The sequence below is a fragment of the Hemibagrus wyckioides genome, linkage group LG24, assembly GCF_019097595.1.
Source record: "Hemibagrus wyckioides isolate EC202008001 linkage group LG24, SWU_Hwy_1.0, whole genome shotgun sequence".
NCBI classification, from domain to species: domain Eukaryota; kingdom Metazoa; phylum Chordata; class Actinopteri; order Siluriformes; family Bagridae; genus Hemibagrus; species Hemibagrus wyckioides.
The window spans coordinates 13,475,785-13,547,873 of NC_080733.1; the positions used below are offsets into that span (position 1 = coordinate 13,475,785).

At 38.8% G+C, this 72,089-nt stretch overlaps 3 protein-coding genes across 4 annotated transcripts; all 3 read left to right on the plus strand.

Annotated features, from left to right (window-relative positions):
• Positions 1-2,072: 2,072 nt before the first annotated feature.
• Positions 2,073-16,579, plus strand: lrrc3b (leucine rich repeat containing 3B). Its single transcript, XM_058377321.1, has 2 exons — positions 2,073-2,551; positions 9,216-16,579. The coding sequence occupies exon 2, from the start codon at positions 9,332-9,334 to the stop codon at positions 10,115-10,117; it is 786 nt and encodes a 261-aa protein (XP_058233304.1). The 5' UTR covers positions 2,073-2,551; positions 9,216-9,331; the 3' UTR covers positions 10,118-16,579.
• Positions 16,580-35,445: 18,866 nt separating this feature from the next.
• Positions 35,446-42,686, plus strand: klhl7 (kelch-like family member 7). The gene is made up of 11 exons (XM_058378455.1): positions 35,446-35,659; positions 37,806-37,908; positions 38,047-38,140; positions 38,264-38,388; positions 38,751-38,926; positions 39,009-39,183; positions 39,431-39,573; positions 39,920-40,160; positions 40,342-40,543; positions 41,603-41,700; positions 41,976-42,686. Exons 1-11 carry the CDS (start codon positions 35,525-35,527, stop codon positions 42,323-42,325), a joined length of 1,842 nt encoding a protein of 613 aa, XP_058234438.1. The 5' UTR covers positions 35,446-35,524; the 3' UTR covers positions 42,326-42,686.
• Positions 42,687-44,132: 1,446 nt separating this feature from the next.
• dennd3a (DENN/MADD domain containing 3a) lies at positions 44,133-71,075 on the plus strand. Of its 2 annotated transcripts, XM_058377847.1 has the most exons (25): positions 44,133-44,343; positions 48,584-48,801; positions 49,228-49,501; positions 49,595-49,710; positions 49,844-49,974; positions 50,068-50,179; positions 50,482-50,601; positions 50,747-50,965; positions 51,348-51,457; positions 51,616-51,771; positions 51,998-52,094; positions 52,203-52,306; positions 53,512-53,702; positions 53,890-54,414; positions 54,786-54,848; positions 56,580-56,839; positions 56,985-57,155; positions 58,680-58,809; positions 60,368-60,475; positions 63,715-63,854; positions 64,406-64,566; positions 66,468-66,607; positions 67,163-67,281; positions 69,030-69,167; positions 70,552-71,075. In XM_058377847.1, exons 2-25 carry the CDS (start codon positions 48,718-48,720, stop codon positions 70,750-70,752), a joined length of 3,870 nt encoding a protein of 1,289 aa, XP_058233830.1. In that variant the 5' UTR covers positions 44,133-44,343; positions 48,584-48,717; the 3' UTR covers positions 70,753-71,075. The 2 variants fall into 2 exon arrangements, with proteins under 2 accessions (XP_058233830.1, XP_058233831.1); XM_058377848.1 differs by lacking the exon at positions 54,786-54,848 and having other exon boundaries at positions 44,134-44,343.
• Positions 71,076-72,089: the final 1,014 nt, after the last annotated feature.

The following is a 72,089-nucleotide window of genomic DNA, read 5'->3' on the forward strand; positions in this document are numbered from 1 at the left end:
AGAGGTCTACTTGTCCTAATTGGATAGTTCCTGGTGGTTTCTCCCATGAGCACATATGGAAAACGTGAGGTGAATGTCAACTGATATGTGTGGTGGTCTGGGAAAATACATTATATGGCTAGTCTGGACTAGTCTGAAAAGATCATGTTGAGCCAGTTGGTAAAATGTAGTGAGAACAACTACTAGTCTAAATACTAATGTCTTAAACATTGCTAACTATGTGTTATTCTACTACAGGACATAGTGAAAGGGACATAATTGTAAAACATGAATCAGTTAGGTAAACCTATTTCTTCTCTTTGATTGTCATGTTTTGGATATTGAACTCAGAATATCCAAAAATATTCAAATGATTGTCTTCAGAGTTGAAACAAAGCTTATCCTGAGTTTCCTCACGTTCATAAGGCAACAGGTGAACTTTTGCTCCTAAGTTTAACCATTTTGAAATGTTTTACAGTGCAATAATCCGAGCTTACAATCAAATGCTAGCTGTGTGAATGTCAGTGATGCTCCTGTGCTGCAGTCAGAATTGAATCTTAAAATGTTTTTTTATTCTCTTGTCTCTTTTAGGGGTAACCAGGATTTAAATTACTTTAGAATTTTCTGCTTGAAAAAGAATTGCCAACACTACCGTTAAATATATTTTAGTTCCCAAACAATTAGCCGCTGAATATTCGCCTTCATGTGTATTGATACCATTCAAATCCTGACACTTTGCCGATAAATCAAGAAAAAATAATGCTCATAGAGATGGTTTATCCAAATAGACAGTGCTCAAAGTGTGGACTGTACTGTATAGAGTCTGCATATTTATTAATCACAAAAGAATTCCTTAAAAATACCGGATATATTGGTTAGTATGGCTCCACTTATAATTTTATTATACCCAATTTAGTGAAAAATACGAAGCTTCTTAACTATATTTAAAATGCATTGAGTATCCGTTTTTTTTTAATTCAATGAATGGTTTAATTAAATTGAATAAATTCTAAATTAGCTTAATATTTAACAGGCGTTGAAAAGAGATGAATAACCGAGGCATTGTTGAGGAATTGTTGAGAAATTGCTAGAGAGTCATAACATGGTTTTCAGTGATTGTTATACTACTGTGAAATGTGTCTCATTCATTACTGTGAACATTGGCAACCAGAGTCCATTTAATGGTGATAGATCTCATCTGTCATAAAAGAAGTTGAGAGCCTTAACTCTAACTAGCCTACGAGGCTGTTATGTGACCATTGTTATGAGTAGGCTGTCATTCCCAGTGGAATTCTGCCGAAGGACAAAAGTAATTGTGTTCTTGTAAAGATGGTTGATTGGACCACATGGGTTATCCATGGTGATCTGTCTTGGTTAAACAGCAACGGCAAGCATCCGTATTTCTTCGCCATTCTCATATACACATACAGGGAGTGAGCTTCGGATTTTTGTCAATGTAGACCTGCGCATTTACAAGGAAGGGGTTTAAAATGTCCTTGTCGTGATTTGTAATACAAACAGTTGTGTAATGAACATAAAGTAGCATTGCCTAAAAAGTAGGAAGGCTAGGCAGTGTTTTTATTTCACTATGGCTGTATTTAAAATAAACTTGTAAAACTTTAGGTTGTTCATAGAAGTCATGACAACAGACAAATCTTTCAATAAGATTTTAAAAGGACTCCAAAGACTTCTGAGGTCTGAGTTCTTCTGGAGGACAATCCACATGTACAAGCATGGCGGTATATAGGAGCTTGAAGTATTCTGTATGGAAGAGTTTCCATGATCCTCTACAAGCTTGTTATACAGAATAAGAAGAGAGTCAGTGCTGATGCTCTGAGGGTTACATCAAGATTGGCAGATCATTTGGAAGTCTAACATTTTATGCTTTAAATAATATTATATTAAGAGGCAAATGGTGTCCATTGCATGTGTGGTCAGTGTTTGCTTATCATAAAGAGTGGCAATATTTTTAATGTATTTATGTCCTGAAAGTCAAAGCTTGTCTGTAGATCACTCTAGAAAAAAAAAAAAACGTGAAGAACCATCACCGTGTCACGTGACATTATGATCCGGGCACATGCGCTGGCACCTCGAACAGACGGGATGCGCGCGCTCTGAAGACGGCTGCGTGATGATGAGTGGTATATATATTTTTCTTTCTTTCTTTCTTTCCAGGAACCCTGGTGAGAACCCTGTGTCGAGTTGAGAGCCTGGACTCTCACGCTCTGTCTTGGGCGTGAACCTACACACACACACACACATATACACACACACGTCGGCGGCGGCACGTTAGAGGGTGTCGAGACAAGAGTGACTCGGGCAACGCACGCGCCCGTCGGTCCGTTTAAGCGCGCGCCACTCGTATCAGGAGCGCCCCTCCCTTTTCTCTCCCCGGCGACGCCGTGCTCGAGCGTCAACAAACACATTCAAATATGTGAATAAGCAGCGGGCCTTGTCTCTCATCAGGATACGACCGTGCTTCCCTTAAGGACCTCTTTTTTTCCTTTGGTACATCATTCTCTTAAATATGTCAGCGGAATGCACGCGGCGACCGATTGCTGTTTTATCGCAGGTGAGCAAACGCATGTCGCCTGTTGCTCAGATGTCTGTCTGTGCATTGTGTGCATGTGTCTCATTGCAATGCATGAACATTTTACATGCATTTTACCTTATCTAGCATGTATTTCACATGAATACACTGAGTAAGAATCAATCGCGTTATTTATGTGCGCCAGGGCTGTGATATCATATGATGATGAGGATGAGGATGATGATGATGATGATTTATTACCAAAAAATCCAGCTGAACCCTGCCAAATCAATGTCGGTGCTCATCTGGTCTGTACTAGGAAAATGAATTACTTCATCATTAGTGCTTTATCTCTCTTTATTATTTTTTTAACTAGTTGTGAACTTTAGTTAGAAGCTGCTAAATTCTTCATTATTCAGAAGGCATTGAAATACTGCAGTTATGTAAAAAAAAAAAAAAAAAAAAAAAAATCCATCCTGAATATGCTTTCATGCACTGAAAGTGATTTAAGTGTAGGAGACTGGATCTGAAATGGCTCCTGACTCCGATTCTAAGCACCTCTCAGGTTAGAATGCTTCTTTGCACCTAGGGCATCACGTATCCAACAGGGTTTGAGGCTGGAGATCTCAGGAAAACCACTGAGATAAGTTCACACTTAGGGTTACACCCCACCACGATTAGTCCCATTTAACATGTTTGAAAATGTGCCACATTAGTATTAATACTGTGTTTTATGTTCATTTTACATTTTCAAACCTTTACCTATTAAGTATTAAGGACATGTATGGAATAAAAATAGAAAATGAATAGGTTATCAGCGAGAAGTAGAACTGTACAACCACCTACAGTTCACTGGACTTTAATATCTGTCTAAGGAATTTGTTAAAAGTTCTATTATACATCCATGTTAGTCTGAAATGTTACCAGAAAATGACATTCACTGGCCTCTGAATGATCCTAGGAGTGATAATCTTCACCGCTACTTATGTAGATTTTCCTTTTAATTAAATGTATTATTATATTACAGAAATCATACAGAAAGTGTTTTATGCCTAGTAGAGATCCAGTGCATTATTAATTAAATGTTATCAATAAAAAGAGTGTGTGAAAGTGATGGTTTTAGGGTTAAATGCTAGACTAGGCCTGTGACTATTGATTTCTGTTCTGTTATGTTGTGGGAAGTTTAATAATATCAATATAGATGATCGAAAACTATGAGGAAAAACGTTCATCAGCATAAATTTTTTCTCAATCTGAAAAGTCTATAAAAATGGCTTTGGGTGAGATGTAATGAATAAAGGGAGACTAAAAGATCTTATAACAGTTCTTCAACCGTTTTACATGTACTGTAGATTTTAGTAGAATAGAACTCTCTGTGTTTGTAGTCATATGTATCGTAGTAAAGGAAATGTGTTATGCAAAAGCCTACATGAGAGATAATACTGAGGAAAATTCGAAGGGAAAAATGGAATAACATCTCATTTTCGTTTACGAAAACAGAATAATTGCTAATAACCAGCTAAATGTGATGGGCTATCATGGATTTCTATCAAAAGCCTAAAACAAAAAACCTGAATCTAAATTAGATGTCAGAATTAACCCTGATTGATTACGTAGGACAGACGATTAACAGATAGCGTTCAGCATGCTTAGGTACGCAAAAGCCATGCGAGTCTTTCTATTTTTGTACTAAGCATATACATTCTTTCTCACTCAGTTTAATTAGTGAGTAATTCATGCCTCTCTGCTTTCCGAGGCAATTTACTATGGACGTGATTATAATTTCCCCACTGCAAAAAAAAAAAAAAAAAAAATTACAGGTTTATTTTGTCTTTATTTAGAGTTAGAATAAAATGGTCTTGATTGTGTGATCATCTCAACAGTACAGAAGCTGAAGAAAAAATACGCTTCTTCATCACTTAGGTACTTAAACAATTTTGTGTAGTCGCTGGAAAAAAAAGTCTCATGGGAAGGTCACGATCAGGTGAAACACCCAAAGATTTTATATAAAGCTCCTTTTTTTTTTTTTTACAGAGATCTGGAATCAGTTGCAGAAACGTGCTGTTCTACTGCAATGGGTGTGTATCATTTCAGAGTGATGGCACCATACCCACAATCACCCAATGTGGCAGGGGTGTTATGTTTTTCACCTCCTGTGTTTTTTAATACAACAGTGTCAGACACGTCTTGTGCTGGTTAATGAGTTGGAGCCATACTGTGCCCCATGACTAGTTTCTTCATATTTATGAAATAAAATCATTTTTTAAACAACTCATTTCCCGAAAAAACAATAGATGTAGAGTAGTCAAAAAAGCTTTGCATTGAACAAACGCTGATTTGTAACAAGATTTCGATGCATCATCAAGCTAATGGTTTATTATAACCCATTTTGCAGTTCATTGTACAGTGCATTAGGGACTTAATGTGTAACTATATCAGTATGAGGCGATCTTTCCTCGTGAACGACCACACTGGCAATGAAATGCTTTCGCAATTTAATCAATTCAATCTTTTTTCTTCACTATTTGCATATTATGGTTTATGTTGCTGCTTGAATAGGCAAGAACACTCCAAAACCACATCCAGCTAGAAGTCACGGTGGCTGTGTGTCTGATAAAGCAGGGTACCAGCTGAACAAATAACACCATATTGGCCTGGGACCGGGGCCGAGCTGGCCCACGGGGACCTTCAGTAGACACACGCTCTCACACATACACATTCATAGATTGTGTCTAACAGACACATCGAATATATACACACTCATAAAGCTCAAAGAGGCAATTTTAGTTTTCTGATGTGTGGAAACAAAAGCTGGAACAAAGAAATGATTTATTTTCAATGGCTGTAAGTTAGAAATATTATTTTAGGTTCAATCATTTTCTTTTCTCTAAGGTTTACAGGATAAATTGTAATCTGTGATGTAAAGCTGATTCTGAAACAAGCTCACTATTCAAAATGTACTGTTTAGACTTATGAGAACACATTTCTGTTCAAGAATGAGTTTTCCACATTCTTTCCCCCACGTTGATCAGCATAATATAATAGTTAGGCCTACCATGCTTATGAAAAATTAGCTTCCTTTTCTGTTGACGTCTAATATAAACATAACAGTAGTGTAATAAACGGTAGTGTAGTATTCAAATTCCAGCCATTTATCAATATATTCATTAATAAATTAATATAAATGAAAAAGTAAATTACATTCCTCTTTACATTTTAGGAAAAAATCTTAATTATCAAATCAAAAATGAAATTAAATAATAAATGAAACATACATTTTTTCATATACCATTACCTATAAGACCTATTACTAAGGTTTTTTAGTAATAATAAACAATAAACAATAAGCATTGTACTGTAGCAACAATGATGTAAATACAGTTTTAGTAATATAGATATCCTAATAATTATGTTTTGTGACAACACACAGCTCAAATAAGAAATTTCATGAATCAAAATTCAGAAATCATAGCTTTCGGTTGACAGTAATGATTAATATGATGGTAGAGAAATCTTATACAGAAGCATGCTATTGCAGAATTAAATCATTTATCAGCACAAATAATCCTAGTCATGTCAAATAATAGTGATTTGATTGTGCCAGGCTTAAATACAGTAACAAAATGATCTCTTATCAGTGTTGTTTTTTTTTATTTATTTATTTATTATCTTTTCAATTATATACTGGCTCGTACCAAAGGCAATTCTTCACACTAACTGTGTGATGGTTATGTTGCTGGAATAATAACAAGCTCTTTTTCCATTTCCGAAAACCAGCTTCGTTATCATCGTTATCACGAATTTATAATTATTAATTCATGCAAATTGTGTGCACCGCATTGAAAGAAAAAAGCCCTGTAACGTGAAGCTGCTCTTAACATCTGACTCTCTAGGATTTAGACTTTAATGCACTTCGACTCTTGGTTTCCAAACTTCAGGGTAGACACAGTAGCACTAGGTTATAATGTGCTTATTTTAATATGCATGGTATTATTTTTGGACTTCTGAGAGCACTTAGATGGAAGTTATTTTAAAACAGGTATCGATTGTATATGGTCCATCTCTGCACACCATCATCTGATTTCAAGCAGGCGCCAGAATGTCGGTTTGGATCAGTCGACTGTAGATGACTCGACTTGATCCAAACAAATACAACCCTGCCAGAAACACACCTACACACTGGTGACTCCAGACAGCTAAAGTTGAACACCGGGTCTTTCGGGTGGAATTGAGCGTTACAGAACGTGGCAACACTATTTTATTTATTGTAATGCGCTAAGACTTAGAATAGACTAACAAATCTTCAATGTTTGCAAATATTTGGATTTTCAAACACACACTTTAAAGTCTATATTAGAGAAATCTTCTGTAAGGTGAGTTGCAAATGTAATGGAATTCTCAGCAGGTTTTCTCCACTACACGAACCGATGTTCTCTCTGGAGGCGGAGCTAATTTCCAGGCCATAAAATGAATAAAGATATTGAATATACAGTATATTGAAATCGTATAATTGTTCATGATTGGTCTAGAACCATTTCCTAACATTGCAGCCTTTTATTTTACATTGAATTCATCTTCATTTATTAAGGTAAGTGCTTAAAGTGTGTTCTAACCGGTTTTGATTAAATATTTTAATGTTTATTGTGTGTTTTTTGTTATTGCTTCATACCATTTCTACACGTTTATATAGGGTGTGTTTTTATAGCAATATAAGCAACACCCAGGTGGTGTGTAGGTGTGATTTTCCCAAAAAATGACATTCTAAAGTGTTTTATTCTTCTTTACCACAGCGGTTTGTCAATGTTTAAAAAAAAATAAAGACATTCATCACAGATAGATCATACTTGTAAATCTGTTCCATTTACATGTAATGTAAAAAACAAGATCACTTATAACACCTGTAAACAGATCTTCCATCACCACTCTGGATTTCTTCTCTCTTGAGGTTAATAAGAGAAAATAGACTCCTCTGTCCTGAAGATTTCCCAGTGGTGGAAAACATCCTGACCATTACAAAGCAAACTGAGCATTAAATAAACCTTAACCTAAACATTAAATAAACTTTAGTTATTCATATCACATACTAGGCATTTTAATCTGTTTATTTTTACATTTACTATGACAGCAATAAGATATTAGACCGTGAGCATCAATATAAACCTGTGATTTTGTTTGACAGCCTGGAGTCCTGTCTGAGATGTTGTTATAGCATGTTATTTATCACATTCGGATCAATCAGAATCGAAAACTCGCCATCGATTCAAGTCAGGAAAGAATTGAATGGGTTTTTCATTAAAATGCATGTTAACAGTGCTAAATAAATCAAATTGGATTGAACTGAATTGTTTTGGTACAATATAGTAGTACTATAATAGAACTATACACAGGATGTAGTGTAAACTCTTTTACACACACTCACGTCAATGTCTTGAAAAGCATAAGGAAGTGTTTATAAAGCATGACTGCAGTATACACCGAGTGGTATCAATTCGGTACCAACAACAGTGTAAAAATTAACACTTTTTAATAATAATAATTGCCTAGACTTTTTTTCCTCAACACAAGTCAGTGTGTTAGACTGAGAAGTTCTGTACAGTTTGAATATATGAAGCTTCAACAGACACCTGAAATTAGCCTGTAGTGTTAATTGAATTAACAGTTTCAAATGTAGCTGTTTTGCTCTCAGGCTGTTTTAGGACTGTTGTTCCTATGCGAGACGATGCGTATGTCTGTGTATCTTGTCTCCAATGAGTAAGGAAGCCCTTCTGTGCTCACACCTGTCACCCAAGTCGTTGTATTTTGGGGTCTTTTTTTAGCCATATTCATAACTGATCCTGCCCGTCAGGAGCACACATGAATCTGTCACTACTACAGGTTGATGCAGTCATACAGCAATTTAGTAAATCTGATTTGATGAATGTTAAAAAAAAGGCGTACTTGAGCAAGATAATAGATCTAGTTTTTTGGGGTTTTTTTAAGGTCTTGATGCTTTGTCATTCTTTTGCCATTTTCTCTTTTGTCTAATGACATTTTTTCCATCTCTGTACACATATCCCTGCATTTACGCTGGCAGCGATGCAGCACGACAAAGCAGACGGAAGTCATTCATTTTCAATGAGAGGTGGCAATTTATAGCAACAGGAGGCAGAGTGAGTGTTGACGATGTAAATTGGCCAGGGCTAGCAACACAAGGTTTATGCAGAGTGTACGCAAATGAGCCATGGAGGGTTAGTGGTGCGCCCTTTCCCCCCCCCAGGCTGTGCAACATTATCCGGGGATTTCGTCTCAAGACTGTTACAGGTTTTAGCACCTAAACCTGACCTAAAATAGAACAACAACACAAAATTGCAAAGAAATAATGTTTTCAGCTAATACTGTCACTTGTAGGTGGTGTTTTGCTGCATGAATACAGATATAGACATTCTTTACATACAGTACATCTAATTTGTGGTGAAAATAGACAGATATCTCATTTCTTTGGACAAACACATCTGGTGGTTAAATCTGTGATGTTTTATATGATCTGTAGTTAGCTATGTAGATTGTGTGGCCATAATACACGGCTCAGCAGGAAAACCATAACAACCAGCAATTAACATACAGTTAAAAATGATTGCCAGTGCAAATACTGATGAAATCTCCTTGAAAATTCACCACACTTTCAATGCATACATATACTGAAATGTAATGTCTTTCACACACACAGGCCTGAGTGGAGAATGAGAGTGCCGTGGCTCGGCGTGACCACTTGCGCCACTATGGGCCTGGCATGATTGGTCCGGCTAGCTGGCAGCGGCGGGATTATGCTGACGTGCGTCCAGCATGACTCCGCTGGACCTGTGGCTCTCGCGCTCCATCCCCATGTGCCTCCTGCTGCAGAGCCTGGTGCTCATGGCCCTCTGCTTCCCATCGGCCAGCATGTGCCCCAAAGGGTGTGTGTGTCAGCGGGCCGAGTACCCGCCCTATGGCCTCAACGTAACCTGCAGCCTGGCGGAGCTCAAGGAGATCCCATCGGACCTACCTGCAGATACGGTGCTCCTCCAACTGGATCGCAACCAAATCCATGCTGTGCCTGAGCGCGCCTTCCAGGACCTGAGGATGTTACGCAGGCTGAACCTGTCCCATAATTCAGTGGAGACGTTAGGCGAGAGTGCTTTTGTTGGCCTGGAGACCTCGCTGGAGCTTCTCGACTTGTCACACAATCGCATTGTGAGCGTGCACAAGGATGCATTCGCACGGCTGAAGGCGCGCGTACTGGTGCACGACAACCCATGGCACTGCGACTGTGCGTTGCAGCAAGCTCTCGGTGGCATGGCGCACAATCATGAAGCGGCTGCGCGCGTCCTGTGTCGCAGCTCTGAGCTGAGGGACCAGGAGGGACGTCCGTTCCTGGCAGTGGACGCTGATTTGTGCAACCTGGCCAGGCGCACCACCGACTACGCCATGCTGGTGACCATGTTCGGCTGGTTCGCCATGGTCATCTCCTATGTCGTCTACTACGTCAGGCAGAACCAGGAGGATGCACGGCGCCACCTGGAGTACCTCAAGTCTCTACCGAGCAAACCCAGGAAGCCAGACGAACCAGAGGACATCAGCACCGTGATGTGATGTCATTGTTTACGCCAATAAGGCCTTGACTAAGCGGGTGGAGAAAAAAATAGGGGCGAAAATTCTGATTTCGGAGAGCAATTCAATCTTATTCAAGCTAAGACACCAACCATAGATGTAGTCTAATACTTAACATGTGTCTTCTCTTTTTCCAGTTGTGCATTACTGTTATAAAGTATTTAGGTCAGATTTGTAATACTTTTCCTAACTCTTCCTGTGTCCACAAGAGATTTTAACTTTAAAGGTGGCATTAGTATAATAATCGCTAGCTCTTTAAAAAGGAGATGGTGTAAATGTCCTGCTTCAGACATTGGAACGAGTGGTTTTATGTTCCAGCTGGTAAAATGCAATCAAAAGTACATATAATACTCTACCCATATCTATAAACAGTTGTTAAACACCTTTATGACCAGTACAGGTATTTTGGTATTCCGATCTCAGGTTTAAATGTCGAGATGACTTTTAAAACCCCAAAAGTGTTTTGTTTTGAATTTTAATAGGAAACTTATTTACGTGGCCTCTTCTAACAGATGGGTATAGATGATATTGTTCAGGATGTGGTGTTTAAAAACGCATGAAAAAAAAAACATTTGATTCCCTTTAAACTCCATAGACTTTATTAGCTAATTGATAATCAAAGAAGAAAGGGCACAGTGCTTCGGAAACTGAAATTTGGACGTTTCTTCCAACCTTCTGAAAAAGGTCATGTTTACGTAATCTCCATTACCTCACTGTTGTTAATCTGTGCTTGTTGAGCAGTGTAATCCTAGAGTGTCAATGTTGATTTCTTTGTGCTCCAGAGAGCCTTAGCGGTGACACAGAGTCAATATTTTTTGTCTTGGGTCTTCACAGGCTGGCAGCCAGGCTCATTATTGGTGTCTGTAATATCCCTCATGTATACAACAGCCATCATCAACTTCATATTAGCCATCAATATTATGAACAAAGCGGCTGGAATGAGTAATGGGTTTTTCCGTGAAATGAAATGCAAAAATGAAACCTCCGGCTCACACACCGATTTCCATATTGCTTCCCCGTTCCGGAGGTGAGACCTGCATAGTAATTATGGGATGTCATAAGAAGAACGATGAGGGCAATGTGGTCAGTCTGTCTAACATCATCATGTGCATACAGTAATGTGAACAGCTAATTGCAGCTGTCAGTCTCCTGATGGGCCATACTCACTGCCACCTCAATGGTCCAGCAAACCAGGAAGCAACAAATGACACAGAGATAATAGGTATAGAAAGAAGGTGGTAAGGATGAATAATAAAAAAAAAAAAGAAAAACTCGATAATTCAGTTTCCTCCTCTCTACACCCTCAGAAAATAAGCGTATCCTATTCTTGTCGCTTTGGTGCTACTTTCCAAGGTACATCTTTTGTTCATTTGGTCTACATTCACACTACCTGGCTGAAGTAACACAAATCCAATTATCTGCTTTTTATCTGACGCCGATTTGATTGACACTAAAATTTGATGTTTTCAAATCAGACCTTTGTGAATGAGAACTGTCAGATTGTTGGCTTTTCCGTGATGCACACTAAATGTGATTAATTAAAGCAGCAAGAAATGTGTGACATTTAAGGATATTTCGGGAAATGAATTGACTGCCGAACCCAAGTAGCTTTTGAAACAATTGCCTAAGAAATGGCAAAACATGGCCCGGGAAAAAAAAAACGAATGTGGCTACAATGCCAAAGAATCACACTCCCGTATAAATACTCTGTGAATCCCTCCACAGCGCGGTCCCAACATTGCTGGCTCCTGTCCCGTACCCACACATCTCTCGGCACAGCAGTGTCAGTAATAGCTGCAAAAACAGCAAAAGCTAGCCATCTGGCTTTTTTTTGCCTTCTCGACCCGATCATGTGCAGCTGCCGAGCTGTTTCCTGACCCCCAGACAAACTGACACAGGTTTGGGCTACTAGCATATTCATTTGTTGCTTCTACTATGATGGAATGCGTCACAAATATTACTTTGTTCTTTGTGACACAAAATATGTGATATGTTGTGTGTTTAAAGACCGTTGCACAATCACGGATGTGAACCAAGAGAAAAAAATCTTGTAAAGTGAATGCAACCTTAGCAGGTAACTTTTACCTAGAATATTGCATGTAGTGTACCATCTTAGCTTTATTCTTAAAAAAAACTAATTACAATCAATTTATGTAGCTTAAATCAATTAAAGGTATATTATATCCACATGACCAGGTAAAAGGTACATATTGAAAGTACAAAAGATGTACCCTCGACGGTTCCACCCCACTAACAAAGAAAAGTACTATCTTTCCGAGAGGGTTTTAGCTACGAGGTGCTTTAAGCATAATCCTTTCAATACAAGTCCTAACTGATTGTGTTTACAGTTCTATACTGTGTTTTTCGAGTTAACGCTGGTGTAAAGAGGACGGAAGTAGATGGAGATCCCTTTAAAGCATTGTTGTTGAATGTCTGTTGCCTTGTCTTGCAGAAGAAGTTCCACATACATACACACACACACACACCGTGTAGTGCTTAAGAGTGACAGGAGCTACCGTTCAATGCATAATCCACAATGAAACACGGTGTAGCCAAGGACTCGGGAGATTTTTATAAGTGCCTGAAATAACTCGTCTTTCAATATCCCGTTTAACCGTCAGCCATACATTCTGTCATTCCTGATTTACGCTCAGCTGATTCATGCATGCCTGGCCTTAGGGACATTTTCTTCTTTCCAAATGTTTTCTACACAGACACTACAAGAGAGAAAGGCTGAAGGAAAAATCGTAGAGTGGCATGTGGAGTTAATGGCTTCGGCTTCGTTTCTGTCAGGAGACAGTAGAAGAAAGAACGGATCACGGTGTGATTTTTTTAAATTTATTTATTTTCCATTCCTGTTTTACACTTTTAATTTTCCCAGTATAATTTTTCTACCTGGTAAACATCAACCTGTCTTCTGTTTTAAAGTAGTAATCTGATTTTGAAGACCTGAACACTGAATACTACTGATGGTACATCACATTAGAAGTGCATGTAGAGGAGAAAATGAAATAATAAAAAAAGACTCTGGCTTGGGGGAAAATGGTCTCCATTCATCTTGTACTGTGTTCATGAGGTATTCGTAAATGCAAAAAAAAAAAAAAACCCTCTTCACGAAATGCATAATTTCAGAATGACACCGATCTTGTTAATGACCTGTTATTTTACATTATTGTGAATTATTTAGTGCACTTGTGTTGCCAGAGAGCCTCTGGATGACCCTACAAATACCATTCTAGCAGATTGTGTTTATAAAGCCACATGGCACACATACACTGTGTAATGGTCATTCTCATATGACAGAGTGTTTTTATTTTTATGAACCAATCTCGTCAGGAAAACGTGTCGAAATTTGCATTTGGCAGTAATAGTGGTCCTCAAATGCATAATAAAAGATCATGAATAAACCATGGAGTGAATGCTGATGAGGGGGCAGTCAGGACCGAATTGTGTTTGAAGTGATACGAGAGCCGAATTGTCAATGGTTTCGCTAAAAGCATCAATACGGGACTACATGAATGCTGCTGTCTCACTGATGTTGATGGCTCACCATTTGAAGCTCGGTTGCATATTAATAGCGTCTCAGCTAGCTCTGAATAATAAATTTCCCTAAAATTACACTTCGGATAGGATCTATTTTTAGCACGCAGGACCATGTCATACATCATGGTTATTGTCCAAGAAGAACAAATTACAGTCTACAGACATGCCGTCTAACATATTTCTGGCCTACCAACAGGAGAGAGCATTTACAAAAGAAATTACAGCAGGAACCAGAAATTAAGTTCTAAAATAAACTGTCAGAAGTTAACTTGTGCAGTCTGCGCAAGTCGTGTTTAAATATGGAAAACCTTTATGCTCCATAGTTACTTATGTGCATATGCTTATGCAATTACAGCCTCTTTACATAAAGACTGAATGAAAGAGCTTGATAAAGGCCCACGATTCAGCACTTTGCTTGTTATCTCTGCCTTGATGGCTGTTTATGCTTCAGATTTATGGCAGTAATTAAGAGCCGTTCTCCTGGAAAGTGTTCTCGGGGGTTTTTTGTACATTTTTGCAAATGAAATGAGACATCAAACAGCTCCTCGTTTTGGAGGATGCCTTGAAATTTGAATCGTTCCCAAAGAAAAATGACACAGGCCTTCAAAGAAGTGTTACATAAGGCATAAAACATGACGGGGTGTGCTGTTCTAGGAAAATAATCAAAGGCCTGTAAAGAAGAGGAGTTAATGGTAACAGCCTAAAATTGAGCCAAAGTGAATTATTGCACACCAATTTGCCATTTGTTTTATTTATTAAAGTACAGATATATATATTTTTATATGATTCTAGCTGGGCAGTTGTTGCCTCACAGCAAGAAGGTCCTGGGTTCAAGTCCCGGGTTCCAACAGGCAGGGGCCTTTCTGTGTGGAGTTTGCATGTTGTTTACTCAGTCCAAAAGCATGTACATCAGGTTTGATTGATAATTCTAAATTGCCCGTGAGTGTATGTGGTTGTCTGTCTATATGTGGCCCTGTGATGGACTGGTGACCTGTCCAGGGTGTACCCCTGGTGTGCTGGGATAGGCTCCAGCAGATCCCCGTGACCCTAATTAGGAATAAATGGGTACTGTATAGAATATTGGATGGATGGGTGATTTGAGCTACTTTTACTGTTATGGATTATCCATGATACAAGTTGTTACATCATAGTAGTTTTTAAAAAGTATTTTCCTCAGCAACCACACCTTTCTTTTTTCTCTCTATTCATGTTACTAAAATAAAAAAATACAGCTTGCCGTAATTGCAATGAAAGCACAATGTCCTCAGTCATAAAGATTGTTGGAAAACTTTTTTGGAAAATTTAAAAGAAAGAAAAAAATGACAGCTCTGTTATAAAGTGCTGACACTGATGACTCCTTCCAAAAATGCTTTTCCCCTTATACCATATCAACAATTACATATATTAATTTGTTATTACTATAGAAACCGTAACATATTGGAACAAACTTATTAATAGATTTGCAGCAACAGTGCTTGTCAGATTTTAGACTTCTACAATGTAATAAGTTATAAACCAGACTGATGCAAATGCCTTCAATCGGTGGCAATGGATGGACCTCTTTCAACAGATTGCACAAGGTCTTCAAATATAACAAATCACGATGGTCTGACCTTGCTTCTGCATTCATGATGCTTACAGAGAGTAAGTCCAGTCCAGTCCATCTTTGTTATCTTACCCCTGCAATGGAAAATTGTGTTCTCACATGCATTAAAAAAACCTGCTTATTTAAAGGTTCTTTGAATATTTAAGGTGAAGACATACCTTTTATTTCTTCATCCTTCTTTTTTAACTTTTTTTGTAACCAGTAATAAGCTCTTCCCTTTCAAACCATGCGACTTGAGAGAGTTTTTATTGTTATTTTCACCTCTGGACTTTTGTTTTCAAGTCTCCGAGTGACCAGTGCGCAGCAACACGGTGCCGGCTTCGTTTATACCAGAGATATGCTTGCCGCACTGCTACCGGCCCGCATAGTTGACCCTACTTTATATTGGTTTAAGGAATTTCCCCCTGGGATTAATAAAGTTCTTTGAATCTTGAATCTTGAATACCTAGGACTTCTTTTGATAAGGAAGCCCTCAGTTTTAGGGTTCTGCCCAAAAGAAATGATGGGTTCCTCCAGAAGGACAATAACTCAACCTTTTTTCCACCAGGATCAGTTCTTCCTTCTGTTTACCTGCTCAATTTAAGTATTATTCATGGTTTTTTAGTTATATTGTTTAGAATGACCTTGTCATTCAAATCAAAATAACAAAATATGAAATATCATGAAGGCTTAAATATTTTTACATTCCCTGCACACTCCCTATTGAAATCTAACCTTGCCAGAAAAAAAAAAGTTTTGTCTAGCATCCCCCAGAAGGTTCTGTGTTTTCACGAGACATGTTTTATGTATAAACCTAGAACAGAGGTTTACCCTTTTTAAAATATTTGAAGACGAACTTGTTTTGAAATGGGAAAGAGTTTTTAAGCTTCTTTATCAGCAGACAAAGAAATCTTGATTTTGATCTAGAAGCCTCGGGTGACAATGGCTAAGAAAGATTCTGTGTATAAGGAAGAAACCCTGAGAGGAACCAGAAACAAAAGGGAACTCGTCCTCTTCTGGGCGACATTGGATATAGTGTAGAAAGAAAAAAAAAGTTTTGGGGATTGGATATGAAATGAAAGCACTTTTGTTATAGCATTCAACACAAAATCTTAAAGGCTGGAAACATCAAATGGAAACCTGTTAGTGGGTTTTCTTCCCAATCCAACCTCCTGAAGGACAAATGAAAGAAATCTTTAATATTTATTAAGAATTTAAGAGTGTATTAATAAGAATTTTTATTAATTGTTCTAGTTTTATGAATAAATGTAATTACACTATACAGTTATAGTCAAATCTATCTATCTATCTATCTATCTATCTATCTATCTATCTATCTATCTATCTATCTATCTATCTATCTATCGGTACAACACTAAATACCAAACAATAATCACAAGCAGTCAAAATATCATGTACATATCATGTGATTATTGACAAAACGTGTTCACTTACTGCTGAACAGCATTCTTACTGTGTCCTTTATGTCTAATAAATAAAAAAGTTTTAAAATACTATTCTAATATTTACATTTACATGTATGGTATTTCGCTGAAACCCTGATCCAGTGCTCTATCAATAAATACATCCTCAGACTGGTTCACTAGGTCAAAGCTTAAAAATACCATCAGTCTAAAAAACTCTGTTGGGATGTTTTATAGTAAGAAAAGCATACAGACAACACTTTATTTTTAATAGAGTGCCAATTTAAGTACTTCGGGAAAAGCTAAGTCTTCAGTTGTCTTTTGAAGACTGTCAGTGACTCAGCTGTTCAAACATCTAGGGGAAGTTTGTTCCACTCCCTAGGCACCAGAACAGAGAAGAGTATTAAAGCATGTCTTCCTTGCACCCTGAGAAATGGTGGGACCAGTCGAGCAGCGCAGGAGGATCGGAGGGACGTGGTGGAGTGCGGGTGTGATAACTGCTTTGAGGTAAGAGTAGTCCATTTTTGGCTTTGAACGCAAGCATCAGTGTTTGAAATCTGATGAAGGCAGCTACAGGAAGCCAGTGGAGGAAGTGTAGCAAAGGGGCGGTGTGGGAAATGTAGGAAGGTTGAAATCAAGTCAGACGGCTGCATTCTGAATCAGTTGCAGAGGGCGAAAGGTGCTCAGAGGCAGACCTGTCAGGAGTGAATTGCAGTAGTCTGGTCTTGAAATAACACGAGACTTGACAAACACCTCAGTTGACCTGAGTGGATAGAAATGGACGAATTCGTCTGATGTTGTAAAGGACAAACCGGCATTAGAGTGTCAGATTTGCAGTGCAAGAAGAAGAAGAGAACAGTTGCATGCAGAGACTAAAGGTAAGGTCAGTGAGTTTTCCAGGAAGATCCTGATGTGGAGACAAATCATCTATGCTGAACAGCAGTTCAGTTTCACTGGGATTAAGTTTCAGCAGTCGTCCATGATGAGATGTCTGCCAGACATGCTGAGATCTGAACGAAAACATAAGTGATTGTCTAAGGGAGGGAAGGAGACAAGGTGCTAAGTGTCATCTGCCTAGCAGTGGTATGAAAACCCCTGTGAGGATATAACCTCACCAATATGCTACAAAATTCTACATTTCTATTACAGTATAATATTTGCCTCATATTTCTAAAAGGCAAAAGAACATTTTTAACCTATTCCATTCACCTTCAAATGTGAACCTTTGACTATTAAAAAATATAATCCTAACTATCAGCTAGTAACCTAAGCTTTACTTCACTCATGTTAATCATATAGTGGTTATATATAAATAAATATAAATATATTCATTCACTGTTAATCATATGGTTTTACTCTAAATATTTCGTTAAAAAAAGGTTATATGTCTCTTCTAAATATTAAAGGGGATAGGCAGTATAAAATACACACACACACACAGACACACACACACACACATACCATACACTACCTGCATATCCCTTCTACACTAGGCCTAATTTATTTTTAAACAATTGTGCAATATGCTTTATCATAGTCTCATCCATTAAGATAGTACTCTGTATGAAAAATGAAGCCGCTGTTCCTGCTTGAGATTGGATTGAGCTAAAATTAAATGATTAATATTGTATATAAGGGAGGGAATAAGCTTTCTAACTCTAGGCAATGCATGAACAATTTGAAATGCCTAAATCCATCACTGATAGAGTTAGATGGATCTAACCTAATCAAAACTGAAAGAGTAAACAGACTGGCTCAGTCAGGAAGTGATGGTGGGAGTCTGTACTTATGATAAATTGTGGAATAAATTTGCGTTTGCATCCGAGTCTAATGTTCCAAAAGGATCTTATCCAATCAAAATCTGTGATAACAATTCAACCTAAATACAAAGTGTGAGACAAATATATATATTTTTTTAGCATTTTTGCTTATTGTAGTCCATAATATAGTGCTGTCTAACTCCACTGCAATGCTGTGTTTTGTAATTCCTCTATTCCAACATCCATGGCTAAAACATCAGCTAATTATCAAGCTTAGCAAATGTGATAGAGAAAAGAAAATCAAGAATATGCTGATTTAGGTCCCAAGGATTAAACCTGAGAACCAGTGGGTTTGTATTAGTATTCATGATCATTTCTGGTATAATGGTCTCCAATTAGCCATGTGCAGTTCATCATTTTTGGGTTGCTAATTTCTGGATAAGGACCCTGAGTCTACTTAGCAGCAGCTCTTTAATATTCCGAATAGCTTCGTGCAGCAGAGGAGGAACAGGAAGTTTATGATGCTGTTCTTAGTCAGTCTAGCATGTCTACTCACAGCTAGAAGCAGATACCTCTAGCTATTTTCAATAACATATTTGAATATATGTATTTGAAATGTGTTAAATATGTGAATATATTTATATATTCTTAAAGATTGTAGTTTGGGGCCTCCCCGTGCCTGTGTGGGTTTACTCTGGGTACTCCGGTTTCCTCCCACAATCCAAAAACATGTAGGTTGTTTGGTAATTCTAAATCGCCCATAACAGTGTGTGTGAGTGTGTGTGGTTGTCTGTCTATATGTGGCCCTGTGATGGCAACCTGTCCAGGGTGTACCCCTGCCTTTCACCAAATGTGTGGTGGGATAGGTTCCAGCAGATCCCTGTGACCCTAATTAGAAATAAAAATGGATGGATGGATAGATGGATGGATTGATGGATGGATGGATGGATGGATAGTTTGGGGCTCAGTGGGACCAGAAATCCTAATTAAGTCCCTGTCTACCCACCAACAATTTTCATTTATAATATTATCCAAACATGGCCTTATTCAGTATTTATCTAAGGACTTCCTAGTATTATTACAGAATTATAACCATAGTGGCTTTTCACTATTCATCCAAGGCAATTCATTCTACTGAGCAGTCTTCAAAATGTTATTCCATTTCAGTAAGCACACACACACACACTTATCCCTTTGGTAAATCCTTGTTGTCATCCTAGTTCTGTTTATTAGCTCAATACTAGCTCAGAGATGTTTACATTTATACATCTGGCATCCACACTTTATTCTTTATTTATACACTTTATATAAAGTGAATTACAACTGAAAGAGAAGTGAAGGTTAACAGCCTCTTTTGCAGTTAAATTTACCAGCTTTTGGAAGTTCAGTACTCAATACAGATACCAATAACAAGCATTACACCATGTAAATCCACACCTCTGTTCATTTTCAGTGTGTTTTAGAACACACATGGTTGACCTATTAGATGTGGAATTGTAATGTCTAATTTTGAAATCTATCAAGATGTTCTACTGTCTATCAAGTGTTGTACTGTAGTTGCTCGAACAGATGCTCATGATTCAACTCATTTCATATACAGCGATTTAAATTCTGCTTCACCATGGGGTGAATCATCTAAAATGGATGTAGCATTGTATAAAAATAGTTGTTGTTGTTGTTGTTGTCCTTCGGTTGCCACAGCGGATCATCTGTTCATCATATTTGATCTCAGCACAGGTTTACGCGTAAAAGTAATTCATCTAAAATATGTTGTGACACCAAGGTTTAACTTTGACATTCAAACCTCAAGCTATTTTAAAATATACTGTATTATCTAGGTATATTAAATTTTTAACACATTACAGGCAGACTGAAAAATGTATTTGATTAAATGTCAAATTGTGATATGTGCTTTTAATATTAAAATTCGAATAAAAAAACATAGGGTACAGATATTGCGCCATAATTGAGCATATTTTAAAATATTTTCCAAAAATTGAAGGGTGTTCCAAGAGTATTTTAATGCAAATGGCAAAGTATGCAGTTCAGAGATGTTCACATTAAAGAAAAATAAAACGTTAGCTCGGCAGTCTATCGCTTGGGCTTTTTGAATTTGAGAGCGATTGCGAAAAACTATGAAGAACTAGCTAAATAAAATCAGCTAGCAAAACAACGTGGATATTTTTCAGGTCAGGATATTTGCTCTTTTCTTGCAGTGAAGATTAACCTATTATAGCACTTTTTATAATAATGATAGTAATAAGAGTTTAATATGTTTGAATGATGAGTGTGTCTTATTATGTTGAATGATTATTCATTATTAATGTAAAAGAAATAGCTTGGTCTGGCAGTCCATTTGAAACACTGAAACTATTGATCCATAGTACTCTTAATCTTTATGATAATGTTTGACAGCTAACTATATTCAGAAATAAAATATTTTCAATTTATTAAATTTTTGTTATGGAGGACACAGATTCATCGTGAATATTGATTAAGCAAACTACTGAAATCCAGTCATATAAACCTGGATATATATAAGTCATATATACCTGGATGAGATAAAAAGTCTTAGATGTCCATCGATGTCAAAGCCGGAAGTGAAATGTGATTCTTGCTGATCCTTCATCTGAGATAAACTTTAAATTGCTCTGCTGGCCTTCCTCCCAGAAACCCTCACTCAACTTTCTCATTCAGAGTGCTGTTATTCTCCACAGTACGATTTCCTGGTGAACTTTAGCTTTATTGCTTTACCGCTGTGCAAGAGACAGAAACATTGATTATCACTCCCTGAATGGTCATGGTGTCATAAAGTGAGAGAAGAGGTTGTAGTAGTTCTTCCACGATTAAAGAAATGATGCCGAATATGCACTTACAGGCCTTGTTCATAATGCAAAGGAAATCGGGTTTTTATTATTTCTTCATTGCCCAAATTAAACAAATTTGATTTGATTGTTCAGGTCAGTGTCAGGCACAAGGCAGGACTAAGCCTACTTTTCTTTCAAAGGCTTCAAAATGGCATTGAAATGAGGTTTCATTTTGGTAGATTATTTGACGTTAATACATTTCTTGAAGATGAATATTGTACAGCATCACTAATAATAACATATAATAAAAATGTTATAAAGAAGGAAAGTGAGCCTGATTTCATTCTAACCCAGACAGTAGAGTCATGCAGTCTATCAGTAATGTTTCAGTCATGTCTGATGATTATACTAGGTGATTAATTAATGATTGTTTGGTCTGATATTATATATTTCGCTTCACTTCTCTGACATTATTGGTTTGAATGTAAGGGCACCAAAGGTCAAGGGTTTTTTTTGTTTCTACAGTATACACAGTATATACAGTGCTTTAAGTTAAAAACCTTTACATTTGCTTTTTCTTATGGATTACTGTATCTTTTTCCTAGAAGAGTCTATTTTTTTCAGTGAAAATGAAAACAATTCATTTTATGTGAATAGGCTATGAAAAAAATAACATAATAATTAACCTGAGTTCTATTATTAACATTATTATTATTATTATTATAAAATTAGATCAAATACTCACTAATCTGTCACAATACATGGCATATTTTTGCATTAGTATGAAGTCAATTATGAAATATAAAAGCAAACTTGAAAAACAGACTCTAGGAGATATTAACTAAGTCTTATAAAGCAAGACTTGTAATCTTGTAAAGCAAAATATTTAACTTAATTACTTGGGGTGAGAATGAAAAGACAGGAAAGGATTAGAAGTTGATATTATAGTTTGACATAGCCTTTATTTCTGTCAAGGCTTTATTGTCAAATATACATTCCTTTAGCCTTTATTGTCAAATATACATTACAGCACAGTGAAATTCTTTCTGCGCATATCCCATCCTTGGAGGTTGGGGTCAGAGCGCAGGGTCAGCCATGATGCAGTGCCCCTGGAGCAGAGAGGGTTAAGGGCCTTGCTCAAGGCCCCAACAGTGGCAACTTGGTGGTGCTGGGGCTTGAACCCCCGATCTTCCGGTCAACGACCCAGAGCCTTGAACCACCGCCCCCAGTGTCATGACAAACATTAGGAAATTCTGGTTATTACACATTTCTTTGGTGTGGATCTCACTAAAAGCTGTTTTTCAGTGGGAAGCCAGCAGGAAAAAAAACACTGCCTTGAAACACTTAGAAAGACAGTCTTTAAGTTTTAAGGAGCTGTTCTCAGTAGCTAGGTCTACAATATTCAGGTGAAGCAAGTCTTGGGTATAAACTTTCTTTTTGGGAAGTGCAAATCTTTGAGGTTTCCATGTTGGACCATCATCAACAGCAGAACGTGAGTCATAAGCTGGAGAAAACTCATGGATGAATCAGACAGGCTCAGAGGCCAAGATGAGGAGCAGCAGTAGAGTTGTATAGTCACTGCAATCCATACAGGTGTGAAACCTACACCTCAACTTCTCTTTAATATGAGTAAGCAAGCTGCAGTTGTAAAATCAATACAATAATAAAAATATTCAGATATTTGGATGATCTTAAAGAAATGGATAGATGAGCAATAAGGGCATTCTCAAAGTTAAGGGTTACTTTCTTCTTCCTCAAATACTATCCAAGCCCTGTAGCATTAGTAACGTAAGAGCGCCTGTTTAATTTCCCCCTAATTACATTCTTCATGGAGCTTATCCACAGATAAATTATAGAAGGGTGAAAAGGACGAACATGTATTAATAGTCCGTTTCGTTCGGTCTGGACCAATAGAAATGTGGTGTTTGCTTAGCTTTCTGGTTTATAATGAAGAAACTAAGAAGAACCGCTGTTACATAATGCGTGAGGCAAAATGTGTCAGTATAACAATGTTGTTTCCAAGTGATGAGTAACCATAAATGAAATAAAAACCAAGGACGTGGTGCAAGCCTTCCATGGCAACACGTTCCTCCTGAACAAGATAAGAGATCTGCTTCTGCACAAAGAATCTTGTTCTCATCCTACTGAGAGAAAAAAGCACACCTATCTCTCTCTCTCTCTCTCTCTCTCTCTCTCTCTCTCACTGCAGCTGCACTTGTACCTCTCATCTTAAATTTAAATTAAGCCAAAGAATACAGCTCTCTGAGTAAACCTAATCTTCACTGGGCAAACAAGATAGTTATGTTTAGATTCCCAAAAAAGATCCTATTTTATGCCAGATCTGAAATTTTGCTGAGAATCGAACGCTCGAAAGAACATCACTGTGAAATATAATGAGACATTTGCAGAAAACACTGCATTTTATACATTAGACAGGGAGTAACTACATTTGGTGAACTTACAAACAAAGAGAAAAAGTGCAGTTTCCATTGATAAATTAAGTAGTTCATAACATTTTATATACATACTATAGTATATATAACATTTAAAATAGGAATCCATTCATTTGAAATTGAATAATATATTATGTTACATTATACACATTACGGCTAATTTTCAACGGACAAAGCAATTTCACAATTATTATTATGTAGTAGATAAAAACGAATCTGAAATGGTGAATCTGAGTGACTTTCACAAGAGTCAAATTGTGATGATGAGAGGACTTGGTCAAAGCCTGTCCAAAATATCAGGTCTTGTGCAGAGGTTTACATTTCAGGCATTTGGCAGATGCACTTAACCAGAGCAATTTACATTTTACTCAACTGAGAACTTGAGGGTTAAGGACCTAGCAGTGGCAGCTTGGTGGACCTGGGGTTCGAACTTACAGCCTTCCAAGCAGTTGTCCAACGCCTTAACCAATAACTCTTGTATGCAGTGGTTAATACCTACCAAAAGTGGTCCAAAGAAGGACAAACAGTGAAGCAGCAACAGGGTCCTGGGTGCTCAAGACTCATGGATACGTGTGAGGAGTGAAGGCTCTGATCCAATCCTACAGACGAGCTACTGTAGAATACACAGTGCAAAAAAATGTTTAGGAATAGTTCAAGGATCATAACAAAGTGTTCCCCAGATCTCAATCCGATCGAAAATCTGTGGGATGTACTGGACAGAAAATCAGATCAACGGAGGCTTCAACTCACAATGATTTAAAGGATCTGCCGTTAATGTCTTAGTGCCAGATTCCAAAGCACACCTTCAGTGGTCTTCTGGGGTGTGTGTTGGTGGCACAAGGGGGACCTACACAATTATTAAGCAGGTGGTTTTAATAATATGGCTGATTGCTCTTGCCCTTCCTGATACAATCCTCCCAGTTTTATCAGTTTTATCCATTTTATATATGTTTTCTAGCTTTTTTTAATCAGCCTTTCTTTCAGAAAAAAACAGAATAATTGCCAGAGTCATGAAGCTGTGACAGGACTGGCTACAAGACTGACAAATAATCTATTAATATTAAAAAAGAAAATACTGTTAATGAGGTCTCTGTTAGTGCTATGAATTTTTGTGAGTGTGTCGTTATTGTTTCTCTTAATCGTGTGCTGATGCACAGTCTGTGGCCACTTATGAAGAATCCTGACTGAAATCATAATGGTAGCTTTCTCCTGTTTATCATAACTGGGAAAGTCACTGATTTATTTCTTTTTATAACCAACAAACATGTCATTTGGCACCTACATATTCTATCTTGCACCTTCCTCCCACTACTCTTTTGTGTGTGTTTTTTTCCCCACATTAATTAATTAATCTTGTTCTATGCCATGCTTTCAACCTCCACAAAAAGCATTGAGAAAATTGTTCGGAGGTGTGAACCCACATTACATTAATAGTTCTGTAACTTTTGTTCTCAGTGAATTGCTCCGTATTATGAAGAACATATTGTGTATAATGCAAAAGTCTGTGCAGTTGCAGCGACAATATTTCAGTGTATCTCATGAAAATGACACAGAAGTCGGACAAAGATCCATAAACAAAGATAAATCTTTACATTTCTTTAGTCAGGTGGAAGCACTTAGGTTTGTTTAGTGCATGATATACAGTGCATGATATTAGACCAACTTGGACAGTGGCTGTGAGCTTGTAATGTTTTATGACAGTTTGGAGTATTTCATGGTCTTTGGTACCATAACAATTTTTCATTTGAAGAATATTATACAATATTATTATAGACTGTTGTGCTTTGATACTATATCTTGGCCAGTTTGTGCATGAAGAACCCGGAGCCAATAATATTGTAGCTGACATATAATTCAGTTATGTCACAAATCCAGCTGCAGCATTATGGACCCTTTCTAAAACTATATCACTTAAGGGCAATCTGAAAGGGGAGGGGGGGGCACTGTGTCATCATTTTAATGGAACTATGAATAAGGAGATCAGGAAAAATAAAATCCATAAAAAGCATGTTAGGAGGATTGACCAACACAGCTCCTGACACAAGAGCTGTCTTTTGAATCCAAATTAAACCACGATTGGCACAATGATGTTAAATGCAAGTCAGGTATAGTGTTTAAAGATTTTATGATACATCATTGTATTTATACATCAGTGAAGTTCAAACCACACAATTTATTACAGTCAACACAGTTTAATTCAGCCAGTAAATTGATTTAAAGGTCTCAGGTATACATGAGTACACCCTTTTACTGTGCAACGAAGAAACCAATACCCTATTTATTACAAATCAGACTAATATTCAGAAAAATTTTGTTAGGATATTAATAGGGATTGGAAACCACCACCTCCACATGTCACATAAACGTCTGCTTATTCTTATTCAGTAGATTATGTAAGACCGGTTCAAACTCTAAGTCGTCGCGAAGTCTTGCCAATGTATTTATTTGTATTATATACTGGGATTGATATTGCTGTGTTCTTGACCCTTGTTTTGTGTTGTGAGTACTGTTTGCTCTTTGTCTGATCAGTTTGCTATTCCGGTGTTGACCCTTTGTCCGTTCCAGCATTGATTTTAGATCAATGTGTATTGGATTTGTTATTATGTGCTGCCTGCACATGGATTCTCTTCTATCTTTAGTTCATTACAGTGATATAAATGTGTGTAGCTTGTTTTTTTAGTCATATTTATGGCATTTAGCAGATGGCTTTATCCAGACCGACTTACATTTATCTCATTTATGCAACTGAAGGTTAAGGGCACATCTCAGTGGCAGATTCAAACTCAGAGCCTTCCAATCATTAGTCCAACACCTTAAGCACTGATCTACAAGTTATTTCTTTCCCTTGTGTCTGTCGCATTTTCTTCTTTATTTATATTTTTAAGATTTTTAATTAAGACAGTGTAAAATTTCCGAATTATGGTATTTACAACAATTAAACACGATCTTCTTAAACACTTTCTGTATTTTAGAATACATTTCTCTATTTCTACATTTCTTGGAAAGCCTTTAGAGAGTTTGAATCCATGTGTTTCTGTAAACGCGTTGGTTATTTTAAGTCATAGGAACCTGTAATTAGGTATATTTAAATAAATGAACGACAGCCTAGTAACAGTTTGACAAACTCACTTGCTGTAATGTTTAGACAGCATACTGAATTTAACTGGGTTTCAATACAGCAATAATAATTAAATGAGTTCAGTACAACTGATATTAGTATTAAACCAAACATGATTGTGTACATTAGTGTATCGAGAGGGCATGTCCCGTACCCCAAAGAGCGTGTCTACACCTTGTAAATCAAGGTTTTGTTTCCTCATGACAGCGACTCTGACACCCAGCAACGTAGTTTCAGCAAATTACCTCAGGGAGGAATCCATCTTTATTCTTTTTTCTTTTTCCTTCACAGCTTTTTATTTAAGCCTATTTTTAGTTCTTCAGTGCTGCCGATCATTAGCTCAACGGCAGATTTGGGGGCCCCTCGGAGAGTCTAGTATGCAAATTTGGATCGGGGCGAGCTGTTTGTAGAGAGAAATCCTTCTGTTTGCTTTCATGTGCAAACGGCAGCTTGTTAGCGAGGAGCTTTTCACGACTCGGCAAGCCAAGCCAGGAAGGCTGGCGAAGAGCAGGAGAGGTGTCTGCTGGGCCATGTGTGGAAGCACAGAGCTTGCAGAAAATCCCAGAGCATCTTTTAATGTGAGGGATAAAGCATATCTTTGTGGCCCCACTATTGCAAAGATACCATGTAAATTAATTTCCTCCCACCGAGTCCTATGTGTCTTATTAGAGACAGATTGGTGTCAGTGTCTTTGTTATTTTTGTTTAACTGTTCCTTAAGGTGGTCTTGGTAAAATAATGAGAAGCCAGTATTTGGTGGAGAATAGAGAAGAAGGGTCGTGTTTAATTAGGCCACCTGTATTAACAAGTATTATCAGATGTACTTTTCTTACCTTTTTCTCTTCCGGTATCTATTTTCGTACGCATATAACAATTTCACTTCAGGTTATAGAGGGTTGTAGATTTGCACCGATTTTTCCCAGATATGTTGCCTTTAAGGAGATACAGAAATGACAGAGAAGAGCATGGACCGTGAATCCTAATTAGTTTTCAGAGCTCTAAACACAAGCTGAGACCAAAAGGATGTTATTAAGCAATGACCTCAAAAATGAGAAAGAGTTTTGGAAGAGTTTATGGGCGCCAGAGGATATAGTGCTTTAAATTAGATTGTGGTTAATTAGGCGGATCCCAAGGCTTCAATAAATCCACCTTTTTACACCATTTCCATCGTCATACAGGAAAGTTATTAACCCGCCTTGCTGTAGGAAGGACTGAGAGTTTCATTAACTCTGTCTGTTTCTAGATGTTCTAAATGTGTAGTTGTTGAATTATGTTTTTCATGATGTTCCCAACAGTTAAAGAATCGTGGAAGAAAACCCGTTGCTCAGAGGTTTAATTATAGTGTCAAGATACTGGATAATTATGAAAGCCTCCAGCAGCGAGTCGCAATATGACGCTTCGCTCCGCTCCCTGCTTTCTCTGCATGTAAAGGCCTCCCTTCCTGCAGGATCTGCACGACTCCTCCATTACGTCACTTAAAAGCTCTAGCCACAGAACCAACTGGGATATTATAGGTCAAAGAAATACGGCTTCTTCTGCCATTTCCCTGGCCTTCACAGACAATCCACATGAGGGTGAAGCAAAAGACACTGCACAGAGAGACGTGTCCCAGACCCGAGGGAAATGAATCCAATGATATAATGGGAGACCTCTAAACTGTGGGTGAAAAACAAAAACTCCTACGGATGAGAATCAATATCAGCACAAAGGCTTGCGATGTATGAATGGGTTCAAAATATGCAGTGTCACAGGAGGTCAGGGACAATCCTCAGAGATTCTCTGTGCTAAATATTTCAGTGGTGTGCCTACACACACTTTATAAAGATCACAATCAATCATACAATGTAAAATGCAGCTTTCTATATCACTTGTCTGTGCTACCAGGACTAAGCTTCCTTGTCACTCAACTACATTACCCATCAGCCCTGGCTTGTCATGACACAGTTCCTAGTTATCACTCACACTTGTTCTGGTTTCCATGTGTGTCATTGTCAAGCTTTCGTTATATGTGTGTGTTGTGGCAGTGTGTGTGCTACACTATAGCTCATAGATGTACTGTATGTTCTTTGCTTGATGTTTATGTTTATTGTCCTTGTTGTCATATTGTCGGTTTGACCAGCATCTTACTTAATAAACATAATCTACACCTACATCCGTATTCACCTCCCAGTCCTGACTCCTGATCACTCAAAGATGAACAGAAATCAAAAACATTTCACATCATATTATTTACAGTTAGACAGATTATTTTGTATTTTTGTTGATCCAAGCACAACAGTACCACCAATGGCCGTAAGAAAGCTATACAGAATGATGTAAAGTGAGATTTCTTCAAGCCCATAGTGTATATTCCTGCACTCTGTTACACTCATGTCAGGTTCATTTGAACTGACCTACTCCAGACACATCTGTAACACATCAGGAGCAGCGAGTGAGAAAGTGCATAGCAGTCGATGGTGTAATGAATGGAATGAATGTGAAGGTGGATTATTTTACCCTTATCCTTTTTTACCCCCTCCAAAACAAGTCCATTTTTAGTCCAATGAAAATACAAATTAGAAAATGTGTGAAAGATGACAAAACTGTATACAGTGGAGCCTCGGCATATGAATTTAATCCGTTCTTAAGGCGAAAATTTGTATTGCAAAATGAATTTTCCTATAAGAAACCATTTAAATGCATATATGCCTGAAATAATACCAATATTCTAATATGAAGCATATGTAAACTGTACGGCTGCTTACAAAGAACTGACCCAAGTCAAGCATTCCATGTCAAGGGTCTTCACTGGAAGTCGTGCCACCAAGCTTGGGCTAAAAATAGAACAGACCACCCACGGCACCAATCTGTCAACAAAAAAACATGCGAAAAATCACGTAGCAACGTGACACCAACATTGGTATCGTGGGCTGACTCTTTTGAAACAGCTTTCGCTGACTGAAACTCGCTTTGCTTGGCTTTTAAGCGAAGTATGCTGAATATGCTTCATATGCCGATGCTAATTTCTTGCAAAATTTCAATTCTTAACACGAAAAATCCATAAAGGGAGGGTATGCGTATGCCGAGGTTCTATTGTATTTAGTGCAGTTGTGTTGTTGTTGCTTGTCTGTTGGTAACACATAATGACCCCAGAAGAACATTAAGAACATGAACCCCTTTTAAAAATGTAGAAAAATGCAGCTGCCTATATGGCTTTAGGCGAGTGTGTGTTAGTTTGCAGCACGTTATTATATAAGAGTTTCATTATCAAGCTATTCACAGATCACTGTAGCAACAGCACAGGCATGTATACACTAAAGCACAGACAACAGGTAGTTAACTAGCAACATGGACATTTCACCAATGACATCTTTCACATACAGACAACATCATTATAATGCATTGCTAAGCCTGTAGACGTGAGTATTACTGAAGACAAAGGAAAAAACTTTACATTGCAAAAAAAGTGTCAGTGCTATTCCACTCAGTGCATAGAGTGGGGTCAGACCAGGTGATTATATTCAGTAATTAGGTACCATTCTATAGTAAGACAGATAAATACCTCGCCATACAATAGACCTTGGCATAGAAACATCCTGAAAATCGTAAACGGATCAAAAATCAAGTAAACAAGCATGTCATGTCACATTTTAAATATTTTTAGACGCTCAATGTTTCTAGTCCCTTGTCTTTTTATGTGATGGTCGTTTTCTGATCTAAGTGTATGTTTGTGTATGTGTATGAAGACGTCTGTGGTATGATGGGATAATTGCATCCTGCGCTGCGTGTCATCTTTTGATGTGATGCACTGCCGTGTTATTTGAATTTACAGGAGCTAATGAAGCCTTTTGAAAGCACAAACCGCAGTGAAAAATAGCAGATGACGACTCAAAAAAACAGAGTGTGTATGTATCTGTGTGTGTGTGTGTGTGTTTTCAATCAGCCAACACATGATACCATGAGAGATCTCCACCATCCTTTTTTGAGAGACCGTGTGAACAGATAAGAAGCAGTTTTTTGGCACTGAGAAGGTGTGATTTTTCCCCCCCTTTTTTCCCAGTTTCAGAATACATTAGCACTGACTCAGGCAATCAGAAGATCTGTACCAACATCCAAATGCAAATACTTTAATCAGGACACTATCAGTGTTTTATCCTGTGTTTGAAGCGATGGTCCTTCTATCAATGTAATTATAAATGAGGCAGAGTTTATACATAGGGCTACTTTCCATCAGTTCTTCCTGATCGGATATTAAAATGCATATTAAAATCCCGGAAATAGCTTGAAATTAAAAGCACACAAAGTGAGACAGTGTGTATCAGTGCTGCAGTCAAAGATATAATAGAAGGTGTTACATCCCTGGACTTATTGTGGTTTTGTGTGTGTGTGTGTGTGTGTGTGTCTCTCTCTCTCTCTATCCCTCTCTCTCTCTCTCTCTCTCTCCTTCTCTCTTTGTCTGTCTCTGACCCCCCCTCTCTCTCCCCCTCTCCCTTTCCCTCTCTCTGTATTTCTCTCTCCCTCTCTATCCCCCTCTCTCACTCTGTCTCTCTCTCCCACTTTCTGTCATTCTCTTTCTCTATCCCTCTCTATCCATCTCTCTCTCTCTCTCTTTCTTTCTTGCTCTCTCACTCTTTCTCTCCCGCTCCCTTTCCCTTTTTCTCTCCTTCTCTCACTCCATTTCTTTCTCTCTTTCTCTCTCTCTCTCTCTCTCTCTCTCTCCATCTCTCTCTCTCTCTCTCTCTCTCGCTCCCTCTTTCTTGCTCTCTCCCTTTCCCCCTCTCTCTCCATCTCTCTCTCTCTCTCTCTCTCTCTCTCTCTCTCTCTCTCATCTACCCATTTAGGATATCCCAGAGGAGGACAAGATTCAACACAGGGATTCTTAGATTGTGAATGACGTGAAGAATATAAGAATATAAACCCACAGTGTCCTAGTTAACAGCTGACACCCTTTTCAATATTCCAGCTTTATGCCACTTTTCTGCCTTATCAACTCTTAGCTCTTTGGACTTGTATAATGCGTATTATCCTAGGCTTTATATCTTATCTGTGTGAGCAATGCGTGAAATAATCATTGCATCCATATACAATGTGTGTGTGTCTGTGTGTCTTTTCTATGGGGATATCTTCTACTAAATATCTTTGACTCTACTGAACAAAATAGTTACATTACTGGACTTAAAGCTTTTTTTCACCCATACCAACCATTGTACACAAACTACATATAAAAATAAAACCTTTCCTTGACCTTAACTCACTGGCTATTATCATATTATAACAGGAGCTACATGAAGCAGGGAGAGGAAAGGACGTTCAAACTTTCCTGTAATGTGTGTGTGTGAGGAGACTAGGCGTACATCACTGACCAAATTAGAGCTCTAAGAAACATTGGTAATTCGGTTAAAAGGGTGTGTGTAATGATTCCAGTTCCTCCAAATTGGCATAACAAGCAGATTTGGAGAGCATTAATTAGACCACCCCCTGACAGCCTACATCCCCTTATTAGGAAACAGAAAGAGACGGCCTGTCTGGAGTGCCTTGACACAGTTTAGGAAACAATCCCATTCTGATTCTTGGCATTTAATCCACTTCAGTTCAGTTTAATTCAGTTTTAGCAGGGGATATTGTCACAGAAATCTGGGTTTACACACCTAATGAGAGCAGCCATAGGCGACGATGCCAAGAAAGCACTCGCTGAAATGACATGAGGAAGAAACCGTGAGAGGAAACAGACTCATGGGAAGCATCCTCTTCAGGGTGACAACGGATAGTAGGATTATTATGATATAAAGCTTATGGAGAATTACGGTGTAAGACAACTCAGGTAAGGGCAAGTCCAGATTTTTAGACTTGGGGAGAATAGAGGAGGTAAGAGAGTAGAAAGAGGTTGAACAAGCAAATACAGTACATGATGAAGATCTGATCTGTTTCTTGGTGTAAAATGAACAGAGAGATTATATATATATTACTGTTTTGGATGCATAGCTTCTCTTTAGCTGTTATCTCTAACATTTTGATCAATTACTGAAGGAGCACTACAGTAATCATTTAAAGTAACATGAGCAACATATAGCTCAGAAGGTCTGCACAAATTATACAGGATTTTTAGATATCTCTAAGATGAGGTCAAAATGGCACTTAGTGTAGTAAGGCCTATATCAAGGCTTATTTTCAGTTTGAAAGAAGATAGCACAAAATCGCTTGGTGTCAGGAAAGATCCAACCAGGCATAACATTATGTCCACCTGCGTAATATTGTGTTGGTCCCACTTTTGCTGCCAAAACAGCCCTGACCCGTCATGCACTGTGTATTCTGAGACCTTTCTATCAGAACCAGCATTAACTTCTTCAGGAGTTTGAGCAACAGTAGCTCTTCTGTTGGATCGGATCACACGGGCCAGCCTCAGCTCCCCACGTCCATCAATGAGCCTTGGCCACCCATGACCCTGTCTCCAGTTCACCACTGTTCCTTCCTTGGACCACTTTTGATAGATACTGACCACTGCAGACCGGGAACACCCCACAAGAGCTGCAGTTTTGGAGATGCTCTGATCCAGTGGTCTAGACATCACAATTTGGCCCTTCATCAAACTCGCTCAAATCCTTATGCTTGTCCATTTTTCCTGCTTCTAACACATCAACTTTGAGGACAAAATGTTCACTTGCTGCCTAATGTATCCCACCCACTAACAGGCGCCATGATGAGGAGATCATCAGTGTTATTCACGTCACCTCTCACTGCTCATAATGTTATGCCTGATCGGTGTAGATCAGAGGTAGATGCAAGCTTGAGATGACGAGATGAAGTCAGGATGATATGAGGAAGAATCTCTTAGAGGAAATAGAACCCATCATCTTCTGTGGCACTGGATAAAGGGATTATATATTCTTCTTAAAACAATACACAAAATGTGAGTTTAGAGTGTACAGATTGTGAATATTGGGCTGAGCAGAAGAGAGTTGTTATGATTACAGCAGCAGTGCTGAGATACAAATCAGAATAGAGGTGAGATTATGCACTCAATGTTATTATTCACTTTCACTTGTGAAAAATAACCAGAATGAATATATCCAAAGTATCTAGGGGAGGCTTGTTATTTTTTTCAAGCCTGCAAGTCTGACTGAAATTTACAGGCTTTCCTCCATATGATTTTATAAGTTGTCTTAAATGGAAAAGAGTAAGTGATGTGCCTTTTATAGCTTTGTGATAACTTTTGCAAAACAGCTCTAGAGCAAATCTAGAACATTAAATTAACTGCACTTTAAACACAGCAAATGCTTTAGGATTTCATGAAAATCATTGCCGTTTTCAGTAGTAATAATCTTGTCAGTACACCACTCATACAACTCAGCATTTCTGTCTATGCTTGTGCCCTTGGCATGGGAGTCAGGCAATAATGTAAAGGTCTTTGTAAAACAAATAACACTGCAGCTTTGCAGCTTGCTTGACACTTTCTGTTCAGCTCACTGAAAGTATCTGTGAAGCAGCAAGGCTCAGATCTGACATGTCACTCATTACTCCTCCAACTCTTCCGCAAACACCATCATCCAGTGCGGTCTGATGCTAAACCACACCCCAACCTGCTCCACACCACCAGCGTCAAGGAGCATTCCCTGTTTTTGGCTGAGAAGTGGTGCTGTTGCTTAGGTGCTTATGCTAATAGGAACTGCTTAAAGTGAAGGTGCACAAATGTGACCATATGTGCAATCTCATTTCAAACTGACATCAAAATATGTGTAGTGAGGACAGCAACTCTCTCTCTCTCTCTCTCTCTCTCTCTCACTCTCTCTCTCTCTCTCTCTCTTGCTCTATCTCAACCCCCTCTCTCCAACTCTATCTCTCTCTCTCTCTCTCTGTCTCTCTCGTTCGCTCTCTCTCTCTCTCTCTCTCTTTCTGTCCAACTCTCTCTCTCTCGCTCTCTCTCTCTGCCTGGAAACCTGGAGGTCCAGTGGGACATCTCCTGGCTGGTGCTCCTAAAGGACACAGGCCAGCCTTCAAGCTGGAGTGATTAAGCTGAAATCAGTTGAGACCTGGTGTCAACCTGCCACCTGCTTGAATACAGGAGATCTTTAACCTACTGAGCTAATAGAAACTGTCTGGACAGCCATCATGACTGATACATCAACATCAACCTGCATGAAAGAGATACCACAATATAAGAGATCCCAGATTGCAGAATGAGGTTAGACAGGCTTTGATTAGTCTTAGTCTCTCTTTCTCATATTCATATTCTTTTGTGTGTTTTTTGTTTTTATTTTTTTTTATTTTCAGTATACCTATAAATGAAATATAAATAGAAAATAGATGTACTTTCAAGGCCATTACCTACACAAAGCTCACGAGTCCCCAACCAGGTACTGATATTATGAAAACACTGACATCTTGTGTACGTCACATATTAATACAACCTGCAAAGTTCCGTTTTGTACAAAATGTAAGACCTAATCTTTAGCTCGCCATAGCTACATGAACCACCGTCGCTTGTACATTTTGAGTAAAACGGTTAAAATATCTGTTTTAATAATAAAAAATAATAATAATAATATTTGTTTAATAAACTATCTGCTTTAATACATTCGTAGTCTCTTGACTTTTATTTTGACAAACAGGTTGGGAGTAGTCCTTGGTTTGTAGTTGTTGTTATTTTTGGTTTCCTGCTTCACCTCCTCCTGACTCGGTGTGTTAGTGTAATATTGTGGAGATCCACAGTGAGTGGACAGAGATATGGACAGGATGGCCTCCTCGTCCTGTGAGAAACCTTCAGGCCCTAAAAAGAAAAGCGAGAAGAAAATTGCATCCAAGGAGGAATATAGATTACTGTCTAATATCATGGGAATGATGAATAACTTGAGGAAACAGGTAGGATAAATTTTATTCTGCACTTCAGCCTGTAGTCCGGTGTCATCCAATAACTCAGTGCTTTACTGCAATAAAGGCGCAACACTGAAGAATGAACGGAATTCAAAGATGATTGTTTTTTGTTCATCTATCTACCTGTATGTCTGTATGTCTGTCTATCTGTTCGTCTATCTATCTATCTATCTATCTATCTATCTATCTATCTATCTATCTATCTATCTATATCTCTGTCTGTCTGTCTACCTGTCTGTCTTTTTTGTGGTTATATCAGATACCTTGATGATGAAGTGTTTCTTCTCAGTGACAGTGATTGACTATCTATCTATCTATCTATCTATCTATCTATCTATCTATCTATCTATATATATATACTGTATATAATGTATATAATGTCTGTCTGTATGTCTGTCTATCTATCTATCTATCTATCTGTCTATCTATCATTATTAAAAATGTACAAATCAATATTAGATGATCTATCTCTGTCTGTCTGTCTGTCTGTCTATCTGTCTGTCTCTATGTCTTTTTTGTGGTTATATCAGATACCTTGATGATGAAGTGTTGCTTCTCAGTGACAGTGATTGACTATCTATCTATCTATCTATCTATCTATCTATCTATCTATCTATCTATCTGTCTGTCTGTCTGTCTGTCTGTCTGTCTGTCTATTAATTTGTCTGTCTGTCTGTCTGTTCGTCTATCTATCTGTCTGTCTGTCTGTCTGTCTATTAATCTATCTGTCTGTCTGTCTGCCTGTCTGTTCGTCTATCTGTCTGTCTGTCTGTCTGTCTGTCTGTCTGTCTGTCTGTCTATTAATCTGTCTGTCTGTCTGTCTTTTAATTTATCTGTCTGTCTGTCTTTCTGTTCGTCTATTAATCTGTCTGTCTGTCTGTCTTTTAATCTATCTATCTATCTATCTATCTATCTATCTGTCTGTCTGTCTGTCTGTCTGTCTGTTCGTCTATCTATCTATCTATCTATCTATCTATCTATCTGTCTGTCTGTCTGTCTGTCTGTCTGTCTGTCTGTCTGTCTGTTCATCTATCTATCTATCTATCTATCTATCTATCTATCTATCTGTCTGTCTGTCTGTCTGTCTGTCTGTCTGTCTGTCTGTCTGTTCGTCTATCTATCTATCTATCTATCTATCTATCTATCTATCTATCTATCTGTCTGTCTGTCTGTCTGTCTGTCTGTCTGTCTGTTCATCTATCTATCTATCTATCTATCTATCTATCTATCTATCTATCTATCTATCTATCTGTCTGTCTGTCTGTCTGTCTGTCTGTTCATCTTTCTATCTATCTATCTATCTATCTATCTATCTATCTATCTATCTATCTATCTATCTATCTATCTATCTATCTATCATCATTAAAAATGTATAAATCACTATTAGATTATTACTGACTGATTGATTAATTGATTAATTAATAATTACATAGATAGATAGATAGATAGATAGATAGATAGATAGATAGATGTTTTTTTTTTCTTTTATTAAACAAGATGTACAATACTGTTATATAATCTAATCCTACTATACTATTTATATATCTGTTTGTCCATCTGTCTATGTCTATTTGTTTGTGTGTCTGTCTATTTATCTATTAATCATGCAGTATGTATGTATTTATATGTCTGTCTACCTGTCTGTCCATCTGTCTTCTATTCTATCTATATATCTATCCCTCTAATAGTGGTTTGTAAATTAAATAGATAGATAGACAGTATATGAGGATTAGATTATACAGGAGGAGAGGAGGTTGAAAATAATCATTTTATACAATTGAGGGCCTTGCTCAGGGGCCTTGCTCAGGGGCCCGGCAGTGGCAGCTTGATGGATCTGGAATTCGAACTCACAACTTTCTGAGCAGTAGTCCAATGCCTTAACCACTAATCTACCACATCTCACATTTAAATGAAGTGAAAAAAAATCAAAGAATAAAGAATCTTAAAGAATATATGAATATCCCAGAATGTAAGGGATGTAATCATGCTGTCAGCTCCCAAACAGTACAGTGGATGGCAGCATCAGTCAAGATTACTGAAGTGTAATAGCGTAGATAAATCTGTACAGCTTTATAGATGAACTTGTTTATCTAAAGATGTGGATAAAAGTAAGATGTCCTTTTTGTTTGTTTAGGGGATCTTGTGCGATGTTATACTGGTGGTACAGGGGAAACACATCCTGGCACACAGAGTGGTCCTGGCTGCTGCAAGCCACTTCTTCAACCTCATGTTTACCAGTAATACCATGCTGTTTTTATGTTGTATTGCACACGCAATGTTTATTTGTATAAATGCTGGATGACTCCAGCAGGACTGTTTAACTGGTTTGGGTTAAAAGCATCGAAGCTGAATGGTAACATTTGTCTCTGCGACAGCCAACATGATGGAGGCCACAAACCATGAGGTGGAGCTCAGAGGAGCAGAACCTGAGATCATCGAGCTGCTGGTGGAATTCGTCTACACGGCCCGGTGAGACAACGGCTAAAAACTTTATATCTGCTATCAATATTTACAGAAGAGAAAGCAGAAGAGAAAGAGACACATCTGATATATTTCTTTCTTTCTCTCTCTCTCTCTCTCTTCTTTTTAAAGCATCTCTGTCAACAGCAATAACGTCCAGTCTCTGCTGAATGCTGCTAACCAGTACCAGGTTGAGCCGGTAAAGAAAATGTGTGTGGATTTCCTGAAAGAGCAAGTGGATGCGACTAACTGCCTCGGTAAGGGCAGATACACACAGTGAACTTTTGTATAGAATAAAGAAAAAAATCTATCTATTTATTTCTATCTATATATCTATTATTTTATTTCCAATAACAGCACATCCCATAGTATTGTATTCCTATTTTTTATACCACAGCGATTTGCCAACGATTGCAATTTTTATTTATCAATGAATGACCCGTAATATGCTACACTCTAGCTTTATCTAGGTGAAATTTGACATGGATTATTATTAAGTGAATTAGATGAATTTATTAATTCATTTAATGAATAGCTCCTGTGAGCCCATAGACTCCAAGTGGACAGGACTGCAGGCTCTTTAATAAAGTTTGATTAAAAGCTTAAAATGACCCTGTAGGTATCAGTGCACTGGCTGAGTGTCTTCACTGTCCCGAGCTGAAGACCGCTGCAGATGAGTTCATCTATCAGCACTTTACAGATGTGTACAAACTGGATGAGTTCCTGCAGCTGGATGTGAAGCAGGTCACACATCTGCTTCACCAGGACACGCTGACCGTCAGAGCCGAAGATCAGGTGAACGAGATTCTAGCAACATTGTTGAGTCAAAAAAGATTCTTTCTAGATATTTCTGGTAATGATATGTCTGTCTATGCAGATCTATGACGCTGCTGTGCGGTGGTTGAAGTATGACGTGTTGAATCGGCAGAAGTACATCGTGGAAATACTGAGCAAAGTGCGCTTCCCACTCGTATCCAAAAACTTCCTGAGTAAGACGGTGCAAGCCGAGCCTCTCATCCAGGACAATCCCGAGTGCCTCAAAATGGTTATCTGTGAGTCGCTGATCATTCAGGCATAAAGAAAACAATTAAGAATTAGGATAAAATGTTATATCTAATAGTACTTTGTAAATATTAGGATTACAAATGGTTGAGTTTCCCGAAAGTATAATGGCACTGCGCACAAAAGAGTTTGTACATAGCAGATGTTATGATGAAATGCTAGTCGATAAGGCGTCTTTCCTGTTTTTTGTGCGTGTGTGTGCACGTGTGTGTGCACGTGTGTGTGGCTGTGGGTCAGGCGGAATGCGTTACCATCTCCTGTCTCCTGAGGACAGAGAGGAACTGGGCGAGAGCAGTCGTCCACGCCGCAAGAAACATGACTTCCGCATCGCACTGTTCGGTGGCTCACAGCCACAGTCCTGCCGCTACTTCAACCCCAAGGTGCAGACTGTCACCTGTTACTGACCTCTACAGACAGAGTTAAAGATAAAGATGCTTTAGACATCCACAATGGTCAGAGCAAATAAACATTATTGTCGCCCAAAAAGAGGCAATTGACAGAAGGGGAAAGGTCACAGGACGTAGTGGTTACTTTCCCTACACAAGATGAATTCCTGAGGCTTGTGGACAGGACTGTAGGCTCTTCTTGCTGGTTCTTGCTGCTTGCCGAACATTTTTGGCATTTCTGCAACTGTCATATTAAATGTGGATAGAACACAAGTGATCTGTTCTCTCGTCCTAAACTGATTCTTAACATCTGCATCTCTGTTCTTTATGTCCATTTCAGGACTACAGCTGGACAGATATCCGCTGTCCTTTTGAGAAACGGCGTGATGCGGCGGCTGTTTTCTGGGACAACGTGGTGTACATCCTGGGAGGATCGCAACTTTTCCCCATTAAAAGAATGGACTGTTACAACGTGGTGAAGGACAGCTGGTATTCCAAACTGGGGCCTCCGAACCCCAGAGACAGTCTGGCAGCCTGTGCATCCAAGGGCAAGATCTACACCTCAGGCGGCTCAGAAGTGGGTGAGTTTGTAGAGCCAGTGGAGCAACTTTCAACAGCTGGTGTTAGATCTCATTTATTTAGATAACCTTTGAGTGTAGTTCTTTTATTGGGATAATTTTTACACATTCTCTACAGATGGAACACTAGTAAAGATTGTAAGCTCTGTCTAACCTTTTGTCGTGTGTCTGTGTGCGCGTATAGGGAGCTCTGCCCTGAACCTGTTTGAGTGCTATGACACTCGGACAGAGACGTGGCAGAACAAACCCAGTATGGTCCAGCCTCGCTGCAGCCACGGCTCGGTGGAGGCTAACAGCCTGATCTACGTATGTGGAGGCAGTCTAGGGAACAACGTATCCGGCAGAGTCCTCAACAACTGCGAAGTCTACGACCCCAACACAGAGGAGTAAGGACATCTCTCTCACACACTGACCTCAGATACAGTTCCAGGTTTAGTCCAGAAGAGTTCGTACTCTGCACATGTACAGTGTGGTTTGTTCAATTTGACATAATTGATTCAACTATTTTAGAAAGCTGTTCATTAACATGAAGCCCTGAAATGAGAAGATTTTTAAATGGTTAAATCCTTTTGGATAGCTGATTTTGATTACATGGATTGGGTTATAACTGATTTTTAACCCAAAAATCAATGCAAAACAAATAAAACAACTTCGGACAAGCTTGCAATTTTGTTAAATTACCATAGATTTTTTAGAGACTTGGGCCAAAACATGTCATGTGACATCATCATGACATACATTCACTGATGAGCCATAACATTCTGAGCAGCGACAGGTGAAGTTGATGTGTTAGAAGCAGGAAAAATGCGCAAGCGTAAGGATCCGAGCGAGTTTGATGAAGGGTCAAATTGTGATGGCTAGACCACTGGATCAGAGCATCTCCAAAACTGCAGCTCTTGTGGGGTGTTCCGGGTCTGCAGTGGTCAGTATCTATCAAAAGTGGTCCAAGGAAGAAACAGTGGTGAACCGGCGACAGGGTCATGGGCGGTCACTGATGCACGTGGGGAGCGAAGGCTGACCCGTGTGATCCGATCCAACAGACGAGCTACTGTTGCTCAGATTGCTGAAGAAGTTAATGCTGGTTCTGATAGAGAGGTGTCAGAATACACAGTGTATGACGGGTCAGGGCCAACACAATATTATCCAGGTGGTCATAATGTTATGCCTGGTCAGTGTATGTGTCTTTACTGGTAGTAGTTTAAAAGAAGAATCCTGTTATCACTTACGTTATTGTAGCTATAAACAGAGCATCCAGCATACATCTTTAAGTTATAAACAATATTATATTTCACGGGATTAACAACAGCAGCTTATGACTGATTCTGATTAATCTAAAACAGGGTTCGCACCAGCTGTAACTCTACACTGTTACATATCTTCATATCAGTCAGATTATTGGGTGAGGAAAGGTTTAACTTGTTAATACCCGTGTCCTCTCCATTCAGATGGAGAGTGCTGTGTGGTATGAGGGAGGCCAGGAAGAACCACGGCCTGGTTGTGGTCAACTCGAGGATCTACGCTGTGGGTGGACAGAACGGTCTTGGTATGTTTCCACTGCACAGACCACAGTGGCTTAAATATTAGGAACAACTTGGACATTTTTGGAAGCTTAGGTCTGGTGCAAAGCTCTGTGGTGCATTATGTGAATGCTCTGATGAACATTTTTGTGGTTATATCAGATACCTTGATGAGGAGGTGTTGCTATCTATCTATCATTATTATTATTATTATTATTATTATTATTATTATTATTATTATAAAACCATCAATATTGGGTTTGTACTGCTCATACCATTATATCTATATTTCATACTGCAGGTGGTCTGGACTCAGTGGAGTATTATGAAATAGGCAGTAACGAGTGGAAAATGGCGTCTCCGATGCTGTGGAGAGGTGTGACGGTGAAGTGTGCAGCCGTGGGCTCAATCATCTACGTTCTGGCCGGATTCCAAGGAGTGGGCCGTTTGGGTCATATCATGGAGTACCACACAGAGACGGACAAATGGGTGATGCTGAGCAAAGAGCGTGCCTTCCCTGTCACCAGCTGCCTCATCTGTGTGGTAGATACCTGCGGAGCCAACGAGGAAGACATGAGCTCTTTTCATGAACCATCAACATCGTCAGCACCTTCAGCATCATCAGCTCCCACAGCACACGGACAATGCTGAGTTTGAGTGCGATTTTTTTTGTGTGTATTTTATGTATAGCTTTTAATGTACAGACTTTTTTATCGATTCGTTTTTGTGTGGCTTCCTCTTAAGACTTTTTCCAATATGATATTGTTATTAATTTTAGTTGTTTCTTTGTTTGCCATTTGTCTTCGCATACAGTTCGGTGCTCAAGTCTTAGTCCTACTATTTTTTTATATGTAAGTTTGGTCTTAAATGCCTGTTATACTTTCTGTGTTAGTGTCAAATGATTGATATGATTTGATTTCCAAGTGGTAATTTTCCATTGTCACATCCAAGCAATATACCACTTTTCACATTAAAAAAAAGCATTTTTTTACATAATTTCTCCTTCCTTTTCATTTCTTAACAAAATGTTTGCACAGATTTGCATTTCAAAAGAGGGAGCTCATCATTGTTATCCTTTGTTTAAGTGATACAAAGCAGACCTGGTTATTATGAAAACTGTTGCCACCTTGCAGTAAAATAAATGCAGTTTCTTTTTTTGACAAACTGTTTAAACATAAAATACATCATGTTGCAGGGAGGTACTGTATATGTTGAGTACACAGTATCTGAACACGCATCTGAGGAATGTGCTGGACACATAAATCTGATCCATGGAGGCCTCACCTCACAGCTTACAGGATGGTCAGAAGTCTTGTGGAGTCCATGACTCAAGGGATCAGAGCTGCACAAAGGGGTCCTACACATTATCTAGCCTGTGGTTTTAATGTTATGGCCTTGTTTGTGTATACATACAGAAAACATGTGAAAGGAGACTTACATTAATGAAATTATTACAATATAAAACATGGGCACCATAGAAGATAACATATAATTATACAAAATTAATATGCATATTGTCCAGAGAATCAAGGGGAAGGTGTACAAGACAGTGGTGAGACGGCCATGCTGTATGGTTTAGAGGCAGTGTCACTGAGGAAGAGATAGGAGTCAGAGCTGAAGATGTTGAGGATCTCTTTGGGAGTGGACAGGATTAGGAACAAGTACATCAAAGGGAGAGCTCATATTGGACGTTTGGGGGACAAAGGCCAGATTAAGATGGTTTGGACATGTTCAGAGGAGGAAGAGTGAGTATATTGGTAGGAGAATGTTGGACATGGAGCTGCCAGGAATGAGGCAAAGAGGAAGGCCAAAGAGGAGGTATATGGATGGAATAAATGAGGATATGAAGCTAGTGGGTGCAAGTGTTGAGGATACAGAAGATAGGGATAGGTGGAGAGAGATGATTCGCTGTGGAGACCCCTGAAGGGAAAAGCCAAAAGAAGATGAAGAATGCATGTTGTTCAGGGCTGATTTTTAATGAATCCTCTATCAAATGATGTAGACAGACAAGGTCACTAATAACATCCTTATGGTCCCTGATAAGCTAGTAACCGAAGTGTACATGTAGTGTACATGTACCACAACAAGATGGCGCTCTGCTTATGAATTTTACTCAGCCGTTATGAACCTTAATGCATTTTTCTAAAGTAACCAATATCACTTTTGTCGATATGAATTCAGTACTTATAGAATTTGCTCAAAATTGAAATTGAGTTCAGTATTAATGGGGGGAAAAAAGTCTTTCCTAGTCCTGGTCCTAATCCGCATACTACTGTACTGCATAGTGTGTGAAAACAGTATGCCTTTACTGGAAAATAGCGTGCTCTGTATTATGACTAAGTAGTGTGTCATTGTGCAGATTGGGACGCAGCCTAGGTACTGTAAAGAGGGGAGGGGAGGGGAGAGAGAGAGAGAGAGAGAGAGAGAGAGAGGTCGCACCTTCTCACAGGAAGTGTTTCTCAGAACAGGCTTCTGATTTAAGCGGGTGTGTGTGTGTGTGTGTGTGTGAGTGTGTGTGAGATCACGGTGGTGCATGACGCATGACGCAGGGCGGTCACGTTTACCTGGAACAGGTTGGACTGTCACCTGGATAAAAACTCATTCCAGTCAATGTGGGATTTTTTTAGCGACTGACAGCCGACACATGGAAAAGCAACAGTTTAATTCAGGTATGTGAATGCTTGTTTGTTATTTATGTGCTTTATTTATGGAAGAAAGGAAGTGGGGGGAAAGAAGAATGTATGTGTATTTGTATTAATTTCCTTTATGTATACATTTGTAGCCACGTGCTATGGGAGTGTACAGCTTCTGTGGTTGAAATAGGGTGTCTTGTTTGTTTGTTTGTTTGTTTGGATGTTTTTTTAAGCAAGGCGTAGACTTCAGTGTAAGTCTATCATTTGCAAGATGGATATTAAATGTCTATTTTCCCCTCACCAAGCTACTTTTTTGTCCTTTTTGTACTTTAATGCCTTATTACTACTGTGTCAGTGTAAGAAGGTCGCTGTATGAGGCTTTTCTGGCGCACAGATCAAGTTATGTGCCTTTTTATTAAAAAGACATCAGCTAGAGAAATTGAAATGTTCACACAAACCCCAGGTTTCATGGCGACTTGTTACTGCTTGACAGAACAACCTATTTTTTTTCCCAGTGCCATGAATGTGCCTTCTGTCCCAGCATGCGTTTCCTCAGACATGCCTTGCCTTAAAACTAAGGATGGCTGTGTCCCAATCCACATAATTCAGTTCAAGTCTCTCTCTCACTCTCTCTCTGTCTCTGTCTTCTTTCTATTTTTCCAGCCCCACCTGGTAATGAAAACCAGATGTCACTTTGGGAGTTGAAGGGAGAAAGGAAAAACTGGGAGTTTTTGCAAGCATGTGTGATAAGAATGTTTATATCCCATAGGGTGCCAAAAAAAATCTGCTTATCTATCAGCTCTCATGGTATGCGATAGATAAAAAAATGTGCAAACTGGGTGTCACCTTTAGCAGGGATTGTTAATGAAACTAAAATGTCTAAATAGCTCATAGTTGTACCGTCTGTTTGTATCTTGTAGATGCTATGCAAGTTATTTACTAATTATAGCTACATATTTAGAGGGTCAAGTATTGAAACATTATGTCTAAGACATGTCTAAGCAAAATTCCAGCATCTCTGGAATGAAGTCTTGTGTCCCTACGTCACCATGAACAAGTCCTGTGGCTTTTTTTTTTTTGTGTGTGTGATTGACAGGCTGACGTGTGCTCATCTGTACAAAAGGACACGCTTACATGTTCACAAACAACCAATGAGAAAAGAAAAGTTCATCCCAGGTATTGGGTCAATAAGGATAGAATAACGTGCGGTTTCTATCCCTGAAAATTCCCGCATAAACAATTGCCTGGAAAGTGAGTCATGACGTTGAGCAGTTTCTAATCATGAGTCAGAACCAAACCAACAAGACCTAACTGGACTCATTAAAATAGAATGTGTGTGTTTAGGAGTATCCACTAATTAGTGGATACAATAATTTACAGTTGGTCGTAATGTGTTTATTGATTTTCTTTAACTACATTATGTTGCCAAAAGTTTTGGGACACCCCTCCAAATCATTGGCCCCTTAGTTCCAATGAAAGGAACTCTTAATGCTTCAGCATACCAAGACATTTTAGACAACTTCATGCTTACATGAAATGCTTATTTTTGGGATGACCCCTTCCTGTTCCATCATGACTGCACACCAGTCCATAAAGACATGGATGAGGGAGTTTGTTGTGGAGAAACTTGACTGGCCTGCACAGAGCACTGACCTCAACCTGATAGAACACCTTTGGGATGAATTAGAGCAGAGACTGTCAGCCAGACCTTCTCGTCCAAGATCAGTGCCTGACCTCACATATGTGCTTCTAGGTGAATGGTCAGAAATTCCCATAAACACATTCCTAAACTTTGTGGAAAGCCTTTCCAGAAAAATTGAAGCTGTTATAGCTGCAAAGGGCGGGCCAACTCCAAATTAAACTCATGTGCATGTAAAGGCAGATGTTCCCAGAACTTTGGCAGTGTAGTGCGTCTCTGTATGTAGTTTAGTTTCAAGTTTTTTATTGATGTGCTTGTTCTAATTGAAACAGCTTACACAGGAACTGGAATGGTGACCAGACACATAAGCAGATTAAAAAATGTGTTATTGCTGATATTGTAGTGTTTTTTGTGGTACATGTGGAATAAAACACTTCAGGACATGCTGTTATTAAAAATAATCAACTTTCATGTGGCAACTCTACTTTGCATTATTTGCATTTGTTACGTAAGTGCATAAGATACTTTCATTAATATGGTGTTTAAAATTAACTGCAGAGATGCTGCTAAAAGCAATCAGGTGGCTCACGTAGACATAGACTATGAACTGAGGAGGCACAAAGTCTTTATTATCACATACAAATACATTACAGCACAGTGAAATTCTTTTCTTCGCATATCTCAGCTGAGGAAGTTGGGGTCAGAGCGCAGGGGCAGATATGATACAGCACCCCTGGAGCAGGGAGGGCTAAGGGCCTTGCTCAAATGCCCAACATTGGTGGTGCTGGTGCTTGAACCCCGATCCTCCGGTCAACAACCCTTGACCATTTGAACCACCACTGACCTCTGGATTACTTAAGCACATGGAACAATGCTGATGAAATTATTTCTGATATATTTTTATATACAAGATTATTCCATATATATAAACACATTTCCTGCTAGTTATTGCTCATTACTTGTATATCTTGCCTAGTTAGACGGATCATGGGTTATATTAGTGTTCAGTGACTAGATTAAGATTAAAGAAAGACCAGGCTTTAATCATTCTCACAGTATAGAGTTTTTTGTAATAATGATCTCACTGAAGCCTGCAAAAGACAAACATCGCTTTTAACTTGTTCACTGAGCATTTAGACCAGAAATCATTTCAGAAATTCATGTCATTTGCTGTGTATATCGCTATATTGACCATATGCTGTTTTTTGGGTTTTAGTGTGTGTACAGTGATTACAGTTTGTTTCCACTAGGCCAGCGTTTATACTTGCAACAGTTTCCTAGGAAATGATTCACTGATTTGATTCATTCAGTGTGTCTTGAATATGGTTGTTGTGGTGTTACAGTCATCCTTTACTTGCATCACAGTTGAGCTTCTCAAAATCACTAAGAATTTCGGGCTATTGCCATCTATGCATACATTTTCTTGCGTGTGTTCTTTAGTCAAGTGGTGCTCACTTTTGTGATTGTAAAAAAAATGTAGAATCTCTCAGCAATATTCTGCTGGGAAATCTTGGGTCCTGGCATTCATGTGGGTTTGAATTTGACACGTATCACTTACAGGATGTAAGGTAGGTAAAGGATCTGCTGCAAATGTCTTGGGCAGTCCAACATTATTTAAGCAGGTGGCTGATCAGAAGATCTGTAAATTTGCTAAGAGCAAGACTTCTACATTGTGCTGTGGCTCTTTTGTTCTGTTGGGACATAAATCTTCACCCTAGACCGATTTTAGAACAGGTTCTCGTCAAGAATTCATCCTGTATTTGCCTTCATCCATGTTGCCTTTGATGGCAGCAAGATATCCAGTTCCTCCTGTTGAAACTAACCCCAGAGCATGATGCTAAATCTTATGTCGATGGTAGGAATTGTGTTACCTAGGTGTTTGGTCTGTGCCAAACATAATGCTTTGCTTTATCATATTACTGAAAACCTTTTTTCTAAAAGCGTTTCGATTTTGTCGCATGCCTTCTAGCAAACTCCAGGCATGCTTTCATGTTAGCTTTTCTCCAAAGCGGCTTCCTTCAGGGCATTCTCCCATACAGGCCACATCTGTGAAGAACTGCTGATATTGTTGTGGTCTGGACCGGTTCTCCTATTTCAGCAAGTTGAGTTGTGTAACTCCTCCAGCTCCATAGCTGACGTCTTGGACTTCCCTTTCCACGGGCACGGTATCGATGGTGTCTGGGTTGTGTCATAATTTCTTTTGCCTTGTTATAAGGCTCAAGAAAATTAAATATTAGTCTGAATTTGGACAAAGTGGTCAATGCATCTCAGCTTTTTTAGATTTAATTATATAATTTGATTTCTGTAGACTAAAAAAAATCTAATATACTTATACATTGATGTTACAGTAAGCTAAAAGAGAAGTAATCCCTAGGGGGTGAATAATTTCTAGGGGCACTGTGTATACGTAAGAATAGGTAAAAACACAACAAATAAAATGCAGCAGTGTTACTCATTTTGCTTCTTTTTATGTGACCTGAATCTCAATTGTGTTGCTGTCATGTACTTTGGTTATTTGCTGCTGACCACAATGTGGCTGTCTCAGCTTTTTCCTGACCTAAATAGTGTGATCAATATTTATTCTACTTCCTCTTTTGCTTTGGAAAGTTGCCTGAAAACTGTCATCTCTCTGAACAGGGTTAGTCGAGGCTGATGTTCCGGCACGTTTTACACTGCATTGTGAAGTGGGATCGTTGTGAGCGTGGAGAAAGTGATATCACAGCGTCTCGACTGTAAGCGTGATCAGAAGAGGCGTGGATGAGCTCCTCCTGATGGCAGATAACATCCCATTGGGAGTGCTGGAAGCTTGCGTGGTTGTAGGAGCTTCCAGTGATCGTCTGAAGGAGTTCTGCTTGGTAACGTGTCTCTGTACAGTCTAAAAGGCAAACGTTTGCATGACCTTACTTTGAAGAATTTTAAAGCAAGCCAGGTTTTACAGACTTCGTAAACACTTTATGGTGATATCTTTTTGTTTTTGTTGCTTACTGTTTGTATTAAACTGCTTAAAAATTTCAGTCATTACATACCTTGTTGAATATTCAGATAAATTAACCAGAGCTTGTCAGGGGCACAAACTTTTTCATCTCTGTTGATGCAGTTACTGTAATATGTGGGTCATGTTCTCGCTTAATGAAATGGAATGAAAAGTGTAAAAATAAATTTATGGGATTAATATTTTCATATTTAAAACCAAGGAGGATGCAAACTCTACCCTGAACTCTATATTCTTACCAAGGCATAAATAGAGATAGAGAAAGAGTTGCTTATCGTCATTTTCTCAGTCTCAGCTGCAGGGTGGTAAAGAGAAAGAGCCGCTGCTGTTGGACCCTGAGGTTTTGCAGGTCCATGCCCCACCTTTTGTGACTAAGGAGAGCACAAGCGATAGTCTAGGTCATGCCCCAGCCTTCAGCCGGGTCCAGAGAAGGCGCTCATTCTTAAAAAAGAAAAAAGAAAGACCTAGCGTGTCCTCCAGCAATGAGACCAAGACCGCCACAGATGATCAGAGCGTGCCTAAGGACATCGATCTCATTGCCCTTCCCCAGCTATGTTTCCCAGGTAAGGCCTTCTGAATCTCTTTTAATACTTCAGAAGAACATTTTAGCATTGTTAAGAGTGATAACAGTTTCTCTCTCCTCTCTCTTTGGTTAGGTGGGTTGAGAGTCCTCAGTGAAAGTCAAGAGGACTCTTATCACTTCCTGGTTTTCACGGACGTCTTTGGGAACCAGACACATGGAGTTGTTGTTCAGTATTACAAACCCATTCAGGTGAGAATTACCGTGATCCAACAGCTTAGGTAAAATATTCACCACTGTGTATACAGATTTGGAACAAGGAGATTTATATGAACTGATATGAATAAAACTAATATTATTAAAGACGATCCTTTTTGTATTTTAGGTTTCAGTGGAGAGTATATCGTACAAAAATGGCCACTATTTATCCAAACCACCAAAGCTTTATACAGCCTATGGCATCTGCCTCATTTCCAAATACCCTTACTACAACGCTCTCAGAGACTGCCTGTCATCGTGAGTACCTGTGCTAACACTTATCATGAGTTAAAGCTGCTGGAATTATATTTGGAGAACATGCATACAAAGTCTGTTTGTAAACACACCAAGGTTCCTGGTCCAGCTGAAGAATTCCCGGATGGTTGAGTTCGAGGAGCAGGTGAAAGAATTCTCAGCCAAATTGGCACTAGTGCCCATCCCACCGCCTGGACAACTGCAAGTGGTGAGCTACTTTAGTGAAATTATTGGTCTTTAGTTCTTGTCTAGATGTGAATGTATTCCTAAGACACCAGAATGATCCATTTTCAGTGTTCCAGACATTCAGTAACATTTGAACAAAAGGGTGTTGAGAACAGCAGAGCGCTTTTTATTATTTTATACCTAGCTTTGTCTTTCTCAATAGATATGCAAATGTGAACTTTAATACCAAAAAATTGCTTTAATGACAATAGAATCCATTGTGCAAAATGTGGCTTAATGTCTCTCCAAATACTCACCTACACATCTCATTATTTTTCTTTATAGGCGTTTAACCTAAAACCCCTGCAGATCATTCTTCCACCTAGAGAAGACATGGACCGTCCAGCTGTGGACCTGGACCTCCATCTACCATTTTTGTGCTTTCAACCTGAGCAAATCTTACAGGTCTGTTCCCACATCTAATGTTAATGGGATTTAAGTTAATAATTATGTTTAATGATTAAGGTGTATAGGCATGCTTGATGGTTGATTATCTGTAAGATATTAAGGTGAATTGTTGTATCTGAAATACGTGTGTGTGTGTGTGTAGGTGATCTGCAGTATCTTGACGGAGCAGCGGGTTGTGTTCTTCTCCTCGGACTGGGCCAGGCTCACACTGGTGGCTGAGTGCTTTATGCTGTTCATCCACCCTCTGCACTGGCAACACCCATTCGTTCCTATCCTTTCCCGACAGATGCTGGACTTCCTCATGGCTCCCACTGCCTACATCATGGGCTGTCACGTCCAGCACCTTGAGGATGTGGCAGCGGTAAGGAGGATCATATTAGACTTGTAGTGTATGGTAGACCTTGGCACTGAAGTGTGATAAGTAAAGAAAATATCTCTTAGGGTGTGCTGTTAGAAAAATGATCAACAATGGGGTGGTTTCTATAGTTGGTTCCTTTTTTTTTTTTTTTTTCTGAATGACACATTGTACTTTTATACATATGATGTTATATGTGCAGAGCATGTTATCAGTTACCTTATATCATATACCTTAGCTTTTCTTCTCTTGAAGTTAATAAGGCCGCAGCATGTCATGTTACCAAAAAAACTGCAGAGTACGAAACCCTCTATCATTGTACATTGGTCTTGGTTTTATTGTGACACGAGGGTGAGACTTGACTCTATGACTCCTTTTTCCCCATCAGGAGATGGAGGACCTGATCCTGATCGATATTGATGATGGAACGGTGACATCATCATGTGATGCAGACTTGCCAGATATGCCAGTGGCTGCCAAAGAGTGTTTCAAGAGGCGGTAAGAAAACTCTGTTTTAATTGATATTTTACAGTTTTTAATAGCTGTTTGGTCTACATGTGTATACACATACATACACATCAAAGTCACATCAAACCACTAATTTAATAAAAATGCATCATACAGAACAGAATAATAAGTGGTGTGTGTCTGTGCAGCGTAAATGAGCTACAGCTTCATTATGACCTGGAGTTGTGCAGACACGGCAGCAGCATGGATGTAAACGACATGCGGGCTCGCAGACGCCAGTGGCAACACAAACTCAACTCAGAAATCTTAAACATCAGCCTCGAACTCATCGTCAACATCTTCAGGTCAGATTTTGTGCGTGCGACTGTCCGTGTAGTGTTCCCAGCTATTGTAATTGGCTTCAATACAGAAGGGATTCTCAACTTCCTGCTTATTTGTTTAATTTGGTTGGTAGCCTTGTGGGTGATATTTTTCCTCCCACATCTGTTTCCTGTTGATAGAGCTATTTTATAATTTGATGTCATAAAACTTACTGAGTGCTTTCTCTCTTTTGTTTTCCGTGTTTACTAGAGAGGTCCATGACAACCTCAACTTTGAGCATCGGGTATTCAACAGTGAGGAGTTTTTCAGGGCCCAGGACCCAGGAGATCAGCCATTTTACAAGAAGGTATAACAATTAAATATTCACACCTGCCATATTCACAAACGCCTATAAATGTTCACATGCTTGTGTTTTTATAAACATGAATTGACACGTTTATCCTTGTCCATGCAGGTTTTAGATACACACATATTCCATTCTTTCCTGAAAGATTGTTTAAATAGGAAGACGGGTGCTTTCGCACAGATGAAGATAAATACTCAGTCAGAAGCTTTCAGGTAAAGTGCTTTATTGCAGCATTCTTAGTAGTCCTTCAAGTAGTTTTAATCTCCTTTTAATCTGTCTCTCATAATATTCCACACTATTCTATATTTACAGGCTTTGTATTTATGTCTTAGTTTTCATTTCATCGGTTAATAAGGCAAGGCTTTGGGAGTGACACGGTTAGACAGGATTAGGAACGAGTACGTCAGAGGGACAGCTCATGTTGGACGTTTGGGGGACAAAGTTAGGGTGAGGCCAGATTGAGATGGTTTGGAGGAGGGAGAGTAAGTATATTGGTAGGAGAATGTTGGACATGGAGCTGCCAGGCAGGAGGCAAAGAGGAAGGATGTAATAAATGAGGATATGAAGCTAGTGGGTGCAAGTGTTGAGGTTACAGAAGATCGGGATAGGTGGAGAGAGATGATTCGCTGTGGAGACCCCTGAAGGGAAAAGCCAAAAGAAGAAGGGGGAAAACTTGCCTTTAAGCCTAAAATAATCTAATAATTTGAAATTTCCAACTAATAAATTACATTTGGTAAAACAAAAGACAATGTAAGTAAACATTCTAGACTACTCTGATAATATACTAATAAGAAGTATGCAAATGTTTATTTAACTAATTATTTAAAAAGATCTATTGAGGTTGATGGTGATAAATATTGTCCTAGTCATTCTAATTGGATAATTATCTCTGTGAATTTTGTCCCAGTTTGGTCATCTGTATTACACCCACACAATTTGGCTGCCTTCCTGTGCAGCAGCGCTTCTATACCACAGAATTAAACAGCAGTAATTATAATCGAAGAGCAGGAAAATCCCAGCATACAGGAAACACAGTGATATATTAGTAACAACAGCTGCAAGATCTGCGATTTAAAAAATGCTGTAGTTGCAGCTGTGGAAAACCAATGATTTGAAAATATCCTATTAATAAATCTAAAGTTGTAATGTGTGTATTTGTATGGAGTTGATTATTTACTTTAGCAATGTTGGACAGTTAAAGCTACTTGTATTTTAACAGCAAATCCCCGAAGAAGCCAGCTGTTTCTAAAGCTTTACAGTTCTCTGCAGTGTAAACATAATGTAAGATGTCTGTCTGTCTGTCTGTCTGTCTGTCTCTCTCTCTCTCTCTCTCTCTCTTGCTCTCTCTCACTCTCTCTCTCTCTCTGTCTGTCTGTCTCTCTCTCTCTCTCTTGCACGCTCTCTCTCGCTCTCTCAGGCTTAGAACATACTCCACAGAACATTCTCCACAGAAGCCGAATATGAAGGATGTGACGCGCAAACCGGATTACCAGTTGCGTAAGAGGCTAGGTATGAGTCTGCCCAACCTGGTAGAGGACTTCTCTCTGCTGGTGCCGATCCGTCAGCTGTCCTTCCAGAAATCTGACAAGGGATCCACATTCAAACCAGGTCTACATTTGTTATTTTTGAAGAAATATCATTCAATGACAATTTCTGTTTTTTATTGTTAATGAAGGAACACTTGTTTGTGTAAACTACATTTCTTTGTCTTAATTTTGTAGTAAGTGTGCACACAGAGCTTTGCACTTGACTGTTTGTTTGAAATATTTTTTATTCTTTTTCTCCCAATTTTTAGTTTTCAAGATTCCCCCAAAGCCAGTCAAAACATTCAAACTCCCAGAATTCCCTCCTCCTCTGGCCTATCAATATGTTCAATCTTATTATTCAGAACTCATCACTCAACTTAGCAAGGCCATTAACTCTGCAACCCCTGAGGAGTCGTCCCTGCTGGCACGCTACTACTACCTCCGCGGCTTGGTCAATTATGTGGCAGGAAAACGTGTGGATGCATTGATTGACTTCCAGAATCTCCACAGGACAGATATGGACATATTCCCTCTGGAGCTGGTGAATACTCTGGCAGACTCGCTGAGGATAGAAGAGCGCAAAGTGGCTGAGGGGCGACCGGAACTGAAGCGCCTCATCAGCCGGGTGAAGAAAACCTCCAGCCAGGACGACTACCCTGACGGAGGCTCAGTGAAGAAGTTTGAGCTCCCACGCACACACATGTTTCTGGAAGACTTTGTGCGCCGTGTGCAGGAATCGGGCATCGTCAAAGATCTGGGCACCATCCAGCGCCTGTTTCACGCACTCACTGTGGGTGAGTGATACAGTACACTAAAGAGAGAGACAGCACAGAAGTGGGTCAGAAGATGAAAATTCAGAGGCAGGAATTTTCTCATTTCTTCAGGTTAATGTACATGCACAGACAAACGAGTGAAGGAGACTCTCCTTTGCCTTGAACATTAGTCATTGATTAACCATTGATATTCATCTCAACTAAAAGGAAATATAGAAGGCTACCATTTTGAAAGGTGGTGTCTAGATAAAATCGGTTCAGGTTAAACCCGGAGATTTCTGCTTCTGAGATGATTTGGTTACAACATACAAGGAAAACTTGATAGATTGTATGTGCTGCCCCTGATTACCCTACCCCAGTATAGACTAATGGGAGTGGATTTGGTTTGCCAGGTATGGAGTCTACAGCGAAGGTCTCAGCCCAGTCTGTTTTTTACCTTGATTCCTCATCAGATGGTAAGCGTAGCCTGTGCTGCACCCGTTAATACGCTACATCTAAAGGTTCTGTCTCTGTGTGTGTGTTTGTGTGTGCACGCTCAAGTGTGTCATCTATTACTCATTTATTGCCGGATCTGCTTTAAGCTGTTTAACTTAACCGTTTGCTTTAATCTATAACCCTGTTGGCTGTTAGCTTTTATTCTCCTCCCTCAGCTCTTTAGGAGGTCATCCTGGCATGCTGCTGGTTAATGATTGTCTTTGTTTTTTTTTTTAGCTGAAAAAGAATCTGCCTTAGCTTTGTGATGTAGCCTGTAATGTTAGTGGAATGAGTTTGAGGTAGTGTTGATCTGGGGTCTTGTATTGATTCTTTCGTTTATAATTGAAGTCATTACTGATTGCTGCATGTTTTAAAAATTGCTTGTATAAGAAAAGTTCTTGGCTGTCACTAACTAACTACATCTATATCTGAAAATTATATATACTTAATAATAACGATAATGGATCCACATTTTTTGTCATATCCACTCCTTACATCAGCATGAGTTTCTACTGGGTTCTCCGGTGGTTTTGCTCTACCTCCAAAAAACATGCGAGCCAGTGGGTTGGCTGCCCTGAATTGTAGGAGTTGAATGAGTGTGTGGACGGACTGGTAACATATTTGAGGGCCAATGTTCCTGGGATAGGCAGCAGATCAACTGCAGGTCTGACCAGTAAATTATTGTTATACATCGATCAGGTTTAGCATTATGACCACCTGCCTATTATTGTGTTGCTGCCAAAACAGCCCTGACCTGACGAGGTCCTTTCCACTAAAAGGTGTGCTGTGGTATCTGGTACCAAGATGTTGGCAGCAGATCCTTTAACTCATGTAGGTTGGGAAGTGGGCCGGATACTTACATGATTTAAAGGACTCAAATGATACTTTTGATAGATACTGACCACTGCAGACTGGGAACACCTCACAAGAGCTGCAGTTTTGGAGATGCTCTGATCCAGTTGTCTAGCCATCACAATTTGTCCTTCGTCAAACTCGCTCAAATCCTTACTCTTGCCCATTTTTCCTGAATCAACTTTGAGGACAAAATGTTCACTTGCTGCCTAATATATCCCACCCACTAACAGGTGCCATGATGAGGAGATCATCAGTGTTATTTACTCCACCTCTCACTGCTCATAATGTTATACCTGATCTGTGTATATAGTAACAGTTATTGTAATGTATGGCATTACAACATTTGGTGTGCTGGGCTGAAATTACTGGAGAAATACTAATACATACTGTATGTGGGCAACAGAAATAGATGTAGATAGCTGTTCACTGATAGCCGAGAATTCATTTTATATGTAATATTGCACTGATAACATTACCTAAAATATGTTAGACATCTTTAAACAAACATTTTACTTTTCCTGGACACCCGAGTCAATAACATCCCTTATCATTTACCATCACACATTACTTCACCCTTATAGTCTGACATAAAACAAGAAACAATTTTGCACTTTGAACTCAGTTTATGGGAAGAGTTCTTATATTCCCATCAAATAGATATCTGTAAAATAAAAAGGTACTGATGACTCAGTGGTAACCGCAACCATAACCTTTAGGTATGTTCACATTTGATTGGTTTTATGGTCCATGATGATACAAAAATTATTATATCTAAAATTTTGGAAAGTTAATGAAAGAGACAATTCCAAGCTGAGGCCATACCAATTTGAAAAGCACCTCTGTGTTTCCCCCTACAGGTCAACAGAAGCAGGTGGACCCAGAAGTATTCCGCTTTTTCTACACCATCTGGAAGGAAACAGAGGCTGAAGCACAGGATGTGGATTTACCCGTGGCTGTGCTCAACCATTTGGAAACCAATGAACAGGTGTACAAGGTTTCTTCCTCTGTGAAGACCAGCCACGGTGTGGGCAAGATTGCCATGACCCAGCGCCGGCTCTTTCTGCTCACAGAGGGACACCCAGGTTATGTAGAGGTCACCAAGTTTAGAGACCTTGAGGTGAGACTAGCTTCTCATAAGCGTGCTATTTCTTATAAAAAATGAATTAAATCACTAAGTTTATTTATGTAGTGTATGTGTGATTTTCTTGCCTTTGGTGATGAGGACTTTTCTAAGAAGGTCTTTGTCCATTCCTTTCATTCAGGAAGTGAAGATATCCTCAGCTCCTTTACTTTTTCTGAGGATCCCCACTTTGAAGATCAAGACCAGCCTGAGGAGGGAGACCTTCGAGGCCAATCTGAAATCCGAGTGTGATCTGTGGCACTTGATGATCAAGGAGCTGTGGGCAGGAAGGAAAATGGCAGATGAACACAAGGTTGGTGTTGATGTTGTTACTCTGCAGAATTTCTTTTATAATTTCTGTTAGATTCTCAGCAGTGCTTACCAAGGCTTTAGAGTGTGTTCAGGAATGAACAAAAGATCACGTCTCATGTAAACATGACTAACAGTGTGTCCCAAAGTGTTTTATTCATTACAAACCATTTAAACAATTTAACAATGATTACGCTTATATTTACATTATAGCAGTTAGAAACTCAAATTTTAATAAGAGAAAAATGAGGCTTGTTTTGAAATCTAGCTAGTTACCCGGAAACTTTTCTGTGGTGGACAAACTAAAATTTTACAGCTTTATCTCTGACCATTCCAAAGCACTAACAATGGAGACTCATTGCATAAATGTTAAATAAACATGTTCTTACAGAAAACCTCACAGTATGAACAATTATATTATTTATATATTGAACTAAGGTTACATGTAGTATGTACTGTGAATTAGCTGTTAGCATAGAAACGATGACGTAAATAATCCCATGAATGCCATGCATGCAGACCAATTACGATTAAGAATTCAGCAGCGCTAAGATATAGGAGAATGTAATAGTAGCAGCGTACATGTAGGTGAACTATTAATGATGTCATATATTAAATCCGTTGACATACAAATGTTCATACTGCAACATATAAAATAAAATCTCAGACAATTCCAGGTATTGTGCATGACAAGACAATTTTTCGGAATTGTGGAAAACCCTGTTATCTAGGCGCTCTTGTGATGTCATGAGACAAACCATTCTGGTTCAGATGCCATGTTAAAGTGGCGGAGTAAACGTGTCACAACGGCATTGTAAGTGGATGATTGATGGCGTCTCAGATGTCCCACTCTTGTCAGAAATTGTCAATCCAGTTTGACATATATGGCTTCTTTTATTTCTCTCTAAATCAGTTGTCTTCAGAGGAATTGTGTAGTTCTTGAAGGAGTGCCTCCTCCTCTAAGGTGAAGGAGGACAGTTGTGTCCTGACCTGCGTTATCACATGTGAATTTAGAATTTCTTGCTCCGTGTCATACATCTGTACTCTTCTTACAGTACTGCATTCATTATGTTACACTGTTTGTGTTCTGGACTTTGGAAATACACCCCATAAGGAACAACGGTGTAATTGTGTGTGCTCTGATCTCTCTGTGGTTCCTGGTATTGTGGGTCCTGTCGGACCTTGTTGTTGTTTTAACAAAAGCCCAAATTTCTCTGAAACCACAAAACTTTTCTCTGAAGTGTGCTCTGCTTGCCTTTGGTTGATGAATTTCATCCCAGTGATTACTCTACACTGTGGAAAAAATGCATTTAAAGGTTTATATTATTATATTCACATCCCATGTACCTTGCCTTCTCAATCATTTCCATTTACTGTAGGGATTGCAAAACAGTGAATCATATTGTCAGAAAAATGTGACATGTTTGGAAGAATTTGCATCATCATTTCACAATTTTATCATGTTACTGTATAATAACGAATGCTGATGTATGATATATAAGGAATCTGAATTTGTGTCCCTCTTTAGGATCCTCAGTACATACAACAGGCTCTGACGAATGCCCTGCTGATGGATGCTGTGGTCAGATGCCTCCAGTCTCAGAAAGCTATTTACGCCGCTTCTAAATTGGCCTACTTTGACACAATGAAACGGGAAGGTTTGTAACTACAAGCCGTTTAGATTTAGTCATAGTCATGAAATGGTGTGAAGCCTCTGGGTTGCAAATGCATTAGCTTATTTATCTCAAATTCAAATTTCTTCTTATACTCTCTTAATGATAATGGCAACATCTTTGGTTAGTTAAGAGAACCCACTGAAGAACTAGATTTGTGTTTACAAAATGTACCCAACTTGAATCGCTTCCTACTGAACATATGTATTATGTTTTTGTGTAGCAGGCTAGCAGGACTAAGCCTCTCCTTGTCTTACAAACATAAAGAGACACCAGTATAAGGTTTCATTTTTTGGCATCCTGCTCTATCACCATTTTTCCCAAGTGCTAAAAGTAAATATACTGCACACACTGTCCAAAGTACAAATCACACAAAAGGGCAGATAACAAAGACGTATGTTTAGTGGGTTTTTTCCATTTGAACAAAAGGCTTTTCTGTATATTACTATTTGGCACAATCAAGGCACGTAAGCAGTACTGACTTAAAACACTTACAAAGTGTAAGTAAGTGTGCGTGTAATAATTTATTTTATGTTATTCTTATGTGCCTTCGAGACCATATGATATTATGCTGTGCTCATTCCTGATGTATTATATTGCCAAAAGTTTTGGGACACCCCTCCAAATCATTGAATTCAGGTGTTGCTTTCAGGGGTTGGGCTCAGTCCCTTAGTTCCAGTGAAAGGAACTCTTAACAGGTTGGGGATGACCGCTTCCTGTTCCAACATGATTGTGCACCAGTGCAAGAAGCAAGGTCCATAAAGACATGGATGAGCGAGTTTAGTGTGGAGGAACTTCAGAGTCCTGGCCTCAACCCGATAGAACACCTTTGGGATGGATTAGAGCGGAGACTGCGAGCCAGGCCAAAACTGGGACGTCTGTCTTCACATGCACATGAAGGTAATATGGAGTTCTCCCGCCCTTTGCAGCTATAACAGCTTCAACTCTTCTGGGAAGGCTTTCCACAAGGTTTGGAGTGTGTTTATGGGAATTTTTGACCATTCCACTAGAAGCACATTTGTGAGGTCAGGCACTGATGTTGGATGAGAAGGTCTGGCTCACAGTCTCCACTCTAATTCATCCCAAAGGTGTTCTATCAGGTTGAGGTGCAGGCCAGTCAAGTTCCTCCACACCAAACTCTCTCATCCATGTCTTTATGGACCTTGCTTTGTGCACTGGTGTGCAGTCATGTTGGAACAGGAAGGGGTCATCCCCAAACTGTACCCACAAAGTTGTGAGCATGAAATTGTCCAAAATGTCTTGGTATGAAGCTGAAGCATTACGAGTTCCTTTCACTGGAACTAAGGGGCCGAGCCCAACCCCTGAAAAACAACATCTGAATTCAATGATTTGGAGGGGTGTCCCAAAACATTTGCCAATATAGTGTACTATCACTGCCAAGCTATTGGTAAATATTAAGTTTTTAGCTTTTACATCTAATATCATGACCTGACATCACTTTCTTATTTCATTAGTATTGCATTACACTTAAAATTCCACCTTAAACACAGCAGAGTTTGTATTTCTTGGTGTTTTTAAACAGTACCGATGATGGTGCCGAAAACAACAAGTGAGACCCTGAAGCATAAAATCAACCCTTGTCTGGATTTGACGTCTCCTCAAGCTGTGGATGTCCTGCTCTATACTCCAGGTTAGACAAGATCTTGTCATGAACTTGTTCAGCAGAAGTTTGTAAACACAACACAACACTGCGAATGCAGGAAACCTGAGCCATGCAGGCCAGACAGGACCTGTTTTACTGATCATGTGAAGTGATAAGTGACGTGATAAAAAAGGATCCTTCCCGGAAAACACATCCTTTGTTTCTGTCTAAAGTTAAACCAGTACATTCCACTCTGATATATGCATGCTTCAGTTTCAGGTTTCTTGTGAAACAGCCAGTGGCAATTTTGATCCTAAAAGGTTTTAGACTACAAAGGGAAACTGATTCAGCAACAGCTACTGTGATTGATTGATTATCCTTTTCCCTTTTTTGTGTGTACCTGTGCATAGATTATATTGTGAGATACCGAGGCTTTAGAAATTTGACGATAAGATCCAAAGAAAGCATGAAGCTGATAATTTAGAAATGAAACATATTGGGATATATTATTATAGGATAATAATCGGAAATTTGGTGGATTGGAGTTGCCTGATATGAAGTACCCCAAAGTTTATTATTTTCCTAAAGCAGCACATCTAGACATGTTTTATTATTCTTGTCTCATAGCAATTTGCTAGTGATGATACAATTGAAATGAATTTAATGTTGTGGAATGCTCAAAAACAAGTTAGTCCTTCTAGTGACTTGCAGTAAAGCAGCTCGTCACATTACTGAGAAAAAAGAAAGCTTGAACTTCACCCTCTGGAAGACTTCCCCATGACATTTCTAAAACCTACTGATGGATATTCCTTCCATAAAAATGGAAAAACTCTAAGTCTCTAAAAACCTTTTTTAACAGAAATCTACACCATATTAATGATTATAGAACAAGCTGATTCATCATACATACAGCACTTGGCGTCAAATATTTTGTCTTTAGTTTTCCTTCCTGGTTCCAATCCAGTAATGGTAACACAGGTATTTAGTCAGGAATCTTACTAGGTCAGTTTGAATTCTTGCAACCATTAGGTTTATCATGAGTGTTCTTACTTGAGGTGGATTCCAAGCTATCCCAAATACAAATATACAAATTCCAATACTCCCTACGTGTGTGAGGGGTCGCCACAGCGGACCAATTGGTCCGCACAACAACTTGGCACAGGTTTTACGCTGGTGCTTGGCGCGGGTTTTATGATGTTGATGATGATGATAATACTGTAACCTCTGATTAAAATCTTGAACTGAATTTGCTAATAAAAAAACATTTATTTATTTATTTTAATAGATTAACCATTATCATTATTTGTTCTTATATATATTTTGATGTAAATATACACTACTATATTTTTATGTAAATATACACTACTCATAAAAAGTTAAGGATATTTGGCTTTCAGGTGAAATTTCAGGATGCACCTAAAATGCACTATAACCTTTACAGGTGAACTTAACTTGACCTTCTCTACACTTTTGAATGCACATGTCCAACTGTTCAGTGTTTCAGTACTTTTTGCATAACTTGCTGTTCTCTAACAAGGTGCTTAACGGCAAAATTCACAACTGGTGTTTGATCCATGAATCAACCAATAAATTTTCTGGTTCAATTGGAATTGGTATTTAAACAGTCCTCTTCATCATGCTGTTCACATTATCACATCATGAGACCAAGACCACACCTAACAACTGATCAACAGTACCTCGCCATTGCGAGGCTTCAAACAGGATGTTCTCAGAGGGAAGTGGCCACTGAGCTTAGAGTGTCACAGAGTGTCAACAGCAGGTTGTGACAGAGATACAGAGAGACTGGAAGAGTCACAGAAAGGCATAGAAGTGGACGTCCTTTGGCCGCATCCCACGTTGATGACCGCTTCATTGTGAACAGTGCCCTGCAGAATCGGATGATGAATGCCACTCAACTCCAGGCACATTTAAGGGAGGTGAGAGGCACCCAAGTGTCACGTCAGACCATTCGAAACCATTTACATCAGCGTGGTCTGCGTGCTAGACGACCTTCAAGGGTACCTGACCACACCACCAGGCACAGGCGTCGGGCCAGGGAGCATTTACGCAGGACGAGGGACCAGTGGGCCTCAGTGATGTTCTCTGATGAAAGTCGATTCACGTTGAGCAGAAATGATGGCCGCCAACGATGTTGGAGACGTCAAGGAGAGCGCTATGCATCAGCCACTGTTGTGGTGGTGTTACAGTCTGGGCAGGTGTGTCTACTCAATACAGAACTGCCCTACATCTTGTGAATGGTACAGTGACAAGCCAATACTACCTGGATAACATTATTAATCCAACCATTGTGCCCCTGCATGAACAACACAGGCCTAATTTCATCTTCATGGACGACAATGCTCCAGCTCATGGAGGTCGCATCATTAGGGAACGGCTGCTGGAGGCTGGGGTACCACAAATTTAGTGGCCTGCACTTTCTCCAGACCTGAATCCCATAGAAAACCTATGGGATCAGCTGAGTCGCCGTGTAGAGGCTCGTAACCCTGCACCCCAGAACCTCAATGACCTGAGGGCCGCCCTTCAAGAAGAGTGGAATGCCATGCCTCAGCAGACAATAAGTCGACTCGTGAACAGCATGAGACGTCATTGTCAAGCTGTAATTGATGGTCAAGGGCACATGACCAATTATTGAGACATTTTTTGTTGTGGTATACCCACCACTGTTGTTGGCTTTTGTTTCAATAAATTGTTTGAGATGAGGAAATCACCACTGCACGCTTATACTTAAATGTCCTACTTTCATGATATATCACTGTAGCATGAACTTTTTACATTTTCCATAAATTTCACCCAAAAGCCAAATATCCTTAACTTTTTGGGTAGTGTATGTATATGATGCAGACTAAAGGATTAAAACCCAAGCTGCCTGTGATCCAAATTTTTGTGACAATCGGGATGTTTTTTTTTATTATTATTATTATTATTATTATTATTATTATTATTATTATTATTACTTTTTTGAGCTACTTTTGAAAACCCGAAGTTGATCTGCTCTTAGTCTTGCTAAACGTGTGATATTGGGAAATGTAGCATGCCGGTTTTGTTGTATGTGTGTTTTATATCCGAGGATTCTTATCACATCTTACCTAATCATATTAGATTACATGCAGGCTGTATTTGAAGTACACAAAACAGACTCGAGGCTGGTGTTCATTCCTCTGGCAGACATCCAACAGTTAAAAAATGATTAAAGTCAGGGACCGTGTCTTGTGCTTTCACCCCTGCCATGCTTTTAACAATCTTACTGTGACTGTGCTTTCTTTCAGGACAGCTGGGCACAGCAGCCTCGGGCGGCGGTGGTTACCCAAAGCTCTGGTGTGCTCTGAGTGATGGGAAAGTGGTGGTGTTTGACGCAGCCAGCTGGTCCCTGCAGCAGAACTGCGTTCAAATGGGGACCTCCCGCCTTGTAAGGGACTTCCCCACTTCTCTTAGCGTTTGTGAATTAATGAATACATGGTCACATGCTGCACTGCATTCATGTAGAAGAAGGTTAAAAAAGGAAAGCATAAATAATCCATACAGAATTTATGAATAAATTAATTGGCTTGCTTTTGATGCTATTGTGGACCCAAGATAATATTACTTATTCATGTCAGTGATTTATTACAATGTGAACAGGCTGTGATCATGAATAATGTAACTTTAGCCCATGATTTATATATGTTTTGGGGAAGTATTCACTTGAAGTGATGCAACAGTATGATGCTGCAATGCTGCCGATTCTCAGTATGTCTTTAGCAGGGATATTAGAATTCACTTCCGCTTTTGGGTTTCTGTGACCATGTTGGTGTAATTCAACTGATTTTTCTTAACGTCTTCTAAAATGGTTAAAATTGATCATTCGGCCACAAAATAGATCTAAAGAAAGGTACAATATATTCATATGTTCAGAAGTTCAGTACTTTTGTTTCTCTTGACTCACTCTTTCTTTCTTTTTTTTTTTTAACTTTTGTACAGAACTGCATGCTGGGAGTGGACCAGCAGCAGTTGTGGATTGGTTCTCAGGACTCGATCATTTATATAATCAACCCAAACAGCATGTCCTGCAACAAACAGCTGACCGAGCACCGTGCCGAGATCACCGGCCTCGCCCTGGAAGAAAGGCCTGACAAATACAGGTAACTCTCACCAACACCGCATGTCTCCACAAACACTTTTCAGTCACATGAATAAGACTTGTCCATTTTTTTTACTACTGTCACATGACAGACATCACTGTGCTATAACAAGAAGAAAAATCAATAGAAAGCGTTCTTGATTCACCTGACCAGGGAATTTCTTTATTAATCACTAGTCTTTCAAACTGCAGCTTGGATCCTAGTGGGGTTTTTCCATTAGCTATCAAATCCAAGCCTCATACACAACTTCAACAAAATCTTAATTATCAAACTCCAGTGTCTAAAGGCCTGAAATATGTAACTCCAGTGCACCCTGGCTGAGAATAGACATAATCCATACTTACACCTTGTTGTTTATTTGTCTTGAGTATCAGATTTATGGGATAGAAAAATATAGATAGACTTTTGCTTCACTTAAAACAGATTGCATACTAGGCACTTACACTTAGTACCATGTACCATGGCCTTCATATAATTTCCTTTATATTTTTGGTTTAACAACATGAACATGAAAATTTGCTTTTATACCTCAGCATCATTTCATTGTCTGTACCGCTTATCCAATCTATACTCGGGTCACGGGGAGCCTGTGCCTATCTCAGGCATCATCAGGCATCAAGGCAGGATACACCCTGGACGGAGTGCCAACCCATCGCAGGGTGCGCACACACACACACACACACACACACTCATTCACTCACACAGTCACACACTACGGGCAATTTAGAGACTCCAATCAGCCGAGTTGCAGGTCTTTGGACCGTGGGAGGAAACCGGAGCACCCGGAGAAAACCCATACCTCAGCATCACGTATATACATCACAAAGCATTCCAGTATGAATCTTGGAATCGTGAAGGTGTATCTGAAATAAAATGGATGCCTTGTTGTCTCATAATTCAGTCCTTTGCTAAGCTTTAGGTAAGTTTAGGTATCTTTGAGGAATGTGTAGGAAGCGGATGGTTTTGTCACCATGTTGCAAGGTTAATGACATGACACTAAGGGTCATAAATACTAAAGAAGAGAAGGAATAAAGTAGTGAATATTATGTAAATATGTTAGCCAGTTCTTACTAGAAATAAAAATATAATAATTAATATAATTAATATATTTACAAATAATTGCTGTCCACAAACAACTCCCTCATTCCAGTGTGTTTTTAGGTATTCATTTTTATAGATTAGGTCAGACAGACTCAGCAAAAAATGCTTGTATGCTGATTTCTGGACCAATTAAAGCACCTCATAAGCCATGTCCTACGCAAACAATAAAATGGACGTGACTCGGAGCAAAAGACTTTGAAGAGAGCCGTAAAAGGCAGGGTTTTTGTTGACCTTTCAGACAACTCCACATCAAGTGCCATTTTTATGCTTATGCATATTTATCAACAGATTTACATGTGATCCTCAAACCACATCAGGAGGTTTAACATTATTTTAGCCTTTTTCTTCATGTGGTTCTTGAAAACAACCTTGCAGCATTCTTCATATTAAAAGTTAGTTCTGTTTAGACTTTCTCATATTACCGTAGACTAAATTAAGCACTGAAAATGAATAAATATCTCAACTATTTTTATCCAGAGGATTTCATTGTTCTCTGTCTGTTGAGGGGACAGCAAATTTACAGTTATACAGGCTATATAGATATAATAATATATTTACATTATATTGTGTGTGTATATATATATAAATATATATATATATATATATATATATATATATATATATATATATATATATATATATATATATATATATATATATATATATATATATATATATATATATATAAGAGAGAGAGAGATATAGATATGTGCACAATTTCTACTATTTGCACTTCTATCTGTCTGTCTATAAAGCTATATGTATTTTATTCCACAACAAGTCCCTTGTCTGTGTTGTAGCCAGTTGTTGGCGTACTCCTGCAGTGCAGACGGCATAGTGATCGTTTGGGATGTGGCCACGCTGCAGGCGAGACGTGACATCAGACTGACCTGTGACAGGCTGCAGTCCATTCAGTTCCACAGTGGAAGACTATGGTGCTGTAAGTAGTATTAACATTTATGTTAGAAGTATTACTAGAAATATTGGTGATCTTTTAGTAAATGGGCAACCAAATACTGTATAAAATGGGCATGGTGACTGAAAAAATTTTACCGCAAATGATCTAATAGGCGAAGCAACAAAAAAAAAAAAAGAGGTTCTCACTAATAGCACAACTTTCATACTTATGCCAGAAACAGAAGCGGGATGAAAAGGTCCGTCTTTGTGCCACAGCAAATGTTCCACAGGTGTGAATTCCTGTTTAATGTTCAGGGTTCAATCTAAATGCATGCTGCGGTTTCACATTTGCCGCACTACTGCTTTTATACAACAGATGTTAATTTTTTTCACAGAAGTTGCCAAAGATGTCCTTTTTCCCCTCACATGCTGTTTAAACTAAAAATTTTACCATTTGCATTTATTACTTATTTTAAGCATTCCTTTTTTCTCATTTTCATAAAGGGGAAGTGGACTATACTTTCAACATTGCTCACATAATGTCAGTGTTTCTGCCATGCCAGAATGCTGTGTATAGCCCATCATGTTGGTTTTTCAGGTGCGCGGGACTGTGTGATGGAGGTGCGGCGGAACGGTGTAGTGCATCGTAGCATATCTCTTCCTGATCACCTCAGGGGCTCACCATGTTCCTACAGCAGCTTCATAGTCTTTAATGAGGTGAGCAATACTAGACGTTTTCCTGTCCTCCTTTCTACAATCCAGCACCCTGCTGACCTGTTTCCCTCTAAACACACTGTTTACACCACTTCCTGCCTACTGGGTAAGGCAATGTGAGTCATAATGACAGGGACCTGCTTTTGTGCAATAATGGTTAACAAATGTTTGGAGTGTAATGAAAATTCTTACAACTGTAGACTGTCAGCCAGTCAGGAAATTCAAATGCATCCTTATTTGTTTATTTATTATTATTTTTTTATGACCACAGAATTACCTCGGCTTGTCACATGTTGCTAAATTGTGATGCAGGTTGAGTCGAGCTTATTGAGTTATTGTAGCTGACGATATTTATACGTTACTGTACTACACATCTTATATTTTCTAACAGAAGTAAAAGTACTAGCCAGATACTGAGGTGCTGAGCTAGCATTCAGCTAAATAGTGAACAAATACACTCCGGCATAACATTATGAGAAGTGCATAACACTGATTATCTCCTCATCATGGCACCTGTTAGTGGGTGGGATATATTAGGCAGCAAGTGAACATTTTGTCCTTAGAAGCAGGAAAAATGGGCAAGGGTAAGGTATTGAGTGAGTTTGACAAAATTGTGATGGCTAGACGACTGGATCAGAGCATCTCCAAAACTGGGGTGTTCCCGGTCTGCAGTGGTCGGTATCTATCAAAAGTGGTCCATGGAAGGAACAGTGGTGAACCGGCGACAGGGTCATGGGCGGCCAAGGCTCATTGATGCACGAGGGGAGTGAATGCTGGCCCGTGTGATCCGATCCAACAGACGAGCTACTGTTACTCAAACTGCTGAAGAAGTTAATGCTGGTTCTGATAGGAAGTGTCAGAATACATAGTGCATGACGGGTCAGGGCTGATTTGGCAGCAAAAGGTACACAATATAAGGCAGGTGGGTTATTAGGCAAGTAGGTTCATAATGTTATGTCTGGTCAATGGATATAACGAATAAAAAGGTTGATTGGCCACTCTAAATAGTACCTAGATAATCTAGATTCAATGTATTTTATTTCTCTTTTTATACCACAGCTGTTTGCCAATGATTGCAGTTTGGAGGAATGATTAAAAATTGATAGTTTAATTGTTGTTGAATGTAAAACATGTTAGTTCCTGTTATTATTTCCATTACAGCAGCTATAGACATCATTGCCTTACCAATTAAGAATACAAAAACATGGCAACATCCTCCACTCTGAAGACTCCTCCACAGGGGTACACACTGGACAGGTCGCCAGTCCATCACAGGGCCACATACAGACAGACAACCACACTCACTCCTATAGGCAATTTAGAATTACCAATCAACCTAATGTACATGTTTTGGACTGTGGGAGGAAACCGGAGTACCCGGAGTAAACCCACGCAGGCACGGGGAGAACATGCAAACTCCACACAGAAAGGCCCCTGCCTGTTCGAACCATCAGTCACGGATTTTTGCAACATACTGAATAGAAATAAATCAGTTGTGCATCACTCATCACACATTAATACTCCACTATTTCCATTTCCACCATAAGGATCAGTCAGTTAAGAAGATACACTGCTGTTCATGCATGGAGGGTTACCTCTGAGTCTTTAGGGATTGTTGGTGCATCTGCACCAAATATCCACCCATAAAAACTCAGTTTAAATTCTGCCACCAATACACAAAGAATTTTCTGTATTTTGGACGGGTATCACATGAGTATTCTTGAGTATACTAAAGCCATCACATTTCACAGAGAAATCAGATGTGGACCGGCTACATAGACTCGGGCGAGCTGTGTGTGTGGCACCTCGCTGACCTGGAGAAGCCCTTCTCGAGGATCCAGCTGCCTGACTGCACCAGTGTCATCTGTATGATCAGAGTCAAGAACCAGGTGGAAAAAATGTGTCCTATATTCCTATACACACTTTATTTTAGACCTGTTTAGACTGAGTGCTCTACATTTATCTATACGCTGCCAGAAATAGATTTAACACACAATGTTTTAAAATAATTTTTGTTTAAATATTTTCATTAAAAAAGTAAACAATAAATATACAAATAATAAATTGAGAAATGTTTATTAAATTATTATTATTAATTAATTAAATAATTAATTAATTTTGTTCATTTCTACATAATAATGTTATAAGCTTTTTTTTATGTCCATAATTGAATTGTCTAGGGGTCAAGCTCATAAAGAACATTTTTTTTAAATATATTTCCAGTAGTGATACTGAAACCTTAAATAGCTGATAGCCCATCTTTTTTTTTCTTCACAAATAAATAATTTCACACAAAAACCATTTGCATAATAAAGAAGTGGACAATATAATGAGGTAAAAATGTAATAAACTCAATCCTAACTAAAGAGGAACCAGTCAAGTCTCTTTGTATGTACATTTCTTGTTCCATAAATATATTTCTTCTCAGAATCCAAATCCAGTCTTTGTTCTAGGATGTCATCCTGGTCTGATATCATTTCTGGATATCAGATCTGTACCGTCTTTAATCATTTATGTTTAGGCTGCAGGCTTTTAAGATTCAAAAGGTTTAAAGCAAATTTCAAGTACATGAGTTGAGTATAGCATGCATGTAACTTGCACAGAGAAGGAAAAACAAAATGATCTAACTCGGTGCTTCCCAAACTGTGGGCCGCGGTGGTCCGTAGCGGTATTGCAGGGGGGCGTAGCTAGGCTAAATCAAAATATTAAAATAACTAAAATATTTTAGAATAGAATATAAAAAGCTTCTGTTACACACTTTGATTCAATATAATTGTAAATAGTATGCAGACAGTATGTAGTGTTAAGGATTTAAATATATTTGTAAAGAATGTTTACATCTTATTTTCACCAGCATATAAAAATGTTACATTTTATGGTAGTTCTCATAATTCACATAAAATTCTTACAAACTGGTTAATAAATGTTGATAATTTTGTGCAGAGACAATCTGATTTATTAAATATATCTAATATACATATCTTTATACTATTAATCAATATACTGTATTTTTTAAACAAAGAGGTTGGGAGGGGGGGTCATGGAGCTTTTGCTATGTATTTGGGGGGCCTTACCCCTCTGAAGTTTGGGAAGCTCTGATCTAACTGATCTGTGGTTTAGAAGGGGATTGTTCTCCGTGGACAATGCCTTCCTTCAGTCCTGAGCATGAAATTGAGTATTTGAATAAGTGTGAACACCATTGGAACCGTCATTGTGTACAAGGCCAAAAGCTGTGGAATATATTAGCATTTCTCTCCCCTCTCTCTCGATCAGATCTGGATTGGAGGCCACAGTAGGAGTGGAGGGAAATCTCGTGGAAAGATCTACGTGGTGGACACAGAGCGCCTCCTCGTGGAGAAGGAGCTGCAGGCTCATTCGGACACCGTTCAGACTCTGTGCTCAGCCGAGGACCGCTACATCCTCAGCGGTGCTGCTGGCCAAGATGGAAAGATCGCTATCTGGAAAGTGGAATAGGATGAAAGAGGGAATTGGGTGCTTTTATATTATATGACTAATTATGTAATTTTCTATTTATTTTATATATCGACCAGAGAGTAAACTGCCAATGACAAACAAGAGGAGAAACAGACTGAAGTAGTTTTTCTGGTAACAGGAGATTCATCAGTCTCATAAAGGGCTAAGTAAACTGTATAACCAGTTTGATATGAAGGATTTGGGGGGGGGGGATTTCCACTGCCTGCTATGCTGGACTGTTATCAGTTATCAGTATTTGACAGCCAAGATGTCTCAATACTCCTCCACAAAAGACCAGTATGTCTACAGTTATTTATTCCAAATATATTCCAAATGCTAAATAGAGGCTACACATAATTTTTGGTGTGGGGAGGGGATACATTTCTTTGCTTTTTTTTTTACTTGAAGGTGAATTTAGGTTAGGTAGGTGAAAATTCCCAGCCCTTCATGTAGAATATTATAGATAGGACCCCTCTGATTATTCCAGTACTTAAAGGACAATTTGCACCTCTGTGTTCTTGTTTTAAATGTACAATCCTGAAAGGACATTTAATCCAAAGCCATAGAATATTTATGCAACTTTCATGTATACAGTCTTGTTTGTAAAGTGATTTCACTTATTCTACACTAGTATTTTGTAATGAAGGTCACTTTATAAGATGTTCCATTACTATTTTATTCCTGAGTGAACATTTGCATAGCTTTATTCTTTTCATTTTAAAGCACTGTGTATGTACTCATATTTGCTAACATTGTAAACTATATAGTTTCTCTTGTAAACGTTATAAAATATACTTGAGTAAATGGGTTTTGTTTTGTTTTTTTTAAATATCCACAGGTTAAAAGGGTCATTTTTAGAACTTCTCAGAGTACATTAATCTGGTTATTGTACTATATTTTCAAATGGCATTGGACAAATCCAGACAGCTGCTTTTCAAAACGATGTTCATTTTAACCTCCAGAGGGCAGCAGTGTGCTATTTGTGTCCCATTATAACTGCTAGGGGAAATATTACGTCACAACATGCATTTTAATATGTATGTATGTATAGTGAACCTTTCTCTAATTTCACTAATACTATGAAACTTTAGTAATTATATATATATATATATATATATATATATATATATATATATATATATATATATATATATATATATATATATATATATATATATATATATAATTATATTATATTATATTATATAATATGATATATAATATGATATATAATATATAATATATAATATATATAGGTGCAAAAGCTAGTACTGTGACCCCCAAAGCCTAGGCTGCAGTCTACCAAGAACTGTTTTGTGATGTTCCTTCTCTTTCTT

What these genes read in the sequence shown, in the direction of transcription:
- lrrc3b (XM_058377321.1), top strand. Translation starts at nt 9,332, where the DNA reads ATGACTCCGCTGGACCTGTGGCTCTCGCGCTCCATCCCCATGTGCCTC.
- klhl7 (XM_058378455.1), top strand. Translation starts at nt 35,525, where the DNA reads ATGGACAGGATGGCCTCCTCGTCCTGTGAGAAACCTTCAGGCCCTAAA. An exon ending in CTTCAACCTCATGTTTACCA is followed by an intron (nt 37,909 to 38,046) that starts GTAATACCATGC and finishes TCTCTGCGACAG; the next exon opens with CCAACATGATGGAGGCCACA. An exon ending in GGATGCGACTAACTGCCTCG is followed by an intron (nt 38,389 to 38,750) that starts GTAAGGGCAGAT and finishes ATGACCCTGTAG; the next exon opens with GTATCAGTGCACTGGCTGAG.
- dennd3a (XM_058377847.1), top strand. Translation starts at nt 48,718, where the DNA reads ATGGCAGATAACATCCCATTGGGAGTGCTGGAAGCTTGCGTGGTTGTA. An exon ending in GTTTCACGCACTCACTGTGG is followed by an intron (nt 54,415 to 54,785) that starts GTGAGTGATACA and finishes TTGGTTTGCCAG; the next exon opens with GTATGGAGTCTACAGCGAAG. An exon ending in TGACACAATGAAACGGGAAG is followed by an intron (nt 58,810 to 60,367) that starts GTTTGTAACTAC and finishes GTTTTTAAACAG; the next exon opens with TACCGATGATGGTGCCGAAA.